This window comes from Ciconia boyciana, chromosome 14 (genome assembly GCF_034638445.1).
Source record: "Ciconia boyciana chromosome 14, ASM3463844v1, whole genome shotgun sequence".
Classification (NCBI taxonomy): Eukaryota; Metazoa; Chordata; class Aves; order Ciconiiformes; family Ciconiidae; genus Ciconia; species Ciconia boyciana.
In genome coordinates, this window is record NC_132947.1 from 934,100 (window position 1) to 1,001,742 (window position 67,643).

General features: G+C 60.7%; 4 protein-coding genes and 1 long non-coding RNA gene across 8 annotated transcripts in view; 2 read left to right on the forward strand and 3 right to left on the reverse strand.

The window, feature by feature from the left end:
* Positions 1-9, reverse strand: part of MAPRE1 (microtubule associated protein RP/EB family member 1) — an 8,802-nt gene extending 8,793 nt beyond the window's left edge. Inside the window, exon 1 of the mRNA XM_072879070.1 lies at positions 1-9. This exon is cut by the window's left edge and continues 143 nt beyond it. The gene's annotated coding sequence lies outside the window, so the exon portion shown is untranslated.
* A 3,284-nt stretch (positions 10-3,293) lies between these two features.
* On the reverse strand, positions 3,294-24,294 carry DNMT3B (DNA methyltransferase 3 beta). The gene is made up of 21 exons (XM_072879069.1): positions 24,226-24,294; positions 23,253-23,369; positions 22,473-22,767; positions 18,317-18,461; positions 17,451-17,557; positions 16,013-16,165; positions 15,360-15,551; positions 13,592-13,750; positions 12,722-12,829; positions 11,511-11,652; positions 10,986-11,114; positions 10,496-10,540; positions 10,085-10,164; positions 9,673-9,785; positions 9,110-9,293; positions 8,769-8,853; positions 7,978-8,123; positions 7,731-7,821; positions 7,317-7,465; positions 6,579-6,664; positions 3,294-3,770 (listed from the first exon to the last, which is right to left on the reverse strand). The coding sequence occupies exons 3-21, from the start codon at positions 22,575-22,577 to the stop codon at positions 3,629-3,631; spliced, it is 2,361 nt and encodes a 786-aa protein (XP_072735170.1). The 5' UTR covers positions 22,578-22,767; positions 23,253-23,369; positions 24,226-24,294; the 3' UTR covers positions 3,294-3,628.
* Positions 24,295-31,671: 7,377 nt separating this feature from the next.
* On the forward strand, positions 31,672-37,635 carry COMMD7 (COMM domain containing 7). 3 transcript variants are annotated; one of them, XM_072879357.1, is made up of 9 exons: positions 31,672-31,897; positions 33,312-33,365; positions 33,462-33,567; positions 35,170-35,226; positions 35,306-35,343; positions 35,921-36,011; positions 36,135-36,184; positions 36,701-36,749; positions 37,263-37,635. In XM_072879357.1, the coding sequence occupies exons 1-9, from the start codon at positions 31,748-31,750 to the stop codon at positions 37,337-37,339; spliced, it is 672 nt and encodes a 223-aa protein (XP_072735458.1). In that variant the 5' UTR covers positions 31,672-31,747; the 3' UTR covers positions 37,340-37,635. The 3 variants fall into 3 exon arrangements, with proteins under 3 accessions (XP_072735458.1, XP_072735459.1, XP_072735461.1); XM_072879358.1 differs by having other exon boundaries at positions 31,684-31,897; positions 33,465-33,567; XM_072879360.1 differs by lacking the exons at positions 31,672-31,897; positions 33,312-33,365; positions 33,462-33,567 and adding an exon at positions 33,677-34,806.
* A 13,320-nt stretch (positions 37,636-50,955) lies between these two features.
* Positions 50,956-62,691, reverse strand: LOC140659327 (uncharacterized). The gene is made up of 3 exons (XR_012045091.1): positions 62,205-62,691; positions 51,246-52,716; positions 50,956-51,157 (listed from the first exon to the last, which is right to left on the reverse strand). It is a non-coding gene; the product is annotated as an uncharacterized lncRNA (long non-coding RNA).
* Positions 61,898-67,643, forward strand: part of NOL4L (nucleolar protein 4 like) — a 68,109-nt gene continuing 62,363 nt past the window's right edge. Inside the window, exon 1 of one of the 2 annotated variants that reach the window (XM_072878831.1) lies at positions 61,898-62,381. In XM_072878831.1, the coding sequence (XP_072734932.1) occupies positions 62,073-62,381 (309 nt within the window). In that variant the 5' untranslated portion in view covers positions 61,898-62,072. The remainder of the gene's footprint in view (positions 62,382-67,643) is intronic. The other variant, XM_072878832.1, reaches the window with a different exon arrangement.

Consider the following 67,643-nt stretch of genomic DNA (forward strand, 5'->3'; position numbering starts at 1 on the left):
GAGCACGGCGCGCAGGGAGAGGGGCATGCGGTTGCTAGGGGGCGGGGAGACCCGCCGCGTTGCTACGGCGCGGCTCCGCCCACCCCGCCCGCGGGCTCGCCTGCCATTGGCGGTGCCGCTAGCCCCGCCCACTTTGATGGCATCCCGCGTGCCGGCGGGGTCTCTCACGGCTCCGGCCCGAGGCCCCGCGGTGGCGCCGGGGCCGCGCGGGCCGCACCGGGCCCGGCCCGGCCCGGCCCGGCCCGGCCCCGGCCCCGGCCCCGGCCCCGGCCCCGGCCCCGGCCCCGGCCCCGGCCCCGGCACCGGCACCGGCCCCGCTGCCTTGGTGTCACGCGTCTGGTTTCCCCGGGGCGCTCTGCTGGGCCTGTCACCTCAACGGGCAACGGGGGAAGGGGCAGCCCGGCCCAGCTGTGAAAGTCGTCCCTGTGTAACACCCCCTTCTTCACACGATGACTTCATCAAATAAGGACTGTCCGGTCATACAGAAATACTGATTTTTAATTAGACGGCGATAAATGGTAAACTGTTAACATGGATCCCCGACATGGTAAACTGTTGACCTGGATCCCCGTTCTTTCCCACACGAAAATCAGTAAAACTGCGTGGACAAGGCACGGTTTTGAGTTGTCACACTCCCGATACAAAAACCATATGAAATGTGTTGAACAAAACGATACGCTTCTTTTATTTTTAAAAGATTGTATAAAAACCCGCAAGACTTTCAACATCAAAAATCCTTAACCTAAAAAAATAGCACCAGGGAGAGTTAGAAACCTTTAAAAAGTATTAAAAAGGCGTTTCTGAAATCTACCTCTCCTTACAAGATTTTTATAAAGTCATAATAAAAGGCAGCTCTTCCAGGGAAAAATATTTCAAGGAAGACTTGTCTACTACAATTCTTATCAAGTAAGCTTAACGCCAAGACAATTCTCATTCCTCTTTTATCTTTGTTTACTTTCCCCAAGTCCTTTTTTTTCTCGTCTATTTATTTTTCTTTTGATCAGATAGGAAAGGATGTGAGATCTGGAATATGAAATTAGAGATGCCACGGAGTGGAGGCTACGTGTTAGCCCAGTTTGGAAAAACAAAATCCTCCAGAGGATCCCAAGGCAGAGGATGGCTGTCACCCCGCGTCGGGCTCCGTGTGGGGACTGCGGCTGGGCGGAGGAATTAGTGTTGTGACCCGGGTCCAGGCTGGGCATAAGGATCAGAGGTTGGCGAGGGGTCCAAAACCAGCTGGCGCGGCGGTGGCGATGCCAGGCTTCCCGAACACCTCCAGCACCCACAGAACCCGCCCCGCCATCTTCCGAGCCAGGGGGCCGGTGGCAAAGGTGTCGAGAGGGTGCTACTTTGTCCCCGAGCGCTTGCCAAGCGTTGCAGATGCCAGCAGTGACGCGGAGGAGACCGCTTGGCTTTCTCCAGCGTTCTCTTAACGAAGGCGTGCGACTCGAACACACGTCACTGAGAACGAACCCCTATGGAAGACTTTAAAGAGTAACCTCGGGGCAGGACCAAGCAAAAAAAGCCTTTAAACTACCTGGGCTTCCCTTCCTGCCCATTCCTGAGTGCAGCCTTGGGTTGGAGACCGAGAGAAGATGGTCCTCTGAGCCTGGGGACGGGCACGGGGTGGAAAGCTGCACACAAGAGTGGAAAATGGGAGGCTCCCTCCTTCAGGGAGGCTGCCGTCCTCCACCACCCGTGAGGGGGTGCAAGGGGGTCCCCGCGTGTCAGAGAGGTAGAAGGAGCCAGGAGAGAAGCTCTCATTTCCCACTGATGCTGTACAACACCTCGTGAGACAGCCTGGCATCGAGTGAAGGGTTGGCCCAACACAAAACCACAGTTTGCACGTGCCTAATTTTGAGAAGGCACCCAAGGACTCTGCCAGAGCCAGGTGACAGTTTGTAGTGAACAGCAGAGGTAGGAGAGGACAGGGGGACCGAGGGGGGAACGTCACGAGTTGTTTCAGTGCATTGAAATGTGCATTGGAGTTAAAAGTCCCCAGCAGACGCCAGCTGGGACAGCAGCCCCGCAGCTACGGAAAACCTGGGGGAGACGGAGGGGGTCGGCTGCGCAGGCACCCGCATCTCCCCGGACGCTGGCCATAGGAACAGCACGCCCAGGACATCACGGACAGCGAGATAATCACTCCGGCAAAGTTAGGGAGTGGAGGAGGGCAATCAGAAGTGAGCACGCAGCGGCCGTGGGAGCTCCCGGTTTGGGGGTATGGCCCCGGGAGCCCCCCAGAGCACTGCCGGGCCGGGGCTGGGCACGTAACAAGCACCAGCAGCATCCCACCTCCGTGCACGAAGTCATGCACGGGGAGATGGGCATGCAAGGAAGGAGAGGTACAGCCCCTGTCTGCGGACCCCCAGGCCCTGCCCCTGCCCCGGCACACACCCCCCGCCCCAGCGGCAGTGCCTGCAGCGGGGGGACACGCACAGCCCCCGGCCGCAGCAGCCTTCCCGCCTCGCTGCCGCCGCGGGGTCAGCTCCCCCTGCCCACGGAGCAGGATGGGCGCGGGGTGAGGCCAGTGCTGCGCTCCTGGACCCTACAGCCCCGCGGCCCTGCTGGGGCTGGGTGGGATTTTCCCTGCAAGGAACCCCCTGCGCCACAGCTAACGCACTGCCAATACTGCTCGGGTTCGTGACATCGTACATGACGTTTTAGGGGGCTGTATTTTGAAGACGACGTTGACCACTACGCTATCCTTCCTGCCGATGCACCACATTCATTTGGGAAATGAATGCTCAGAGAACATTTTCCTTTATGGACACCGGAGCCCAAATCCTCCGTGCTCCGATTACTGTGTAAGCTTTCAAACCGCTCAGCAGGATTTTAAAACGTAACTAAAAGTTTTAGATGCTTTAAAAAGGAAGTAGTGAATATTTGTAAACTACAGCCAAACATATAAAACAATATTTCTTTAGTTCTAGCTAAAAAAGTAATTCTATCACCTCACAGTTCAGTTTCAGCTACATTCAGGTCTAGGAATCTCCACATTCTTATGTAATGCCTTAAAGCAGCAATAGACATTAAACAACAAAATTAAAATTCATCAAAAAAGTCTTAAAAATAAAAATAAAAAAGATTTGGTTTCTGTATCCTGCATGTTCAGTGTATGTAACCTGACCAGGGTCCCTTACACCTGCTGCTACAGTTTGGGGATTTTTGGCAGTTGCTTCAAGAGAGGTTTTGTTTGTTTAGGAAAAGCAATAATTCACTATAGTTCAAGTTTGTCTGCAGCACCCCGGCAGCTGCCTCCACACTTACTGCTCAGCAAGTTGTGACTTTCCAGCTCTAGGCTAAAACGGAATATTTAATGCTCTGGAGGAGACTTCTCATCTCATCAGTCATGCACAGAGCTTCCTGCGCTGGGTAATTAAAGCTCTTTTGTCCATCATTTTCTACGTATCACTGCCGTTAGTCCCTTTAAAGAAAAGTTACCCTGCCAGGTTCTTTGGTTAAAGACATTTCCTCAGCTCTCCCTGCGGGGCCAGGCTGCCTTCCCGCAGCACGTGGCCAGGGAGGGATGGTGCCGTGGCAGAGTCCGGCGGCTGTGCCCGTCCCTCTCCCGCCACGGCAGCGGAGCTGTGCATCTTTACCAGAGAGACGAGGGAGGCTCGGCTTGCTATTCACAGGCAAAGTAATCCTTGAGCGGGGAAAAGAGGTGCCGGATGACGGGGACACTCCACGATCTCCCCAGCAGCTTCTGGCGAGCCCCGCGGCCGATGTTGGAGACGTCCGTGTAGTGGAGGGGGAAGCCGAAGATCCTGCGGAGCAGAGGCAGAAGAGGGGGGGTGAGGCTTGGCAGCTGCCCCGCTCCCCTGGCACCCGCGGCCAGGACACGGCGTCCCTCTGCCCCATCCCCACGTCCAGCCCGCAGCTCCTTCGAGCCCCAGCCCATTTTACAGTCTCGCTCGGCAGAAGCTTTTCGCTGCTAACAGCCAGCGCTCCGCTCCCCGCCAGCTCTCCGATTTTCTCGCCTAGAGCAGCAGTAAACACGTATCGTTTTCCACCCGAAGCCCTGAGAGCTTTTGGCAAAGGCAACACAGTTGTTCCTGCTCTGCCCAGAGCCAGCAGCAGACTCGCCCCAGGGCAGCAGCAGGAATGACAGAGGGGAGCCCACATCTCCTACCGCCCCGCTCCTGCGGACGCAGGTAGCCTGACAAATCATCCTGCGCCTATCTGTGCAAGCTTATCTGCCCCATACGACTTAACCCACGTGCGGACAGGGACCAAGTGCCCAGAGCCAGCTGTGGATTCGGGATGCAACCCATCCAGCGGAGTCAAGCCAGGAATGAAGGAGCGCCGCGCTGCACCTGCTGCCCCGCAGAAATCTATACGTGGGAAGTATGTGCACGTGCCTCGCACCCCGGACATGCCTGCGGGCAGAGAACGGCGAGCTGCCCCGGCTCCGGGGGCTCACAGCACCAATGCATTTACAGACACTGAGGGCAGCCAAAATTAACCACCAGCAATGCTAAAATTTTCTATTCCGGCTCTGGAGTCCACTAAGCTGCTAAGTTGCACTGATATACACTGTACAGAAACAGTGGTGCCCCTGGGCGAGCCGAAAGATGGACAAGAGATGCTGATGTACACCCTGGTAAGTTGACAGGACAGCAGCAGCCCTGGGCGGTCACTATCATCTCAGGTTCTGCGTCTTACAGAAATGAAGAGACAATTTCTCATAGCCAGGACGCAGTATGGGGCTCTTGTCTTACCAAAGCGCCCGGACGTGTAGCCTGCCAGGTGAAACACAGCAAGTGTGCAGTGCTTTCCTGCGGCATACAGTGATGTGTTCATCCCCCCGATGGCCTGTCCTACAGCCACCACAGCTTTCCTACCAAAATACCAGTCACCTCCGCAGATTGCCTGCCTCAAAGGCTGGAGCAGAAGTGTCAAGTACCGGAGCATCGCTGCTCCAGGCAGTTGTCGGAGGGAGCAGAAGCGCTGCTGTCCCATGAGCTGCAGCAGGGTCCCACCGCCACCTCCACCAGCACACCCAGCAGCCGATGCCCCTGGGAACACACCCCAGCAGAGTTCCGATCTCCCAGTTAAAGGGAGATGCTGGCAGGGATTAGGATCCCGGCATGCTGGCTCCGTTTTAAAATTGGATTAGGAAAATAAAAGAAAAGGCAAAACAGAAGAGCCACCAATAATCTCTCAGCCAAGAATAAGCACTACCACTGAATACTGGGGAGTAAAAAGCAAACACTAAATATCTAAAGACAATAGAAAATTCCTCCTCCCAGCTCTGCGTGTCAGGTCCTCATGCAGCCTCTCCGGCTTGGCCGAGGTCAATAGATCACTCTCCAAGTACCCACCAAGTTGTTAGAGGCCGTTTGCCATAAACTCACAGCTCCTGCCCGCTCCAGCGCATGCCAGACCAGAGCAGCTCCTCCCAGGGCAGGCGCAGGAGCCCTTTTCCCCGGGGCAGCTCCCTTCCCGAGCCACCCAGAGAGGCAATAAGCTTCAGGAGTCTCCCACGGGAAGGGCACTCTGCTCCCCAGCACGGTCAGAGCCCTGTACAGCCTGAACAGTATCGCCGTCCTCGCTCGTTAGCCGCTCCTAACGGGGCTGGGCAGTGCCGACCCACTTTCCCCAGTGCCCTCGGTAGCTCTTTGAGGTAGCTCTTTCGGAGGAACCCTGTGCCCATGCCACCCCGCCTGCCCCTGCTCAGCAAGGCACCTCTGCAGGCACGGCCCCGGGCTGTTTCATGGAGATAGCTCTGAGTCACTGCTGGGCGCTTGCCATTTCAAGTGCCATTTAAACGGCATGACACGACAAAGGCTCGGTAATTGCCATTTCACTTTCAAATCCCTACATGCCTCTAGCTCAGCTTTAGTTTTAGCTCCAACAAATACCGGCAATTTAAATATAAACAAGCAAAAATATTTAAAACCAGTCTGTGTTTATTGGCTGAGGCTTTGGCTGTGCGAAAACTCCAGTTTTTGTTGCTAGAAGTATTTGGGGTGCAGGACTGCTAGTAATTGGATTTTACTCTACTGCAAGTCCTTCTGTTGTGTTTTGCCGTGAATTTGGGGTGCTGCGAGGTGTGAACAAAGTTTGGAGGAGCGCAGTCGTGCTTTGCCGCAGCAGCCGCCTGCCATAGCGTGAGCTTCCCCGCGCCGCTGCACTGGGCTGAGCGGCCCCGGCCAAGGCGGCTGCTCGGGTTCATCTCCGGCAAACCCCTGCACGGCACTGACCGGGGCACAGGGCTGCCATACGGCACCCCCACATCAGCCTGGGTCTTAAAGAAAGGCTGGCGCACACGTGTATCCCCAAGCTAGGCACACCGTGCAGCATCCTGCACAAGCCCTATCACTCTTCCCTCCAGAGGCTTCAGGTCGGGGGGCAGAGGACGCTGCTACACTTTTCGCACAGTCTCATCGTTGCTCATTGACAAGCACATTATCACGTGCACATCACCACAGGGAACCTGCACCGTGTGGGAGCTGCAGCTCTTCGGCTCCCAGGAGCTGGGCTTAGGGCCAAGGGGGAAAGAACCACCACACAAGCACCACGAAACAAAACAAAACTACAGCGAGAGATTCAAAACAACAGCGAACGATTACCTGTTCATCCCCGGAAGGTTGCCCCAGAAATAGCGTGCTCGGTGGGTAGCTGATATCTTGATAGCATCAATCATAACTGGGTTACACTGCAGGCCACGAGAGGGGAAAAAATAAAAGTTAGAGGAGGTGTGGGCTCAGCCCTCTCCTGCATGGGAAGCCCTTCTCCACTGCACTGCGGGGACTTAAAAGTCTTCAGCAAATCCTCCTAAGGACATAGCCCCAACAAACCCTCGTTCCACACCAGCGCACGGTTCGGTCGGCCACATGGGCTCCCACGCCATAGCCATGGCCAGCAGTTGATGAAAATCACATCATGCTTCAGTGCCGATTTCTCTGGGTCAGGATCAGAACCGTCGGCCTCCGATGGGGCTTTTACACATGTGGGTTCCTGCTGACCCACAGCCCGTCTTGGCTAGCACAGAGTTAAAAATCCTTTCCAGTCCCTGACCTCCCTCTCCCTAGAAATGACAGGCATTGCTCTCAACAGATGCTTTCTGCAAGGCTGGCAAAAACCTTCCCCCAGAGAACTAGTGCTCAGGGTTAACCTGCTGAAAGCCAGAGAGGATCCAGAGCCAAGACTAAAAAGGCGAGTCCTGGCGCGTGCATCAGGCAGGGGGTTTTCCAGCATCGGGGCCATACGAAACCACAGCCAAACCCTCACAGCCTCGGCACACCTTGCACAGCCCAGCAAGCGTCTCCCGCTCCGACGCCTTTCCCGAAGCCAGCAGCAGTCCCTACCTCCAGAAACCGAGAAATGTCCCTCTTGTCGTTGACCCTCATGGCCACCACGTTCTCGAACATCCAGAAGAAAGGGCGCTCCTCTCCCGCCTTGGGACGGGCGTAGTTGAGCAGGTGGTAAAATTCGAAGAACAGCCTCCCAGTTCCTTCTACAAGGGAGAAAGCCGGAGCGGCAGGTTGGGACCAGCTGTGGCACGGGTGGCACAGGTCCGGGGGGCCTGGCTGCCCTCCCCACCGCATCTTGCATGGAGACAGCCTGTGCTTTGCAGGTGCCACCCCACGGTTTGTAGCTCAGAGGGGAACCGCCACCACCACGCAGACTGGGGCTGAACCACTTCCCTGGACTTTAAGGTGGCTCTGCACCCCAGGAACACCCTGGGGGTACCCAGCCCTGCAGAGGCAAAGCAGCCTTACCATACAGCCCCTTCCTGGCCGGGTTGACAAGGGAGAGGTCGTTACAGGGGCTTCCACCGATCACCAGGTCAAATGGACCCCACTCCTCGATCTAGAGCGAACAGACAGACCCAGTTAGGAGACACCACGCAAGCGGGTCTCTCCTCCCCGGCAGGGCAGGGGGCAAGCCCGTCCCAGGGCTGGTGGGGTGAGACCCAGGCGGCCGTGGTGCCACGTTCCCCAGCCCTCCCGCAGAAGCGGTGCTCACATTTCTCTTGGTTATGTTCCTGACATCATGCACGTAGGTGATGTTGCCCTCATGCCGCATGGTGCCCACAGCAATGGGGTCTTCACAGATCTCTGAGGCGATGTACTTCTCCACTTGGATGCCCAAGTCCTTCAGCACCAGGTACCCTGCCAAGGGACAGAGGTCTGAGGTTGCACTGCTCTCTTTAGTCTCCCAGTCTCCTTCGTCAGCACAGAAGCTCGATGTGGCCACTCTTGCATGTCCTAGGTGGGTGCAGTCACACAGGACTTCTGGATGAGCAAACTATTTTTTGGACCCGTTCCTCCAGGCAGGTTTGCTCCCAGAAAGCAGAACTCCAGAGTTGAGTGAACTGAGTCAAACCAGTTGCCCTGAGGCACTTCTTCACCAGAGGCCAGGTTACCAGCACTCCCACAGCTCTTGCTTCCCAGTGAAACCAGCCACCCGAGATGGCACTCGGCGCAGCAGGAACCTCTGTGAGCATAATTCCCATGCCCTCCTCCATCCCTCCATCCCTCCCTCCTGTCCAGCAGGAAGGGGAGCCCCTGCCCTCAACCCTTTCTGATGGGGATCCCCCCCTGCCCTCAACCCTTTTTGATGGGGATCCCCCCCTGCCCTCAACCCTTTCTGATGGGGATCCCCCCCTGCCCTCAACCCTTTCTGATGGGGATCCCCCTGCCCCTCATCCCCTTCTCCCCACCAAGCTTTCAGAGACAGGTTTGAGGCTATGAAACTCTTCATCCCTGACACCCAGTGCTGCGAGCCGCCAGGACGGTGCTCTTCCAGTGCCTCACCTGTTGCTATGCCATCAAATAAAGAGAGCACTCGAATAGGTTTCCTCTTCGCTGGTGGGACCGTTGGGTAGATTTTGGGTGCAGCCTGCAATGAAAGGACAGCAATGAAGCCCCAGCTCCGGGCAGTGCTGCAATGCTCTATGAGGCCAAACCTTGGCTCTACAGGCATCACCTCCACCCTCAGGGGAGCATCTGCGGGGCCAAGAGCCCAGCATCCTTGGAGAGGGTGGATGAGCAAGACCAAGGCAGAGGACTGAGGAATTTGGAGCTGTTCACCCTGCCCTCTGCAGCCCTCTCCTCCAAAGCCCAGTGCGCTGGGCTCGCCAGCCCGCAGCCCTTACATATTCCTGTCCCTTGTCGCTGGTGAAGAAGTCCTGCAGGCGGGTGTTCCAGTCCTGCCGGCGCTGCAGCACCCCGTAGCTCCTCTGGGGCTGGCACATGTAGCAGTTCCAGGGCTCCTGCTCTTTTGCCTTGGCCGACGTCCCTCGCCCCACCAGCACCTCCAGACACTCCACACAGAAGCACCTGCCCAAACCACAACAGCTCGTGCCCGTTCCAGAAACCCCTCTGGGTTACCCCAGCCTCTCCTGGAGTCTCCCCTGCCATGCACCGGAGCCCCCACCCTGTTTCGCAGGATGTTTTTCCAGGCAGTACCCCGGTTTTTAGGGCTGCTAACACAAGCTGGTGACCCAGGCATGGGTAAAGCTCCTGCCATCCTCCCCGGGGCTTACTGAGGTGCAGAGTGGCTCAGCGGGGACGGGTAGGCTGTGCTGGGATGTGCTGTGTGGCAGCCAGCTGGGCACCAGCACAGTGACCCTGCTTCCCTGCGGCTCCCCAGCAGCTCCCCAGGACCAATGCTGGGAGCTGAGCCCAAGGAGCAGAGACAGGGATGCGCGGGACCCACCTGCAGCAGCTGGCGTTGCTGCAGAGCAGCAGCTCCTTGCCTTCGCAGCAGACGGTGCAGTAGGACTGGTAGCCGTCTTCGTCGTACATGTAGAAGAGCTCCAGGAATCTATCCTAGCAAAAGGACAGCCGGGAGGAGAGAAGGACAGAGGATCAGGATCCGTGCTGAGCGCGTGAACAGAGAACGCAGCTTCGCTCTGTCCTGGTGCACGGTGAGAGCTCGGAGATGCACATCCTCGGTGCTTCAAGCGGAGAGAACACGCCAAGGGACAGCCCCAAGGTGGATAAGGCATGGCCAGGATCTGGCACAGTCACCCCTCCTGTCCCAACAGCGCTGGCTGCAGCGGGGCTGGACTCTGCACCCCATCCTTCAGCCCCAGCCTCCCGCTCAGCCCCGGCACGGCAGCACTTACCCTGCACGTCTGGCAGAGGCCTCCCTCGAACAGCGGGTGGAAGGTGGCCGGGTTTCTCCTCCCGCAGGACAAACAGCTGTCTGCGTGACAGAGAGAGCTCCGCTCACCCTGGGGCAGGGAGCCCCGTGCAGGAGAGCAGACCCCGCGCCTCCACCCCACCGCAGGCTGCAGAGGCTGGAGCCCCTCGTCTGAACCGGTGCGGGTCCAGACGCAGCCGTGGCTCCCCGGGGCAGGCCCCGAGGGGAGGATCTGCACAGCAGTCTGTGGGGGCGAGCAGCCTGCAGGCACAGCGCTTTCCCCCTCTCTACACGGTGCAGTTAAAAAGGGACCCACGATCTTTGCCTCGTGCTGCCTGCAAGCACCTGCATCAGCCCCACATCTTTTCCCAAGAGAGATATGGCAATCGATTACCTTCGAGACTCCCACTGTTGTTCGTAACTTCGGAAACCATTTGCTCTTTATAAAATTAAAAAAAAAAAAATTTATCATTACTTATGTAACAAACTTTAAATGCACTCTACTTACAGATGCCTTATTTCTTGCATTAAAACTGCTACAGTTTTGCTGAGCGTTGCACAGAGAAGGCAAGCCATAGGCACGTTAGAAATTTTGGTTCAAAACCCAGGTCCTTTCACTGCTAGAGCTCAAAGTAGCAACACACAGATCATTTCCAAGCTGAGCAATTAATGGAGCCCAGCTTGTGGCACCACGTCTTGCAGCCGGGTTTGCTGGTGTCTTGTAAGGCACAAGCGAGCAACATGAGACCACAAAAGCTTTTGCCTTTGGAAACCAAGCTCGTGGCCCCCGGAAAGAACCGAGCCCTTTCCCAAAGAGGTTTCCCGGTGCTTTTCAGGATGCGCAGCCCAGGCCATGCCGCTCCCCAGCTCTCTCTGCCGGTTACCTCGGGTCTGGTCCTCTTCCACTCGCTGCTCCTTGCTGTTGTTGCAGGGGTTGGTCTTCAGCCTCTTGGTGGGGGGACACTGCTCGAGGGACAGCACCTCCTCCGTCCCGTTCCTCAGGGCCCCATTCTCTGCAAGGGAAAGGTGGCTCCCTGGGGACGAGCCTCCGGCCCCAGGAGCTCCCCAGGGCACTGGGGGACATCTCCTGCCGAGCCTTGCCAGGCCTCCCCCAGCCAAAACCAGAGCCCTTCCTGACCACCCGGGCTCCCCACGCATGGCTCGAGGCTCAGCCAGGCCACTGACTTCCAGGAGCAATGGCCCTGAGGGTGCTTTACTCTGGCTGTTGGCAATGCTGCGGTGGGGGACCCCAGTGAGGAGCGAGGAGCCCCAGGGCCACCTCGGGACTGGGCCAGCACGGTCGCGGCAGACAGAGGGCGAGCAGGCTCAGCCAGGGCCAACCCCGGCGGCTGGGCGCCGGCGGCTGCTGCCCTCACCAGCCCCGTGCCCAGCTCATGCCACCACCTCACCTGACGCTTTGGGCGGTCGCAGCCCCTTGAGGCCCAAGGGTTTGAAGCCGGTGAGCGCCCAGTCGATCATGGGCTTCAGCTGCTCCTCCAGGGACTCCCCGGGGGTGGCTGCAAACGTCTTCCCCGACCGGCTCCGGGCAACCTGCCGAGAGGAGGGATGGCGTGGGCCACGGTGACTGGCGCTGGTCCCCAGCCAGAGAGCAGCCTGGCTGCAGCGTGCGTGGCCCACATGCCTGCCGGGGCCGTGGTCCCAGGCCCCCACCACGCACACACGTGCGCAGGGCTCGGCGTCCCCGGCACAGCGGCAGCTGCCGGATTCCTGCGCTGGGCGTGCCCTCGGCCGGCTCCTGTGCCTCCCCTCCCTGCAAGGAGCGGGTCTGTCCTCCGCCAGCCCCAGCCTAGCCAGGAGCAGGGACAGCCCAGCCCCAGCTCTCACCCAGACTCTGCTCCCTGGCAAGCAACGGGAAGCAAAGAAGAGGCAGAAGAGGTGCCTGCGGGTTTGCAGCAGCGTAACCCGGAGCGGGATGCATCCCCTGGATGGGATCAGACCCACGGGGCCCTCAGTGCCAGCCCCGACTGCAAAGGGCATCCGGCACCAGCCCAGGACACCTCCTGCCAGTGTGCCGCTGCCTTGCAACCGCGATGCTGCCACGCATCAGAGCCCCGAGGGAGCCCGGCCCCAGGGGCTTCCGGAGCACGGAGACCCTGGAGCAGCAGCGGTTACTCCTGAATCCCCCCTGGATAAGCCGAGTTTGGCCCCATGGCTGCACTTGGAAATAGTCCCAGCAGAGAAAGGAGGGTTTTCCTACAGACCTCTGTCCGCATCGCCCCAGCAGATGGGGGAAATGATTAATTCTGGACGGTGGCAGGAGCTCCCTCACTGATCGCTCTCAAGGTGATTCGCAGGCATTATCCAGAACCACCCCCAGATGCAAAGCAGAGCAACGTACGGGGGCAGAGCCGGGAAGCCCCAACCCCAACCACCTCCCCGCACACTGCCCGAGCTCTGCAGGCGCCGGGGCTGAGCAGACGCCCAGCTTCCTGGCTGGGGCATCTCTTCCTGCCCCAGCAAAGCGTCTCCTTCGCTGGCTCAGCTGCGTCAGCCACCCCGAGCACAGCCCGTCTCTCCCTGCATCCCACTGCCCCCCACAGAGCCCGGCCGCTTCACTTGGCACCTCGTCCATCCAACCCCAGCTCTACTCCGCAGTTACCTCCAGGGCATGGTATATGGCTCGTCGGTAGGAGACCAGCTTATTAAACGTGGAAGAATTGAAATGCTGCCTGAAGGCCATCAGTCCCACCAGCTTGTCTGCAGAAACCTGGGGGAGAGCGACAAAGCTTACCAGCGGGCACAGGCATGCCTCGCTTCAGCCGTGTCCCCCACGGCACCGTGCCCCCCGTGCCACAGACCCGGCCCTGCAGCCCAGCGGTTCCCAGCACGGCTCTCACACCGCAGCCGAGGGCGCTGGGCCGTGGCCGTGCCGCACTGCCGGGGCTTTGTCTGGACTGTGCAGCCACGTGAGGAAGCCCAGCATCGGCTTTGCAGAGGGCGACAAGCGGCAGAGGGAGGAGAGCAGAGGCAGCGGCATCGCACTTAGCGACTCGGATGGGTGTTTTGCACCCTCTGCTGGCACCGCACCTCTGCCAGCACAGCCGGCGTGGCACGGGCACCCAGCACAGCTCTTCCCTCCCTCCTGCCTGCAGCCCCGGGGAGGTGCAGGACGGCCGAGGGGTGACAGGGCTCCAGGAGGGCATCTCTCACCCCGCAGGGAGCGACCGGGGCAGCCCTAGAGACCAGGGCTTGGACAGAACCCTGCGAAGGGGCCGGGCAGACATCCCCGTTGCTGGACCCTGCCACCAACCTGCGGTGGCCCGTCATTAGTTACAGACACTAGAGCCACGAGAGCATGCCAGAGCCCGACCACGCTAAACCCCGGGGTCCCTGCCCGGGGAGGCTGCAGCTCGGCGCACGCACACCCCAGAGGCAGCCCCAGGAACGGGACAGATGGCAGAAATGTGCAAGGGAGGGGACTTCAGCCTGGGCGAAGCCGGGAGCAGGCAGGGGCAGGCAGCAGGCTTACCTCAGAGAACTTCCCGTCTCCGAACCACTGCACCCACCGCATGCCTGAGACAGCCTGGCGCTTGGCCGTGGCTCTGTAGGAGACGACGATCGCAGGCCACCAGGAGAAACCTTTGATCTTTCCCCAGACGAGCTCCCCAATTCCAAATTCCTTCCCATCCTGAAGGCAAAAGAGGACAACACAGATCAGCCAAAAGCACAAACTCCCCATTTTATCTGAGCAGCCGTGCAGGAGAGCCCTGGAGCGTGGGGAACGGCCACGGCGCACCCTGCAGAGCTGCTCCGCCACGTGTGAAACTCACTGGAGCGAAGTCACACGTGTGGACCTCTGTGTAATGATCTACAAAAGCTGCACCCCCCTCCCTCAAAAAAATGGCAGAGCCCATCCCTGGCAGCGCTGGCTCCCAGCCCTGCACCACGCAGGAGCTCGACGGGAAGCTCTGCACGTTGCCAGCCCCACGCCAAGCCCGGCGCCTGGCACACGCAGCGCAGTGCATGCTCCGTCCTGCACAGCCCTCCTGGCACCAGCACCCCGTGCATGCCCACTCCTGCCTGCCCTCCCGGGGTCTCTGCAAACACCGGGAAGCCTTTTCTTTTCCTGCCCTCACACAAACCAGCAGCTAGGAAGCTCGGGCTGTCACAGAAGGGCTGGCAGCAGCCCCGGTGATGGGAACGAGCAGGGCAGGCAGGCAACAGCTCCGGGGAGCGCAGACAGACTCTCCTGATCCCCTCGTCCACTGCAGCCAGGTTCGTCTGGGAGAATTTGGCTCACTGCATGCTGCTGCTGAGCCACGAGGCACGGCCCAGGCTGAGGGACGCGGGAAGCATGGCAGGGGATGCTACGTGTCCTGCCTGCGGCAGGGAGGACTTTGCACGAGGTTGCTTCCCGCGCTCCCCGAGCGGACGAGGTTGCTCTTTGGCACAGGGAAGCCCCCTTCACGGGGCTCACAGCTCGGCTCATCTCACTGCACCCCAGGGAGAGGGCACCCACCCTCCTCTTGTTCCCACAGGGGAGAGCAGGAAACTGGGCAGAGGAAAAACAGAGAGAAGAAAAAGAAGAGCTGGGAATTTTGGCGTGACCATGCCAAGGGCCTCCAACAGGCAGCCTGACGGGGGTCACGCCGGCGCGGTGCTGTGCCCAGGGAGGCACCTCGCGCAGGAGCAGAGTCACCTCCGCCTGCAGAGCCCTCCTTCCCAGCTTTGTTCTGCAATTAGGCACCTAATTATGCAGCAAGATGCAATTGCCCAATTCCTGCAAGTCTCGGGCCCTGCCCTGACGCCCGCAGGCACTGAATCACGCTCCTCTGCAGCTCCAGAAGCTTCATTCCTCTCCAGCATCCCCCGACAGAAACATTTTCTGCACACGCAACTGCCTGTCTCGGCGGGGCAGGGCACGGCCGTCGGCCCGGCGTGTGCTGCGCACGCGTCTCCCGAGGGCCCTTGGAGGCTTTGCAGCCCCACGCGCGGCACAGGCAGGGGCTCGGTGGGGCTGGTCCCCGCACGCCGCCCATCTGCAGCAGGGTGCCCTCGGAGCAGCACCGACCCCGCTGCCCTGCCACTGCCCGATGGATGGGGACAGCCCAGCACCATCACACCCCGGACGCACAGGGAAGGGCAGGCAGGGAAGAGGAGGCAGGAGAAGCAGCAGTGAGGTTTCCAGAGGGTCCCCTCGCCTGCAGGCTTGGGACAAGCCAGGAAGGTTCATCCTCGCCCTGCACCATCCCCGGCGCAGGATCTCAGTGCAGGAGCAGAGTTTGGCCCCTCCGTACCTGGTACTCCAGCGCCATCCCCATGTCTCTGCTCTCCGGCTCCTCGGCCCCCAGCTCAGCGGAGCCGTTCTGGCCCTCCTGGGAGCTGCTGCCAGAGAGCGTGCTGCTGCTCCGGGACGAGTCCCGGGAGTCCTCCTCCGTCAGGTCGATGGTGGTCATGGGGATGGATGCGGCCGGGCGCCGCTTGGAGCTCTGTGCGGCAGAGGGAGCAGAGCGTGAGTGCAGCAGGAAGGCAGTGAGAGGGGCAGGGGAGAGCAGAGACCTGCCCCACGTCACCCCCAGCCCCTCAGCCAGGGATCGGAGAGGGGGAGCCGGGGATCGGGGGCACCGCCGCAGCCAGGAACAGAGGGGAGGGCCCAGGACTGGGGCGTCTGAGGGAGAACTGCTCTGCTTTTACTTGCAAGACACATAGAAAACGGTGCACCACTTGCTCTCTTCCCTTTTCCTCTCCCCAGTTCACCCCAGCGTGTTCAAAGCACCCAGTTCATAGCAGGGGCAAGCAACGGCACACACACCCCCACTTCACAGGGGAAACTGAGGCACGGAGAGGCTGCAACCTGTCTGAAGCCACTTGGCCAGGGCACAGCAGAAGTGCAGGTCTCCGGAGCCCCAGGGGAGCCCCAGGGAAGCCCTGGCCCCACGCAGACCCTCACCCGCAGGGGAGTTGGCAGGTCCCTGAGAGTCTCCATGCTGTTTGTTTCCTTGATCTTCATCTCATGCCGGGTCTGCCCTGCCTGGAAGATGAGGCGGACGGGGGGCTTCTGCCTGAGGCTGCTCTCCCAACCGGCGCTGCCCCGGGGCCGCACCTGCAAGCAGAACAGAGAGGTCTCCAGAACACGGACACCTTCCCCACGCCAGCCGCATGCGGGGACAGGGACAGCTCGCGCTCCTCGGGGCTGGGCACCAGTGGCACCGGAGCCCTGGTGGGCTGGAGGCACGGCGGCAGCGGCAAGGAGGCAAGAGGAGCACAGAGAGCTGCGGGAGGCACCTCGGGCTGAGCCCCTTGGTGCGCCCGTGCGCTTCACAGCATCTCTGCTGGGCTGCACAGCCGTGCTCAGGAGCACCCATCGCTGCAGCCCCCAGCACCCTGCCCTGGGGCTGCAGCCCACCAGCAGCTGCTTACATCAACTTTTGTTTCCAGCTGTCATGTGCATCCTCGACTATACCCTCCTATACCCTCCCTCCTCGCAGCTACGGCCACAGCGGTGCGACCGAGAGCAGCGGGAGCCAGCAGCCGGGAGGACCGGCTGCCGGGAGAGCCACGGACCCCAGCAGAGCAGCCGTCCCAGGCACAGCACCCCGCTCACACAGGCGTGGGTGCTCTCACACAGGCGTGGGTGCGCTCCCTCCCACAGCCCGGCCCTGCAGAGGCACCCAGGGCAGCCTTTCCCCCGCGGTTTCAGCAGCCGCAGTTTACAAACAGTCTAACCCAGGCATGTTTCCTGCATCCGGCATAACAGAGTTTCAAAATGAAATGAGATTTTGCAAGTGAAGAGCCCCCGAACCCGACGTAGTGGGAAAGCAGAATTTTCACCCCAGTTGGATTTATGGCTCCTTCTTTTGTAAGCTGCCTCGTCACAGGCAGATCTCCAACCTTGGGGTTTTATTTCAAAGTCACAACAATAAAGCCAGCAGGCAAAAATGGTTCCAGACCCTGGAGGTTTGTCAACCTAGTCAACAAAAGGAGGGAGGGCAAAACTGGGATCCAGCCCCAAAGCAGCTAAAAGCAGGCCACCGTGAGAGTGGGAGACACGAGATGCTCCGGTCCATCAATACGGCCAGGACTTTTTAAAGAAAATATTAGCATAATAATTATTAAGACTGCTGCAACACATAGTTGGCATCGCTGCATCACACACCACACCCTCCTGCTGCTGCTGACATAATGTAAATCAGGAATTTAAAAATGAAAACAAATATCATGCTTGTAAATGAATATTGCATCTGCCATTGGACTGTTCCCCCGGCACCGAGCACGAGAGCCGCCCCGGAGGGGAACAGGCGAGGGTCCCGGGCACCCGCTGCCCCCCGCAGACAGCCCACAGGGCCCCCGGGCAGCACAGTCTCAGAGCAGCCTTGGTGAGCACTCACCTCCTGAGCCCCCGCGAGAGCAAGCGGCCAGGACAGGTCCTCCTTGGAGAGGTCTCCCTTGCTCACCCTCTTGTTCTTCAGGGACGGCAGCCCCAGACCCCCGGCATCTGTGCAGGGACAAGGCAGAGCAGCCTCAGGCTCCGCGAGCAGTCCTGGCCATGCCCCCGCACGCCTCCGCCCGTGACTGCTCCGAGCAGCAAGGCGTGATTTGAAGAGACCGAAACCTCATCTTGGAGAAATGTGGCCGAGAGCAGAAGACAAGCGGTGTCCCCGAGGCTCCCCATCACGGTACTGCTGATACCGGCAGTCCCAGATCACCCACCTGCCCCCAAAACTGGGAGGGACTCTAACAGCAAGCGTGGGGAGATGTACTTTTTCGTACTTTCTTATGTACTTTCTTATGTACTTTTTTGTTCCTGAAAGCTCAGAGGCATAAGGAAACCATATGCCTGCTATTCAGGGCTTGTCACCAGGTCATTTAAAGCAGGACCTCGTGAACCCAAGAGGTGGGATTTGGGGACCACGACCGGAGCATCCCAGGACCTGCGACGCAGCCCCTCGGGCCGGCAGCACTCCTCAGGCGGGTGGGAGCTCCCCGCCTCCCTCGCTCCCGGGGGGTTAAACCAGCAAGGGGCAGAGCCAGCATCCCAGCGTGGCAGCCGTTTCCACAACCGCTTCTGTCGCCATGGCCCGGACTTGCCGCCGGAAAGCAGAAACCCAGCAGAGTCACGGAGGGAGCCTGGCCACGGCCACGATGCTGCAGCCCCTGGCAAGCCCTCGGGACGACGGCTGGGAGATCCCTGGGCCCGTGCATCCCTGCGCATCCAGGGCACGGTGCATCCCGGGCATGGCGTGGCGAGACTCACCTGGAGCGCTGGGCTTCCCATTTGCCTCCAGAACAAGGGCGGGTGGGTCGTTAGCAGGATCGGTGCAGTCCCCGTTGATGAGGATCAGCTCTGCCCTGCAGTCCGCCTCATCCCGGCCGTGACTCTTGTCCTTTTTCATGGTCGCCTGTAGAAGCCAGAGTGGAAAGGAAATTTAGCTGTGTAGAAAGCCCCAGGGAAGGCAAAGCGGATGGCGTGAGCTCTTCAAGCCAGCCACAACCTCCCATGTCCCTAGCAGAGGGGTCTGACTGGAGATGCATCTGGAGTGGCACCGGGAGCTAACAGGCACCTGGACAAAACCTCCCCACAAACGCGGCAGCCCTGAAGATCCACCAGCTCCAGCGAACGGAGGCCCCAGATGCAACCCGCTTGTCCTTAGGGAAGCACCCGGGCTTTTCTCCAGGGCTGCGCTGGCCCGGCCCGGCCCCTGTCTGCCCCTGTATGCCCAGGCTGGCTCTGCCGGAGTGGTCCCGGCCACGGCTCGAGACCCTGTCCAGAGGGGAGCTGCACATCCCCTGGTCACCCTGCGGGAACCAGGGGACGCCCCACCCCCCCGGGCACCAGCCTCACTGTGCTCCGGCTGCCCAGCAAACCCAGCACACCCAGCAGCGGGTGGGCTGTTACAGCAGCAGTGGGACGCGGCAAACAGCTCACCATGGGGGGCAAAGTCCTGGCGCCTGCAGCGAGTTAAACTCCCCCAAAGGGAGAAAACTCCTCCTGCCCCCCGGCCTCGGCTCCCCCGCCCCGGGGCGAAGGGGCAGGGCAGGGGTCTGCGCCGGCAGGGCTCAGGCACCGCCACCCCCTGCCCCGGGGGCCAGGGGAAGCGAGTGCCGGCGGCCCCCCGCCCCAGGAGCTGCTGCTGCGCAGATAAAGCCCGGCCAGGCGTCCCCCCGGGAGAGGGGAGGCACGCCTCGCCTGCGCCCAGATGCCTCTGCCTTCCCTCGGGTGCCCTCCCTGGATCCTGTTTTCGGAAGTGGAAGCTCCCAGGCTCTCCCAGAGGTGCCCGGGACTACGCTAACGAAGCTGCCTCATTGCCGGGCTATGGATCTGTGCTGCAACTTGCCCCTTCGCCAGCAGTCATTTCAGGAGCACGTAACTCAGCTCAACGAGCTAAGGAGCAAGCAGGGCTTTACCCACCTAAGGCCCTGTTAGGAAGCAAAAGCAGTCCCGTCCCCCCCAGCCCCAAAGAGACCCCGGGCCCCGGCCCGGCCGCCCCCTCCCCAGCACTCTCGCTCAGCATCGCCTCCAACTGCTTCCCTAACAATTGAGATTTCTGCTTTGAGATCATCTGTCAGCACCCCTGACAAACAAAGACCAGTTGGGGTTTGATGTTTCGGATGCCGAGGGCAGCGTTAAAACCCTGGTAACATCCAAACACAAAGAAAAACAGGTGTCGGGCACCCACCTCCGCAGGCAGAGCCCCGGGTGCACGTCCGGCCTCCCCCCACAGACACATCTCCTCAACAAAGGGATGAGAAGGAGAGGAACGGCACCAGAGGGAGTCTAAAGCTGCGTAAACCCCTACAGCTGTGTGCAGAAATCCCACTGCTGCAGCACATCTGCTCCCAGACCCGGCGAACAATTCCTGGGAGCTGCCCAGACTCGCTGGGCTGCCCCTGGCCCGGGCGGCCGATCCCGCACGCCGGCCCCGCGCACGCCGGCCCCGGATGCTCTCGGATGCAGCAACACACCCCGGTGCAGCGCAGCCGGGTCAGCTCCTCCAGGGTCTGCTCCCCCTCCCCAGCCTGCGATGCCGCAGAACAGCAGCCATCATAGCCAGCGGTGATCCCGCCGCAAAAACCAGCAAACTTCACCAAAAAATAGTTAATCTCGCAAAAAATAGCGAATCTCACTCGGGAATCCATACAGCGAGGTGTGAGAGGATACACTGCTCTCTTAGCATGAGGGTGACCCAGAGGAGAGGCTGGGGACAGGGAGAAGGGGCAGCGTGAGGCTGTTAAGATCCAGGGAGGACCGGAGCAGCCATGGCCACTCCCAGCCCTCCGAAACATCTGCACCCTCAAAGCCCTGCCGGGACCTTCAGAGGACGTTTGCATTCGGTCCTTTGTCAGGAGCCTGTTTGGGAGCCTCAGACGGGAGCCTGAGCCCAGGAGGTTCAAACCTGCACCTCAAAATGGCTTTTCCTGTCTCAGCCCTGGGGGCTGCCCAGCGCCCGGCAGGGCCAGCCCGCGGCAGGCGATGGGGCGAGCGTGCCCCTGCCAGCCCTGCCAGCCCCGCGCTGGAGAGGGGACACAGCAGCCGGGTCTCTCGTCTCACCCCACGGGAAGGGCAGCCCTGGCAGCTGCTCTGCGGGATGTGCAGCCAGGACTGAGCACCCGATGTGCCAAGCTCAGCTTTGCCGAGTGCTCAGGGAACTCCGACATCATCTTTGTTCCAATTATAAAGTGGGAAAAAAGAGTTCACTTTGGAAGCAACTGCTCCCTGGCAGAGCTGGAGACCCCCACACCAGGGCTCTGCCAGTCCGCACGACCCGGCCGCAGGCACTGGCGTAAGCACAGGCATTTCGGGTCACCAGGTGCAGGCAGGGCCTGCAGCGTACGTGCAGGAGCAGGCAGTGCATACGCAGGAGCATACGTACTGCTTGCTCCGTGCACTTCTCCAGCTGCACCACCTGAGATCACTCAAGGACATCCCGTCGCCATCCTCTGATACGCAAGCAGGAAAGGGAACATCACACCACGACCCAAACAGCAGAGCCAGTTAAACTCTCGCTTTCCCAAAAACCTACACCGAGGCAGCGGGACTGCAGACCCCATCCCTTCTCCTATGGCTGCTGCCTTTTGCACCGAGCAATGAAGCCCCACGCTCGAAACCGTCCTGCCTGCCGAAGAGGGGCACCCGGCCCCCCGCCCCACCAACCGCCGAGGATCTCCGGCAGGAGCCACCCTCCTCGCAAGCCTCACCGCCTCCTGCTCGGGAGGAAGGCTCAGCCCTTTGTCCTCGCCTCCCCTCGCAGAAACGCACACCAACATGTGCACACAGGGCATTACAAAAATAATAAGAAACAGAGCACTCCCCTCGCATGTTCTGTCTCACGGGAGGAGGAGAGAAACAGCACCGCAGCGTCTGCGTCGCTTAATGCACTGCAAACATACAGGCATGCACTACAGCCATACGCTTCGTACGAGAACCCACGGAGAATAAAATAACACAGAATTCCGGCTCCGATGCTCAAAGCTCCCCAAGAGACTGGCGCAGCCCCGCCACTGCCTGGTGACCAGGACGTGCCCTGCAGCGATACCCCACCCGCTGACTCCGGATCCCGCCCTAGTTTTGCAATACCAGCTTCTTTAAGGTTTGCCAAACTGGTTAAAGACCATGCCACAAGATTAACTGCTTCGAGAGACTCCCGGCCCCCGCCCGGCCCAGCTCGCCGGCTGGCCCGAGTGGGCAGAGCGGCTGCGCTCACCTGCCAGGCGTCCCGGCCGGGCCGGGCCGGGCCTCCGGAGCCCGCTGCCCCCGGGCCGGGGCTAGCTGCTCCCCCAGCCTGGCTCGCCTGGTTTCAGTTTTCCTTCTTGAGAAAACAGAGCGGCCCTTATCAGGTGCGTTTCCCCAGTAGGTGGAGAGATTGCAGGGCAGACAGACGGACTTTGCCTCCAGACAGGGGCATGCATATCAAAAGGCTGGAGGGAAGCGTTTTACATGATGGCCGGGATGGCAGCCATCACCCAAGCCCTGTTTGAATAACAAAAAGACATAAAGGACCCCAATGGCCGGGGCTCGCTCCCTCCAGCCTGGCTCCTGCCAAGGGCTCTGGGCTATCGCGCACACGAATGGCCTTTAACTCTCCCCCAAACCGCACATTTCCCTCTAATCCCGGGAAGAAAAGAGTTGCTGGGTTGGCAGTTTAGTAAGAAAGGGAGCCCATTTGGGCAGGCAGGCTCGTTAAGACGGGCAGGCTCTCCCCTCCCCTGCCCGTTTCCTGTGCCTGGCCCCTCTCCGGCTCTCGCCGCGCTCCCGCGCTCCGGCACTTCCCTCCATTTTCCCCCCGTTTCCTCTCCTGCCCCGGCCCCGCTCCGCTCCCCGCCGGGCCCTGGGCGGCCACCCCCGGGCTCCGGCGCGTCGCCCGCTGCCTCTCAGCAAAGCTCGGTTGAAAGAAGAGAAACAAAAAACAAACCGGCCCCTCCTCTCCCAGTGAAGACCAGGCCTGAGAAGTCTCCTGGGCAGCCACCATCACAGCCAGCCGCTGCTCCAGCCGCTCTAGGCTCTTTACCATGCTCATCTCGCTCACGTCCCGCCGAGGGGAGCCACGCCGGCTCTCCCGAGCCCCCCCCCCCGGGACGTGCCCGGCGCGGAGCCGGCGCTGCCTGCGGGCAGGGCTGGGGGCCGCGGGGGCTCCGCCGTCGCGGTGCCGGGTCTCGCTCGGCGGCGGCAGGTCCTCCCTCGGGAGCGGCTACTGCTTCATCGTTCCCCTGCAGGAGAGGACAGAAAGCGATGACAATGACACCTCGCTGTCCCCATCTCCCCTCGCCTGGCCCCGCACAGCCGGGGCTCAAGCCTCCTCCAGCCCTCCCCGCGCCCGGGGGCTGGGTCGCCCTGGCTCATCGCCCCTCATTTCGTTAGAGATCAGGGAACTGGAGACAGAGGCGGAAAAGGCAAGTCCTGCTGCAGGGGCAGCACCTTTCAGCCCCCCTCGCCTCGTTCCTTCTCCGCCCCCCCCCCTTCCCAGGGATGTCGGTGCAGCATCAGAGAGAGCCCCAGGACCAGCGCTCGCCCCGGGCGTCCGCCCGCTGCTCCCCCCTCCCGCACTCCCGGGACCTGTGCCCCGCGTTGGGGCCACTCCGGAGTTCATTCCTCTTTCTCCGATGCTCTCCCTCCCCTGCCTCTCCCTCCACCGGAGCTTGTCCCCGGGCTCGGGAGGAGGAGGATGCCGGCAGAGCTCCCCCCGGGCCGGTACCTGCCGCCTGGGCCGGTGCCTGGCAGCGGAGCGCGCCCCGGCTCCGGCCGCCCCCTCCCCTCCGGCCCCAGCCCCGGGGACACTTCGCGCCCGAGGCGCCGGCCGGGAGCTGCTTTCCTGCGGACAGAGAAGAAGCGAGATGCACTGACAGATCCCTGCCCCAGGAACCGAAAACAAAGGTGTTCACCCCGGCAGCGCTGCCGCCGCATCCCGGGCTCCCGGAAGCCCTCCCCGTGCCCCCCGGCCTGGGGGCGGCGCTGCCCGGGGCCCGCCGAGCCACGGGCAGGGTGACCCCAGCCCTCCCCAAACCCTCCCCAGACCCTCCCCGCCCCGCAGCCATCACTCGCCGCTTCACCGACGGGAACCCGAGGCTCGGAGGGCTCGCCGTGCTCCCGCCGCCGCCCCGGGCTCTGCCCCTGCCCCGCCTCCCCTGCCCGTCCCGGCATGGCCGGGGCGCGGGGGGGTCCCCAGCCCCCGGCCCCTCCCCGCCGTGACAGCCCCGGGACGCGCCCCCGGGAGACGCGGCCGCGGCGCCTCCGCGGGAAACTCCGAAAGTTGCGACGGGAGCCGGAGGGGCGGGCGGGACCGGCGGGGCCGGGCGGGAGCCCTGCCCGGGGCGGCGGGCGCAGCGAGCCCCCCCCCAGCCCGCCCGGGGGGGCCGAGCGCCGGCAACAAGTGGCGGCGGGGCCCGCCGCCCCCTCCGCCCGCTGTCCCGAGCCCCCGGGGCGCAGCGCCGCGAGCCCCCGCGAACCGGGCGCGGGGCCGCCCGATCGGCCGGGGCCGGGGCGCTCCCGCGGCAGCCGCCGCCGCGCTCCGGTGCGCCCGGTGCCGCGCCCCCGCCCGCCCCATTGTCCCCCGCCGCCGCCGCGCACAACAAAGCCGCCCACGAGGATGCGCCGCGGCTCCGGCCCGGGCGGCCGCGGCCCCCGGTCCCCCGGTGCCCCCGGTGCCCGGGCCCCGGCCCCGCGCTCACCTGCGCCGCGGCGGGACGCGCCGTCCAGCGGGGCCGCGCCGCCGCTCGCCGCCGCCCGCGCCCCGGCCGGCCCCCGACAGCCCCGCGCTCCGGTTACATGGCGCTTTAACCCTGCCCGTGCTGGGCAGCCCCTCCTCCTCCTCCCCCGCCGCCGCCCCACGCCCGCCGCGCCGCACGGCGGGGGAGGGGAGGGGAGCGCGGGGTCCGCACCCGCCCGGCCCCCCGCGCCCCCGGGCCTGCGCCCCCCGGGGCTCCGCATCCCCCCACCGCGGCTCCGCACCCCCGCGCCCCTGTATCCCCCCCAGCCCCGCACTCCCCCAGTGCCCCGCACTCCCGCGGCCCGGCACCCCCGCGGGGGCTCCGCGTCCTCCGACCGCGGCTCCGCACGCCCGGCGCCCCGGTATCCCCCACTGCTCCGCATCGCCCAGTACCCCGCATCTCCCCGGTGCCCCGCACCCTCCCCGGGGCTCAGCATCCCTCTCCCGGGGCTCCTCAGCCCCCGATGTCTCGCATCCTCCCGGGGCTCCCCATCCCCCGGTGCCCGCCGGCGCCCCGGTGTGCGTCCGTGTGTCCGTCCCCCCGGTGCCCGGCGTCCCCCGGGGCTCGGGATCCCCCGCGGCTCGGTCCTCGGAGCCCCCACAGCTCAGCCCCCGCGGCAGCGGAGCCCCCCGGGGGAGAAGGGGCACCCCGGGGCCGGGCAGAGCCCTCGCCCGCCGGGCCACCCCTCTGCCCACCGGCTCCCCATCAGCGCTGTGCCCCGGGCAGCGCGGACAAAGCCGGGCAGGTTTTACAGTCGGTGTTTGTTTGTTTGTTCTTTGCCTTGGCCGTGCAGAGGCGAGACCCTTGCGAGGGCTGCGCTGGGGACGGGGAACCAGTCTGCGCCTCTCCTGCCCAAGACAAAGCATCCGGAGTCCACGTGGGGTATAATCTTCCCTGCTCACTTGCTATTACTTCTAGATGCAGCAGAAAACTATCTAACAGTAAGAAGAAGGAATACGATTATCCTGGTGTGATAGAAAGCAGCTTTCAAGGCCAAGAGGAAAAATGAGTGAGTTAGCCAAAGTACCTGCACCCTGCGGAAAGTGCCTGGACCAGCCCGCGGGCCTGTGCAGCAGGTTCCCCCAGACCACCCCCCGGCCCTGCAGAGCACGAGCATGAAAAATGTGGCTGCACGTGCAAAAAAAGCCGCGCAAGTGAACAAGAGAAGGGGCCGAGAAATCTGGTCTGGATAAGCCGTCAGCAACACTGGAGATTACAGTTCAAATAAACACACACCGCGTAAAACCAAAGCTAATCTGCTACTCTGTCGAGTAGATTAAAACCAAGCAAATCGATTTGACTCCTGTTTGTTTTCCCAAATTTGGGAAAGCAAAATGCTTTTGCGGGTTGTGCTCACGGGAGTTTCTAGGGCACTGTTAGGGTGGAATTAGCCCTTGCTCCAAGCATCCACGGGCTCCTCTCCCTTTCTACGGAAACCTTCCTGCCTCTGTTGGCCCCGCTGACCTGCCATCAATCTCCCGCCCGGCTGAAACGCCCTCTTTCTCTCTCTTCCCCTCAGTTATCATTTAATTCAGGAGAGCACGTCTGCGCACACTGTTTGTGAAAAAGGCCTGGTACCAAACAAAGCGGCAGATTATGAGCCGAACCCTGACCCTCTTCTCTGTCTCTGCTACACACAACCACAGAGAGATGCTGCAAGTTTATTCCTTAACAATCAAGAGAGTTTGTATGACATCTCCCGGGGAACAAAGGTACCTTTAAAGAGGATTTTATACTTAGGCTCCTGCCAGGCATTCCTGGTACCCTGCACCAGGCTCTCAGCCATCCCTGCTGAAGAAGGGCTTGCCGCTGGCAGCCTCTGCCAGGCAGGCACCAGAGCAGCCCCGCCACCGCTCCCCATCAGCCCCGAGGCTCTCCAGCATGGACAAGCAGTGGGACATGGCCCTGGGACAAAGCTCCTCCACTCCGTCACTGGAGCGGCTGCGAGAAGCCGGGAAGCGTGGCCCGGCACAGGCTTACATGAGCAGGAACAGGGGCTGGGGAGAGGCGGGGGGTCCCTCCCCACCCCTGGGCACAGGCTGCACGTTCCCTGCACACCGTGCCACAGCCACGTCCCTCCCCGTGTCGGAGTGGCTCTGCCATCAGCAGCACAGCTGGATTGCCCAACACTGCTGCAAAAACTCATTCCAGCAAGAAGAGCCATTTTCACACCTGGCTGGCCTCCCGTGGCCAGCGTTTCAAACCCACGGAGCCGGTGACCGACCAGCTGAGAGCGCCACGCTCTGTCACCATCACAACAGAGTCAGATGGGACTGGCAACATCCATTCACATCAGAAGTGAGTCCTCATCCCCATCTTCCACTGCGAATGCTTCCCGGTGACCATGCCAGCCCTTCCACACGTAACTCAGCACTCCCCACCCTGAATCCTCCTCCTCACCGAAGGCTGCTCATCTGTTGCCTTCCCTGCAGTGTCCCCAGGTCACGGCACCAGGCCCAGCTCCTCTCTGTCCACCTTATTCTCCCACACCAAATCTCTCCCTAAACTTCTCCTCCACCTCCCTGGCCAGGCAAACCAACACCGTTCCCTGCCCGGAGCTCTGCTCTGGCTCCGATCACCTGCTCTCTCTTGCTTTGCACCCAAGTGTTTGAGCCGGGACCTGCTCTCTCTTGCTTTGCACCCAAGTGTTCTGTGTTTCATAAGCAGCATGCCTGGAGGTCCTGAACAAATAAAGCAATTGAGCAAATACGTGTCATTACCTACAGCCTTCAGCAGCGCAACCGTGTCATCGCTGGATCTGTGGGTCCCAGATTCGCAGGCCCCAGTAAAGGCTACGTGTTTGTTTAGCCTTCTGGCAGGTAGGGAGAAGCACCAGCACCATTAAATCACCTCGGACAGTTGCGAGCTCCTCTAGCGACCGTGGGGCAGGGAGCAGGAGGAACCTTTCCTTTCGCTGAAGCCAGTGGCAACGCTCCTGCTGAGTTCAGGCTTTGGGGTTTCCTGTGTCGGTGTACGCACGGCACACACCACAGCAGCTCTTTCCCAGGCCGCAGTAACAACCATTTTCACTGCCTGGCATTCTTCACGGCAAGACCCCATCGGGGCACGTCCCATGGGATGTGTCCTCTCCTTCCACACACAGCTCCGTGGCCTGAGCCCTCGTCCCAGCCCCACGCTGACCGCCCACCTCTCCGCCAGCTCCGCTCCATCGCAGCTCCCAGTGACCAGCCGCTCCTCACCACCGCTCCCAGGAGAAGCTCTCCTGCCCCTGGCATCTCTCCCGAGCCCGGGGGAGAGCCGTGCTACCCAGCAGCGCAGTGGCAGGGCTCTGGCTACTGAGAGCAAGGACTGTCCCCGCTCTGCGAAAGCCTCATCCTGCTGCCACATGTGGGAATGCAGCCTCCAGCCTCCCCTACAGCTGGGCTGGCTTTTCCCATCTGGGGGGAATTGCTGTTTACACAGAGATAGGAAGTGTTATCCCTCCTACATGAAGTTTCTAGCCCTTCCTGTGGGCTAGCCAGGACCACATGATACAATCCACTAATAAAAATAAGGTTAAAAATAAGTGTCATCCGTGTAACCAGAACATATAGAAAGTCTGCAGCTACCAGCGTGTAAACTTCAAACGCGAAGGCACACAAAGAAAAATCTTCAATGCCTCTCTCACAAAGCTGGCCACAAAATCCTCTTTTTCCTAGAAAACAGGATACGCCTGCTACAGCCTAATCTGAAGTGACGAGGCCTCCCCAAACCGCCCTCCTAAGCATATATACTTTTATCAGGAGAAACACTGCTCCCGGGGGGCAGCTGCCAGCAGATCCCCTCCACTCCAGGTCCGGAGCCGCTCCTGCCCTCCCGGGTGAGGGGTTGCCATCCCTGCTCACGGGCCCGGGAGCCCCGGCTGAGGCAGGGCTTTGCCTGCGGTCACAAGGCAGTCCCAGAGCCCAGCAGCGGCGCTTCCAGCCCCGCCACAGCCTTCGCACGCCATGCTCGCAATCATTTACTCTTGTAGCAATGTTTGCTTAGGAGCAAACGCGCAGAGTGTGATGGGGGAGAGGAAGGGGCATTAAACTGCCGGAGAAACCAAAATCCTGGTCTCAAAGATCTCATTTGTATCAGCCTCCCCTGGGAACAGAACTAACCCCTCCGAAGTTTCAGCTGGGCAACCTCCATCACACCAGCCAGCCGGGAGGAGCTGCAGCATCCCTCAGCCCGGGAAGGGAGATCTCCTCCCGAGTCCACACCACAGCCCAGGGCAGACACTGCAGATGGGCAGAACACAGAGAGAGCGGGTGGGCTCAGCGCCAGCCAGGGTGAAAGGCATCTGGGTTTTACCCCCGGCTCCTTCACACGCTCTCAGCTTTTCCAGGCCTTTCTCAGGCCACAAGTGCAGGTAATACCCCCCGGCTTCAGGAAGGAGCCTCAAGGCTGACCTCGGACAGACCGTGAAGTGCTTTGAGAGCTTTGGATAGAAAGTGGCACCAGCAAACAGGGTGGTGGCACCCCGGGATTTGATCTCTTGGGAATATATGATAAGGAGCCTTCCCCAGGTAACACTCTCCAAGTGCTGAGGAAGCTTTTCAAGTTTGACAGGTGAAACGAAGCTGAAAAATGCATCTGAAGTAGGGCACGCTGATCCTCTGGCTCGTTTTGGAGTGCACCGTTTTTAATACCCGATTTCCCTGTGTGTGCACGTCCCGGGGCTTTTCGCTGCTGCTTTTACTCCAGTATTTGTGGTGAACAAGCCTGCATATCTGTACCCCCGAACTGCTGTTCTCAGCTTGTCCTCAGCTCTGATGAGCCCATCAGCATGAGAATGGCCTGGCAGGGGCACCCATGGGGCTGATGGCTGCCAGGGGACGCAGGCTGCTGCGCCTGGCAGGGCCAGCCCCGGGGGCTCTGCCCGGGGCGCTGGGGACCATCCTCCGCCTGGCACCCCTGGAACTAATCCAGACCATCACCCTGCACCCTTCTCTTCTGTTTGAGTAAATCCTTTTCAAAAGTGAGCGCTGGCAGAACCAAGCCTGGCTGCCAGCGCAGAACCGCCAGTGCCCTACCAGGGTTCGTGGCACTTGCATGCCACGCTGCAGCCAAACCAGCACCCCAGGAGGTGAGACTGCCGAATTTCCTGGTGATCGTTTGGACAGGATGTTAGGAACACGTACCTCAACTTCAACTCTTCTTCTTGGATCCTGTCACTCAACTTTCCCTAAGAATTTGGTTTGTTGCCTGGGAAATGGTTTAACGACGTTGGATTCTCCCTCCTGCCGTACCTCCTGCATGCTCACACAAGCACACACGCGTGCACCGAGACCATCCTTGACCAGTTCCTGAGGCATCACCCTAGAAAGACACAGGAAGTGAAGCTCAGTCCCAGGCGGCGCCTGCACGGCTAATCCCGGCGTACAAACCAGACGGAAAATTGCCTCTTGCCTTGTTTCAGTTTTTTAGCCACACAGTACAGGTGAATGAATTTTGGTGGTTATGAAAATGTGCAATAATTAACTGCAATTATTAATTACACTTAGGAAAATTTACATAAGGCCATATGTAATATTTTAAAGCCAGAGAGGAATATTGTGTTCACACGTGCTGGCATCCCGTGCTACCCAGTCCATACATCTCCCTGAATGAGTTTTAATTAACCATTTTTTAGACACAAGCATATCCTGTGCTTTTAAACATGCTGATGAATTGTTCCAATGTGAAAAATCTGCGCCTTGTTTCAAGGTGTCTGAAATATTTCGGGTCAAATCCTGCAAGCACCCCCACATGCCATTTTTTCACCTCAACAATCCTCTTCAATCGAGGTACATGGTTCCACCCTGTGTACGCAAAACAGAAAATCTCCCAGCTGGGCCAGGAGGTGGAGGGAGAAGAAAAGGAAGCGTGAATGTTATTTCCAGCCAGACCACCAGTAAATATCTCTTAACTCCTCATCATTAGTGCTACTTTGCTGCTTAAGTCCTTGTTTATAAACCACTACTGGGATATCTTCACAATGAAAGGCACTATAAAATTTCCTATGCTCTCATTTGCCATTGAAAGTGTCAGTAATAAAACAGAAGCCTTGTGGGCTGCCGCAGTTTTACCTTCCACAGAGGCTTTTATACGCTGTCCACACGCCCGGCAGCCAGTGAACACCTGCCCAGATAAAACGGATCAGACCCATTCACACTGATAGTGAAGTAACTGCTGGAGAGCTTATTTTCCTGCTCTTGAAAAGCTGCAAAATAGCAGCTTAAGGCAAGGGAGTCCTGAAGCATGCGATCAGATCAGCTCCATTGTCCCCAGCAGGAATACATCCAGATTTCTGGATCGAGGCCTTCCTCCCGAGCACAAACAGAAACAAGGCCGCCTAACAGCGGGCGAGAAGGCGATCTTAAACTCACCTGCCTTCCCGCACGTCTCTGAATCAAGGAGACCTCCTGCTTGTGCGTTATGGTGAGAAGCGGGTTAAAATCTCCCCGTGAAACCCTGACCCCTTTGACATCTAGACGCTTTCTGTCCGGGCTGCGCTGCCTCTTCACCTTCCTTACCCGAACCCTGGCCATCCCACGGAGCCCAGCCGCGGGAGGTGACCTGCTCGGTCCCCGGGGAGCTGCTCTGCCCCGGGCCACCCGTCACCGTGAGCCTGTGCCAGGCTCAGCAGCGGGCAGTGCTGGGGTGGCATCCAGAGGGGAAAATCACACCCGAGTTTTGGGTCCTAAGTGGAATTTTCAGGGGAAAAAAACCCCATTCACCCTATAAACTCTATCTTTTAAACAATTTATTTTAGGGTTTTGTACAGAAAACCAACTCACACTGTTCAGCCGTCAGCCAGACCTCCACGCCCCAGGTGAAGCTTAAGCCTCCGCACACTGTGGGCACCCACGGCTCTCTCCCTGCTCGCCTGTAGTCCAGGCTCCACGCGTACCGGTGATCGCATGTTTTACTTCCCATAGAAGTGATCAAGTGCATAAAATTAAACGCGTGGCCAAACATCTCTAGGATGGACATCTTGGTGCGATGAAGAGTGAACATTTATTGGCACAAACACACAGACATATACGTGTACTGCAGCTCTAATTTTGGGGTTCTACCGACTAGCTTTGCGTAGGAAAGCAAGAGGCCGTCCCAAACCTTCCCATCAAACGTAACCGTTCCGTACGACTGAGCAATGGCGCACGAAGGTGTGCGGGAGGTGAACCCAGCCGCGCTCCCCTGCCCGCGCAGGGGCAGCTTACGGACTGCGTGGCCTTGGGGCCTGCGGCACAGCACCGCTGCCAGCCCTGGGGTGGGCAACCAGGCAGGCCAGCCCGCCGGCCGCCCGCCCGGTGCCAACCGGCGGCTCCCCCGGCGCCGTGGCGGGCGCTCGGGCTGCGGCTGCAGGGGCCACCCCGGGGCGCGCCGTGGGCCGGGCCGGGCCCAGCAGGGGATGGAGGGCGGCGGGGCCCCACCGGGTGCCCTCAGCCGCCCTCCTCCGCCGGCGCGGGGCCGGGGCAGCGGGGCGGCGGCGGCGGTGCGGAAAGTGCGGCCGCCAATGCTCAGGCTGGGGCGGACGCCGGCGCCGGGGCCGGGCGGGGCGGGCGGAGCCGCGGCCGCCGCCATGGGGCTGCTCAACTTCACCCGCGACCCGGTGCCGGAGGCGGTGAGCGGCGACATGCACAACCTCAACCAGCTCAGCGCCCAGGTGGGGCCGGGCCGCGCCGGGCCGGGCCGGGCCGGGGGAGGGCGGGGAGCGGCCGCGGGAGCAGCCCCGGCCCCGGATCCCGCGGGGCCGACGGCTCCAGGGCAGCCGCAGCCGGCCGGGGCGAGCCGCCGCCTGGGGTGCCGGGCCCAGCTGGCCCCGCAGGTCCGGAGCAGCCCCGGTACCGGGCCTGGTCGGGCCCAGCAGGCCCTGCACCCCCAGAGCAGCCCCGGTGCTGGGCCCCACGGGGCTTCCAGGCCCCACACCCCCAGAGCAGCCCCGGTGCTGGGCCCCACGGGGCTTCCAGGCCCCGCACCCCCAGAGCAGCCCCGGTACCAGGCCGGGTCAGGCCTCCAGGCCCCAGGGCCCCTGCTGGGTCTCAGCCCGCTCCAGAAGGGAACCGCGTTTCCTGGTGTCTGAGGCAGGGCTGCAGAGCATGGCCCCCTGCTCGGCGGCACAGCCCCGCTCCTGGCCGGGCGAGCCCCATGCACCACGGGAGCTTGTTTTCAGGCTGCAAGGCGTTCCTGACGAAGGGCTCACGTCGTGCCCTGCGTGGGCAGTCGCGTCCTGTCGAGCACTGGTTTTTCTCGGAGGGACTGCATAGCATTCGGGTTGTGATTGCCACCCCACCACCCTCCTGTCCCGGCCGGCGGTACGCGTCTGCCTCCGGGTCACCGACACACCGGGTGTGCAGCCGTGTCTCAGAAGCTGGTTCAGCTTGGGCTGAAGTTGGTGGAAGAGCTGTGGCTTTTTTAGCTCAGCTTGCCAGAACCGTGGGTAACAGCCCGGTGCCATCTCTGTTAGACGGCTGACAAGGAGGGTAGGACAGGATGAGCCACATGCAGCAGCGGGGCAGCCAGACATACCCAGAAGGTCACGGCCAGCACTGGTGCTGGCAGAGGAGGGAGGGTAGCGGTGCTCTGCCCTACAGACAGGCTCTCCAGCCCTGCCAGCTGCACCCTCAGAAAACTGAAGGCAGTGACTAGACCTTTAACCAGTTCTTTTCCTTTCCCAAGTTAGTCTGGTTACCCCATGGGGTTTCTGAAACATGAGACTAGTCGTTCGCATCTTTTCCCACTCACAGTTTTTGGATTACACAGGGTAGAACAGCAGCTTCCGATTAGCCAAGAGTCACAAAAGCCCTGTGCAGTGCCAGCTACCAGCTGCTCAAACCCTTTGAGATGCTCTGAAAAGCATCCATGAGAAAATCCCATCCATAGGCATCTTGTAAGGCCGAGGACGGGGGTACCTTACCAGGAAGGGAGGTCAAACTCTGGGACCAACGTACTGGGGGCAGGCGGAGCTGTGTCAAGGTGGTATATCACCACCTAGTCATGGTGGCGATGGGGGTGGCGAGGTGCTGAGAAATGACACGTGCCGATGCCCAACTCCGTAACACTGTCCTGTTTCTTCACAGCAATTCTCAGCGCTGACTGAAGTGCTCTTCCGCTTTCTGACAGAGCCCAAGGAGGTGAGGCGTGTGCAGAACACTGAGGAGAAGTGTGTGAATGCAGCTCTGGTGAGAAACGTGCAGAGATAAGATTGTATCGCTGCTCTTTCTCTTGAGCAGGTAGAAAGGTTTCTGACTCAGCTCTCAGATTTTGCCACCATGAATAAAATCAGCTTGGGCCCCCTGAAAAACATTGTCAAAAGTATTCTTCTGGTACCTAATGGTAAGTGATACATTTGCATATGCTACCCTGAGGCCAACTATCACATCCATTCCTGCATGCTGCTGAAGTGTGTCTTCAGAACTGCCGTGCACTTGGTTTGCACAGCAAGTGCTAATGGTAGCTAGTGAATGGCTTAGCGTTTAAGAATCAAAAATTCTTCTGTTGAAATATCCCTGTTTAGTGACTTGGGCTTTGTATTCTTTACACCCTGCCTGCACACACATTTCACAGGCTTAACTAAACTCACTTAAATATCTATGCATTAAGTGCAAGCACAACACTGTGACAGTGCTTGGCTTAACTCGTACCTGTAAATCCATTTTGCCAGACCAGCGCAGCCTTATGTTGGCACTAAGTCTTTGTAGGGACTTCCATCCAAGTGACCCCCTACTGTAATTCCTACAAGGACAAGTGCTGTTTGGGACAGATAAGACAGTGTACACATCCCTCTAGAGTGGGCTGGAAACCGGCATAGCTCTAGGCCATGTAAAGGAGACATCTGTCCTTGCAGTCTTGTTTTAGAAAAACACTTATGTGTCCAGCAGTTTCTCATCCATAAGTAGTGGGGAAGAGGGCAGGGGGATTCCCCTTGAATACCCCAGGCTCCAGCACTTTAGGAGCACTCTGATGTTGTGGCTGCTGTTTGACATAATGCATCAAACACCTCCACTGCGTGTTCATCCCATTGATCCTTCTTGTTATTAATAGTCCCTTGCTACTATCCTTCAGTCCTGGGTTCCCCGGAGCTTTCTTCACAGCAGTGAAGCCACGCACAACTGTTTCCTGCATTTGGTCTAAATTTTCGTTCCACTACTTCAAGCCATTTCTTCTGTCCAGGAGTAGCAATGAATAATTTCCTTTCCTATGACTGTCTTGGGGGTATTTAACGTGGAATTGGCATTTGCTCCCTTCCTGATTCTGGCCTAGGTGCACTCAGTCTCGTCGTCCCTGTTTGTGTGCTCTGGCTCCAATCCCAGTGTAACTTTTCCTTAGCTCTGGGATGCCACAGACAGTATCGGAACAGATTACAGCAGATAACTTTGCCTATGTGCTGCACAGACGGAAAGCCACGTGGGACTGGCAGTCTCTTTGAATTTATGAGATTCCTGCTCTTGGCTTCAGAGGACAGAATCCTTGTAAACTTCCATGTGCTGCCTGTGCCCCAGAACAAAGGAGGCAGGCGCAGCAGGGGAAAGTGTTATATGCACACGTTCACACCCATAATCCAGAACACAGCAGGTAGGTCAAATTAGTAGCCTGCCAGCCTTAACAGTTCTCCTTTAACAAGCAAAGCTTCTATAGGAGAGAAAGCAGCAACTTCAAAACACAACCGCTGCTGCCGTTTCCATGGGTACCTGCCATGAAATCTCCCTCTCTCGCCCGCACTCCCATCGCCCGGACTTTTAAAGCGCTGGGCATCTGCAGAGATACCGGCAGGCACAACCGGGTTGCCTATCTTGAGGAGCTGTGGTTTGTTTCAAAACACAGTCCAAGAACAGAGGCTTTCTATCGCAGGGTCTCCGTCCCTGCGTTTATTTGACTCAGTAAAGATTGGTTTGACTCTGTAAAAAGTGATTTTGCTTCTTTGCATTGTTTATTCAGGTGCCCTGAAGAGGAATTTGTCTTCCGAACAAGTCAGAGCAGATTTTATTGCTCTAGGTAGGTCACCTGACTTTCACTAAATAAAAGATAATTAATATTTATCACATATAGTAATCTCATATGGTTTCCCCCACAGGCCTCAGTGAAGAGAAAGCCAGTTATTTTGCAGAACAGGTATTAATATATTTTTGCTTGTTTCTAAGCTAACAAAATGACAGTCCTTGAGTGGGAACTGGTAAAACCCCGCTGTGATACTGAGATGTGTCAGCGCTTTGGGTATTTTCTTCAAAACCAGCTCAGAATTTTGAGCTGAAGACCCTCGGATAACTGATAAGGAACACTTTGCCTAATGATACTTCTGGTTTGCCGTGGCCTCCACCTCATCGCTTTAGTGATTCCTGCACTTCTGTGTGGCTTTCATTTGATTGTTTTTCTGCTTTGCATGCTTTGAGCCCCGGGGTCATGCAGTTACATGAACACATGACTTTTTGTGCAGATATTGTTACACTGAACCAGTGTTAAAGCAAAAACAGTGCGTTTCATTTACAGAAGTGACAGGGCAGATGGAAATCCTAGCAGGACTCAAACATCTTTGAAAGCCCTCCCCACCCACATTAGTTTGCCCCTTTACATACCTCCACTTTGGGCTTCTGCCATCAGTCCGCCTAGTTTCCAATTTATGTTGAAATTACGGGTAACATAAATAGAGGCCTCTCTGAACTGATTGCTTGTGTGTCTTTTGCTCTTGCAGTGGAAGGTGAATTCCCCCACCCTAACACGCCTGGCTGTTGGTCAGACGCTGATGATTAACCAGCTGATAGATATGGAGTGGAAGTTTGGAGGTAATGGAGCTAAAGCGTAAACTGAAGGGGCTGGGAAACCCAACAGCAGCTCTCAGCTAAATAACTTTTTATTTCACAGTTTAGCTAACAGGTTATCTCCCTTCTCTTCTTTCTGACTCACAGTGACTGCTGGGAGCAGCGAACTGGAAAAAGTGGGAAGTATCTTCTTACAGGTAAATCTCCTACATCAGAGAGTTCAGGTTGTAGTGCAGTGAAGGAGCAAGCTGCGACCAGGCATGTGGGAAGTACTGGCTGTGAGAGGAGCCAGAGGAAGGCTAGAGCTCATAGGAACAGGCTCTGCAACACTGCATCTGCTTCAGTCTTCTGAGTGCAACTGCCAGCAGATAGCAGGCACACTGCGATTTGTTTCTCTTCTGAAGACATCACGTATCACAGAAGCGGGGCCCACTCTGAAAAGCTGTTCAAAAAGCTCACTCTAGCAAAGGTCACGCTGTCTTGGGGAGGGAGGGGAAATGTGATCATTTATAAGGACTTCCAGAGATCCTCCCAATGCCCGAGGAATCTGTTCCTACAGTGACACTTCCCAAAAGGCCTGTCAAAGATGTGTGTGCTTTGCAGCAGTCTGCCCGTCTGAAACTCCCAGCAGACTCCTGTGCGTCTGTCTTTTCATGGTGCTCAGAATACAGGTCTCTCTGAATTAAAATACCTCTGCTTTTTCTTCCCCCAAGCTGAAGCTGGTGATTAAAAAAGGGACCCAAATGGAAAACGTGTATATAGGTGAGTTAACAGTTCTGTAAAAGCAGCGAGCACTTGAGTATGTGAAAGCGGAGCAGCAGCTCAGAGCTCCGGGGCGTTGCGGGAGGTGGGGAAGCTTTGGGTGCGGACGCAGCAGGGGTCAGCGCGAGAGCGTCGCTGGTGGATGCTGCAGGGCTCCTGCCCTCGCCTCTCCCCACCGCGGTCACTCTGGGAGCAGTGAGGAACACCGACCGTTGGGCAGTCTTCCCACCTTTGCGTAAGTAAATACAGATATGCCACGGAGCTGTGAAAAGCGGTCAGAGCAGCACGGCAGATGAAGAAAATAAACAATTCCCGAGTGTCCGTTGCTGTTAGGAGAATCTTAGCCCGGAACCCCGCGCAGCCCAGCTAGCGTAAAGGAATGGCTGCTGAGAGCCAAAGTGTCTAATTCTGGTGAACACAAGTGGCTCTGCGGTAGCACCAGGATGGCTTTTCCAATGTTGGAAGTGTAACCTGAAATCTAAGACTTGATGCCTCTTTTTTTTTTTTCTGCAGAGTTAACTTTGCCCCAGTTCTACAGTTTTCTGCATGAAATGGAACGGGTCAAAACCAGCCTGGAAAGCTTCAGCTGAAACTGCATGGGCCTGACCCGACATCTGTCCAGGATGTTTAATTTCTCCTTGTGGGCCTGCAGATCTGCTCTTTCCCAGCTAACACCCTTACAGGAGAAGCCAAGGCTGTGCAACCACCAGTGGTGTCACGGCCCAGAAGGACCCACCAATCCTTCAGAACCTGAAACTTCAGCAAGCGTTTCGAAGCAGCTGCAAGTCCACTCATCTCTTTTTTTATACTATTATGAGAAATTGTGGTCAGAAATACACAGATACTTGTATTAAAATAGCAAAGAAATAAACCTATTCCCATCCTGCTCTGTTTGTATCAGAATTGGATTTTTTGAGAAAAAGAGGAACCGAAGCAAAGAATCGTTTTCAAACTTGGAAGAATTAAGCAGAGAGGACAAGGGAAGTGAGGAGAGCGCCTAACCTGGTCAATCACTTAATGCTCACTTCCAGGCCTCTCACTGCTCTTGTATTGAGAAGTGGACTGACTACATCCTTCCCAATCATGCCTTGTTATTGAAAAGTATCTCCGTGGTGGACGATTTTAAATCTTAAACAACCAAACATCTGCCTCCATGCACAGGGGGAAAAACATCTCAGGGGGTGACTAGATAAATCCAGTTTGTGTGTGCTGGGCTCTAGCGAGCAGCTCTTTAGTCGGCAGTTTGTGTGACTGCACAGGTAGATCCAGCCCGTTTCCTTCGGGACATACATCCAAACCGCATGAAGCGCCGTTAGCTCGACTCCAGCTGTCTAACAGCGAGGGTGAGCTCTTCATCGGGAAGCAGAGGGGTGCCCCTGACCTGACACGGGGGCAGTGGAAGATGTTACGGTCACCGAGGTTCCTCCGGTGCCGGACCATTTAATTGTCCAGTGCCTCTTGGCAACCCAAGCTCGCTGTAACCTCCCACAGCACAGAGCTGAACGAAGCTCCTCTTACAGCGCGCTCCGTCCGCTCCTGGGATTTCCCCAGGCACCTCCGTGTCCCTGACGAACTCAGCAGTTACAGCGGAGGGAACGAACTGCAGCACTGGGATAAACACCAGTAAGATCCTCTGCGTTTCCAGCCTACACCCGCAGTCATTCACTGTCCCGTGGCATCCTGGAAGCCTGTTGCGGGACAAGCAGCACTGCAGCTCCCTGTGCATGTGTCTGCGCCCCGTTAAAGCCGTGCACAGAAAGAGAGTTTCTGTGAGAAAGGAGTCGCAAAGCTCCCTGCAACTCAACAGCTTTGCCCGCAGGTTTTCAGCTTGCAGAAAACCCAGCAATTTTCTGCACTGCATTTCATGCGGTCCTGCATGAGCAACTAGAACCGATAACGAGTATAGGCTAAACTGTGTGTTTGGGAAACAGCTCGGGGAATCCTGTTGGCAAACCTGGGGACAGTATTTGCATATTTATTTTCCCCGTGTATCAGGCCATTCACAAGCATTTCAAGCTTTATAATGATTACAATAAAAATAATTTTAGAAAATAATCTGAAATAACGCCCTGCAAAACATTCCATCTTCTTTTAGGTGGCAGGAAAAGCTATTTCAGGGAGGAAGAAAATATCCGAAGGGCAGCTTTCTCAAGACAAAAGGAATTTTTTTTGCTTTACGTTGTCTGCTGCCTGTTCCTATTATTTCTCCTTGCCCTCCCAGTGCCAGGGCGGCACCACTCAGCCCTATCCAGTTATGGCAGGAGGTGGACCACGGCGATGCCGGAGAAGATGCCAGGCTCAGTTGTGGGTCAGGAATCTGCCGCCCCCCCGCACTCCTCCTCCTGCCCGGTTGGGATTAAGCCGCTCGGGGCTGACGCACGCCGCAGCGCGCTGACCCCAAGCGCATGGGTCACCTCCATGCTGCTCCATAATCCCCACGGGCATCTCTGATCGGCGGCATTAGAGAGCGCTGCCGCCATGCCGCTGGGACGCGGTGTGACCTTCATGCTGCCACCAGCGCTCCCCGGTACCCTGGGAGCACCCTTACATCCCGCAGCCTTGGCTGAGCGTGAGCCGAGCTGGCAGCCCCAGCAGGGAAGGGGCACGGGGAGGGACCCGGCTCCGGCAGCACTGGCACGGAGCGACACCAACCACGGGGGAACCGGGTTGCCTTCCCCATCGTGCTGACCAGGGGCAAGCACGGTGCTGGGAAACACGGCGTGACAGCCGTGCCTTTCCTGCGCAGCGTGGCCCCGGCTTTGCCGCGTTGCCACCAGCGCGCAGGGTGACAGTGAATGCCCAGACCCCTGCGCTGGGGCTCGGCAGGCGGCGAGCGCAGCCACGGGGAGGGTTTGGTGGGGACCGAGACACAGCCGGGAGGGAAGGGGCTGTGGCGGTGCCCATTTTGCCCGGGTTTCCGGGCGGCCCCCGCGGTGCTCGCTGCGCTGCCTCTTCCGGCTGCCCGTCAAGCCCAGCCAGCCGAGAGCTAATCTCCACGGGACAGCGGGTGCAGGGGAAACAGGGGCCTCTTACAGCTTGGGGTGAAGCTAACTGTACTCCTACAGTGGTTTGCCTCCCCGAGGGCTTTCTTGGCCCATTTCCTCTGGGCGCACCGTGCCGCAGCCCCCCCGTTCCTGCCCAGGCCCCCGCTGCGGGGGTGGGAGTGGGGGGACGACATGTGGGCCCTCCCGGCTCAGCCTGGCCCCGAGCGTGGGGGCTGCAGGCAGGCAGGGGCGGCTCCGCTGTGCTGAAGCCGCAGCACAGTCACCCCCTCGCACGCTTAGATGCTTGTGCAGCCCCGCTTGCCACAGTGGGGACCCTCTGCCACCTCAGGGACCACCTTATTGCACCCCAGCTGCCGGGCGGCCTCTCCTGAACCTGGGGGAGACAACAGAGCGGTCCCCAGGCGCCAGGCTGCAACGGGTCCCATGCTCCCAGGCATCCCACACGCTCATCCCTGCCAGCCTCCTGCGACACCACACCAGAGCAGCCAGGAGACGGGGGCTGCGCTCGTGGGGTCTGTCGCTTCCCGGCACCAATTCAATGCAGTTGTGATTCTCAACTGTGGCAGATGCTAATGACCGAGGGAGCCAGGATGTTTTCAGATGCGGCATCTTCTCCCCACTGGAAATGCCGATGCCGTTCCCTTCACGTGTGAAGGAGCCCTCCGAGCCCCGAGAACAAAAGCCTCGGTGCTGCCCGCCGCCCTCCCCCTGCTCGGAGGTGGCGGAGCAGACACAGGCTCCGCTTCCGCTCCCGCCTCGAGCCCGCAGGCCGGTGGGGAAGGAAGGAACCAGGGCTTGCTGCCTGCTCTGCCCGACCTTGAGCAGGTCGCATGGGAACCGGCAGAGCTCCCGCAGGAACCCCCTGCTTTCACAGACCTCGCCAGGAGCCACTCCACACCAAGGGCTTTGAAAGCTTGGCGTCTGTCCCTGTCCCAACTTTCCTGTTTGCAAAATAGGGCAACAAATCTCAGGGTTGGCCAACAGCTGTGGATGAGCCGTGGCAGGGGAGACAAGCTGGGGAGAAGAACCAGCAGGCAGCGGCCCTAAGAGCAGCCCGGAGGTCAGCCTCATGCCAGGCAAAGCCTGCAGCTTGCAGCGAGGGCGCAGCGTTGAGCCTGGCCCAGCTGAACACCAGCCCTGGGGGAAAGGAAAAGGCGTTGCCTCCATGATGGCGTTAATCCCACACAGAGCAGCGTGGCTGATGAAGCCAGTCCTGCCCCTCCTCGCCCCACGCTGACAGGGACCTGCTGGGGGTGCCTGGGGCTACCTGGGGCTCCCACGGCCCATGCTCTGGGGAGAGGCCCTCGGCGTCTGCCTCCCTTACTGGGAGCAGACGGGTGAGCGCTGCGCTCGGCGCAGCACCACGCTGTTGCTGAGGCCACGTTCCCCAGGAACAAGCCCTCAGCCTGCCTTGGGACCAGCTTCTCCTGCACCCGCCCTGCTCGGTACAGGCAGGGAGGCATCCCACCCTGCCTGTGAAACTGGGCTGCTGCCTCCCATTCTTGCAGGAGGGGGGGGGGTGGGAACTGGTGGTGTCCAAGGCAGTGGAAATATTCCTAGCATGTCCTCTTCTCCTAAGCCTTGCCATCTCTCTAGGCACTTCTTTGTCCAGGCACACTAGGAACAATTGGGGTTGCTCAGCCAGACCGCAGGCTGTCGATCAGCAGAGCGAATGAATGCTCAGGCATAAGGAACCCATCTTCTTACGCAGCACGGGGAAGTGGCCACCAGAAACAGGGCCCGTGGCACAACGGCACAGGCAGCAAACAATTCCTGGGCACCGGCGCCAGTACCAGCCCCGAGAAGGGCGGCGGGAGCTCACTAGCCCATCTGAGAAACAGCAGACCGGGAGGGGATCACCGGGCTTGCCCAGACCCCACCGTGGGGCTTGGGGCTGCACAGTTGGCACAACACGGATGTCCTGACAGCCAGTGCTGGGGTCCCTGTGCGCACCCACGTTGCCAGCCCTGACCCCAGCCCTGAGTCCCTGCTCTGCAGGCGGCCGAGGAAGAGCCGAGTCGCAGGGGCCATTCTGGAGCCCAGCCCAGAGAGGAGCCCCCCGAGCTGTGGGGTTGGGGTCGGGGCTGTGCCGGCCCCTCACAGCACTCAGCGCCCTCGGGGCAGCCCTATCCGGGACCGACTGCAATTGCTTCCCTTGCAGGCGCAGCTTTGCTGCCAGCACCCCGACCCACCGTGACAAACCCACCCCGTCCCCAGCAGCCCGGTCCAGCTGCTCCCCTCCGCGACACCCCGAGCGGCCGCAGGCTCGTGCGTGGCAGGGGAGCACCCCACCAGCCGCCCACCGAGGCGGCTCAGCTGCCATTTCCCCGCGCTCCCCCGCAGCGCACAGCTCCATTTTATAGGGCTGCTCTGTCCCAGGGGCATCGCTGCCACAGCGCAGCCGATAACGAGGTTATCCCCGACCACGCCACCGAGTTCGCCATGGAAAGAGAGGGAAAGCAGGGTTAACCCTTGCGCTGCTGACACATCTCACAGCGCTGAGGAATATCCCCCTTTGAAGCCACCCTCTAAACGAGTCCCAGCGGTGACCGGCTGCTGCAGAACGCCAGGCGAGGAGCCCCCGCGCCAGAGCATCCCCCACGCCCGCAAGAGCAGCGCCGAGCCCCGAGGCAGCCCCAGCCCTTGCGCACGGTGCTCTCGGGCCGGGTGTCGGGGCCGGCTTTGCTCCACGCCGGCGAGCGGGACGGTGAGTCACGCGTGGGACGCTGCCAGCCCGTGCACAGGAGGCGTTGCTCGACCGAGGCCGCCGGCAGCACCGCTGCCCACGGGCACCCGGCACCGCTCCCGTTCCTGCCTGAAAACCTGGGGGCTGCAAGCAAGGTCAAGGTCGCCCTTCCCTTGCCGGGCCCCTGCTTCGCACCGCCGCCGGGCTGGCCAGACCCAGGGCTGGGGGTCCCTGCGCATCCCCCCCCGCAGCTCCTGGCGGGGGCGGCTGCGGGGCCCCCGTGGCACGAGGGGCGGGTGGGCGAGCACGGGCAGCTCCCCGGGGAGCACCGGCGGGGCATCGCCACTTTCCCGGCTCAGCGGCCCCGCGGGGCAGCGTTTGGGGTGGGGGTCCCCAGGTAGCCCCCTTCCCCCCCCCCCCCCCCAGTTTCCTCCATGCATCCCAGCGCTGCTGAGCCCGTGCAAACTCACGGCACCGCGCGCAGCCGGGCGGGGCTCCCGCGCCCCCCCCCGCCGCGGTGCGCAGCGCGGAACGGCAGGGGGCGCCAGAGCACCGCGCAGCGCCGCGGCTCCGCGCCCCGCCCCATCCCCCCGCGATCCTGCCCTGCGCCCTCCGGGCATCGCCCCTGCACCCTGCCCGCCCCCGGGATCCCTCCCCGCATCCCTCCCTCCCTCCCTCCCCGGGATCCCTCCCTGCATCCCTCCCTGCATCCCCCGGGATCCCTCCCTCCCTCCTCCAGCCCCTCCTCTCCCTCCATAGGCCACCCCTCTTCCCCCCGAGCATCCCTCCCTCCCCCCTCCCCTGCCCCATCCCTCCCCTAATCCGCCACCCCGTCCCCACCGACCGGCCCTCCCTCCCCTGCCCCATCCCTCCCCCGCTCCCGCAGGCAGGACCCACCCCTCCCGCCCCCGCGGCACCATCTCCCCGCAGCCCCCACAACCGCTTTCCCAGCCGGGAGCCCCGGCCCCGGCCCCCCCCCGGAGCCGGGTGTCACCCCCGGGCACCGCCCGGCTGCACCGGGCCCCCAGGGCTGCCCCTGCAGCCCCCGCCGCCCCGAGCGGAGCCCCCTGCGCCGGCCGGGCCCGTGGGCTGGGGGCAGGAGCCGTGTCACGGCAGCGCACCCCCTCCTCGCCTTCCAGATTTATTCAAACCGCAATAAAACTGAAAACCGACTGTCCCCGTTCCCCGCCGTCACCTGGGGACGGTGCCCAAGCGGCCCCGTCCCACCCCACGCACCCCGCGATGTGCCGGGTCGGGGCAGCGCATCGGTCAGGTTGGCTTTGCTAAGAGCAGATTAATAAAAATAATAGGGAGAAACGCTGCCTCGCTGGGGGCCACCTCCCGGCATCTGCTTACCCAGCCAGGCTGGTATTTTTAGCTTCCACTACTGATGAACTGGCTATATATATATATATATCCATATACATACACCTATACACATATAAAAGTTACCAACCCACCATCTATGGGGACGTGTGCCCGGGCCCCCAGCTGCGAGCAGCCTCTGCAGGGCCCGGCCCCGAGGAAGGCAGGAGCGCGGGACAAGGGGGCGGCTGCGTGCCTGCGGGATGCCGGACCCTTCGCAGCCACCGCCGGCGCAGAGCGGGGGACCCCCGGGGTCAGGCAGAGCCCCACGGGCTGGCCCGGCCGAGGTCCCGCTGCGTCGGAGGGACACAAGGCCCACGGGGCTGGAGCCCACGGAGCGCGGCCGGAGCCCCTCCGCAGAGCGGCTTCAGCAGAGCACGGACAGAGCTGGTTAGAGAGAGGGGGAGCACATGCCTTTTCACCAGCTTTTCTACTTGATCCGTCTCACATACAAGTGAATTCTAAGCACACAATGCAGTTATTGAATAAAATTATGCTTTTTTTAGTACTTGCATGCATGTCATTTTTAAGGCTCTGCCTAGAAACCAACCTTACAGCCAGGAGCAGAGAGATCAGAGGGAAAAGCCAGGCCAACCCCAGACCCTGCACCGGACCGGGAGGGTTGCGAGGCACATGGATGCAAGCACAGCACCACCAAGAGCGGCTCACAGGTGGCACATCCATCCCTCGCAGGTGACAGGCCCACCGCTCCTTCCACCCCGGGGGAAAGAGAAAAAAGCACTCCTGGCTGGGGCAGGGATGCGGCAGGGAGGGCAGATGCTGCAGCCAGCCCAGGCGCTGCCTCTCCTCTCCCTGTCACCATCTCCATCCCCCACGCCATCAGCTCTGTCCCCCCTCCTGCAGGGCTCTGCCTGCGCCCGTGAGGACGAGTCCTGCCTTCCCCTCCGCCATCTCGCTCACCCTCCAGGCAGCAAAGCCGAGGCACCGGCAGCTCCATCTGCACAATGCAGCGAGCACCGGGCCAAGGGGCAGGAGCCAGCAATCACGCTTTCTTGGAGCACATCATGCTCCCGCCTCGCCAAGGGTGTTAGAAATGGGTGGCTGTAATAACAGCGCTGTGAATAACTGCGGCTCACTCACCATGGCCTCCCAGCCCGCCGTGTCCGCCTGCTCTGCCTCCAGCTCCAGCCTCATCCCCCTCCGAGGCCATTCCCTACCACAACACACCCCAGTTTCCACCCTGCCTTATAGCCTCCTGCCCGCAGCCCTGTCCCAGCCCAGGTGCCCGCAGTCCCCAATCCCTCCCACCCACGGCCTCACCCATTAACGCTTCTCCCTCTTGCAGCTGGTTTGGGTTTTATCAATCACCCCCCTCCTGGCAGGACTCCCACCAGCCGGGACAAAAAAAACCCCAAACGGGGGATCTGCTGCCCCGTGACAGACAGCGTTGCCTAAACATGGCGCAACACAAAGGGCTTGCGGAGCTGTTATTGCTGCTGATCCCTGCGCCGCTACCCCAGAGCTGCCTGGAGCGGAGTCTGCCCTTGTCGCTGGCATTCTGCAAACCACCCTCCTGAGGGCCCCTCGGAAGGGCCAGGGCGCAGCTCCCCGCTGCCGGCCGTGACAGACCGGCCGGAGGGCAGCAGGTACTCCTCTGTCACCAAAACCGGCTGCGGCAGTGCTGGCTGCGGTGGTGCCATCTGTTCGGCAGGCACAGCTCCGTGTCACGCTGTGCTGCAGGAGCGATGCCAAAGAGCCCAGACCCCGCTGGGGCACCCGCACGGGAACCGGGGTTTGAGCGCGGTGACCGATGCGATTTTCAGCCCTGGTGAAAAGACGAGGGCACGGATGCCAGCAGCACCTTCCCCGGCTCTGTAGATGCGCCCTGCGGGGTGGGGCTGTGGGTGCTGGGGCTGTGGGGGCAGCCTGGGGGAGGGTGCTGGGGCTCTGGTGGGGGCAGCTCACCAGCCCGGCCCCGGCTCGGGAAGGTGGGTGCCTTGTGGGGTCCCAGCGGCAACCGAAACACCAGTGCGTCCCAGTGAGGACACAGCGGTTACAGGGCTGGAGTGGCGCCGGGAAGCCTCGCACCGGGCTCCGTCCCGCTCTGCTTGCTCGTGAGTGAAAGGATTTGTCAACAGGGAGCTGATGAGTCCCACGGGGCCACCAGCTCGCCCGCCTCCCAGCACCTCCTGCCCGGCGGGCGGCTTCCTGACGGCACACGGCCGGCGCAGGCACCAGAGAGCAGGCTGGCCCCAAGCAGCCAACTGTGCCGGAGGGTCTGCACCCGCTGCCCCACCAAACACCCTGGTGCGAGGTCCCTGACCCACCGCCCGGGCAGCACGGCAGCTCCAGAGGTGCTGACCCCATAAGGTGTTTCTGAAAGATGCTCGGTGTAACCTGGGCAGTCCTTGGCACACGGAGCAGCCATGCGCCGCAGAGAGGGGAATATTCTTTCACTGGGAGAACAAGAAGAGCCGTCTGATGGCTGCCTTGTCCCTTGTAAACACCAACTTTGAGAGCATCAAATTACAGCCGCTGCAGCGGTTCCAAACAAGATGGTAATCAGGAGCGCGGGAGGCACTGTGCCTGCACAGCGGGTGCTGCCAGGCAGCGGGGAGCGCCAGGGCCCGGCCCGGTGGCACCGCTTGAGGCCATGACACTTGCTCCTGCGCCGCAGGGCTGCCAGGGCCCAGTGCGAGCGATGGTCCCGCCGCCACCCCGACCCTACGTAGCGCAGCGGCTCAGCCGAGCCCTGGGGCGTGCGGGAGCTCCCCTGCCCTCTGTCCCCGGCCCTGGCAGGACTGTTGCCTGCATATCCCTGGGTGCAGATGCAGAGGAGGGACCTCTGGACTGCGTCCAGCTCTGGAGCCCTCAGCACAAGAAGGACATGGAGCTGGTGGAGCGGGTCCAGCAGAGGGCCACAGAAATGATCCTAGGGCTGGAGCAGCTCTCCTATGAGGACAGGCTGAGAGGGTTGGGGTTGTTCAGCCTGGAGAAGAGAAGGCTGCGGGGAGACCTTCTAGCAGCCTGCCAGTACTTCAAGGGGGGCTATAGGAAAGACGGGGACAGACATTTTAGCAAGGCCTGTTGCGACAGGACAAGGAGCAATGGTTTTAAACTAAGGGAGGGCAGATTTAGACTGGATTTAAGAAAGAAATTTTTTGCAATGAGGGTGGTGAGGCACTGGCATAGGTTGCCCAAAGAGGTGGCGGATGCCCCGTCCCTGGAAACCTTCAAGGTCAGGTTGGACGGGGCTCTGAGCAACCTGATCGAGTTGAAGATGTCCCTGCTCTTGCAGGGGGGGGTGGACCAGATGGCCTGGAAAGGTCCCTTCCAACACAAAGCATTCTATGATGATTCTATGACCCGGTGGGCACAGGGCCGCCGTGGCCGGCAAAGCACTGCGGCTTGGCTGCGGCCGGGCGAGGGCATGCCTCAGCCTCAGCCGGGGCTGGGCGGCACGGATGGCTCCCACGGCCAGGGCCGGGGCAGGCCAAGCCCCCGCGGGACAGGGCTTGCTGTGCTGCCGCTGCTGCCGCCTCCCCTCCCGGCATCGCGGCTCGGGAGATGCACCGTCCCTGCAGCCTGGGGCTTCTCCCCGAACCCCTCCTGCAGCGGGGCCGGCGCCCGGTGCAGCCCTTGCGGCAGGGAGAGCTCGCTGCCGAGCGGGCCCTGTGCGGGCAGGCACAGCCGGGCAGAGCGGAGGCCCGGGCCCGTGCAGCTGGCAGAGCTGCAGGCAGCTGCCCGCAGCCCAGGCCCCCCCACCCCCCACCCCCGGCAGGAGCCCGCCCCGGCCCCCCCGCTGCTCCCCGCCGCGCTCCGGCCCCCGGTGCGGCGCTGCCGGCCCCGGCTGCGGGGAGGAGGCAGCCGGCGCCGCCCGCCCGCGCTCCCGCCCCCCGCGGCCGGCAGCGGGCAGGGACCGGCGCTGCCCTCGGCCCGCTGTTCCGCCAGCCCCGCACGGCGCGGGGGCCCCGGGCGCCGGCCGCGGCGCGGCCCCTCCTCCGCTCCCCGCGACGGGGATCTGCTCGCCCCGGTCCCGCCACCCCGCCCCGGGGCCTCCGCGCTCGGCCGGGCCGGGCCGGGCCGGGCCGGGCCGGGGTGCGCGATGCCGGCGGGGACACGCGGGACCGCGGCTGCGCCTCCACGCCGGCCCCCAGCTGCCCACGCTGCGGCAGCTGGCGGGGTGGGCGGGCGGCGGATCAGCTGCGCGCCGCGGCCGGGGATCAGCTGCGCTCCGCTCCGCTCCGCTCCGGCTGGGCCCCCCCGCTCCCCGGGGAGGGGCGGCGGCACCGGCCCCCGCGGCCCCCGCCGGGCACCTCCCGCCCGTCGCTCCCGGGCCGCGGCGCGGGGCCGGCGCTGCCCGCCCTACCTGCCCGCCGCCCCTCCCGGCCCTCCCCGGGGCCGCTGGCTGCCGCCCAGCCCGGAGCTGCCCTGCTCTCCTCCTCCTCCTCCTCCTCCTCCTCCTCCTCCGCCGCCGCCTCCTGCGGGCGCTGGCAGCGGCGGGCACAGCCCTCTCTAATCTCACGGGCATAAAATCCACTCTGCGGCTTTTGCCGCGGAGGAGACGCAGCGGTTCCCGGCCGGCGGGGCCGGGCAGGCAGCCGGCAGGAAGGGCCGAGATGCTCCCGGCGGTTATTACCCGGCCGAACCCTCCCCGTATCGCAGCCATAGCAACGGCGATGGGCTGTCCCAGCCGGAGTCTGCAGTGCAATAAAAGGAGAGAGGGACGCAGGGAAAGAAAGAGCCGCGCGTTGCGCTGGGCAATCTCCTACGGGGTTGGCACAAACAAACAGCAACTGGAAGCAACTGGAGCCAATCCCCCAGCTCCCTTTGTAATGCTTTCTGACACAGATTCCCTCTCCATGGCTGACTTTGCAAGTTTCCCCATCCTCTCCCCTCCTCGCACGGCTTCTTTTCATGCGACTAAATTATACACGAGAGGAGGGACGTGCTGGAAATTCTAGTGAAAAAATAAAAATGTGCAGGTTTGTGCAGGCGGCTGCAGCCTGGCCGCCTCCAGGACTCCTCCTGCGAGCAAAGAGGGACAGGACCTGGTCCCAGTAGCATTAAAGCCCGTGAATTTTGAAACCGCCAAGAAAAAAGCTTTTCCTGCAGGGAGCAGGAGAGCAGCGGCGTGCACCGGGGCCGTGCCTGCGGTGGGTGCCGGGACCGCAGCCCCTCCATGAGCGGTGGCTGCGGTCCCGGCACGCAGCACCCTCGGGGACGTCGGATTCACTTCCCCTGAGAAATGTCTTGTTTAGGGGCCAGTAAAAAATATGCAAATCTGGCAGGGCTGGGCCTCTGAGCCTCTAAGGCCCCTTCCTCCCCCATCTCTGCGGTTCCATGGGAGCGAGCCGAGCCCTAAGCAGCAGAGGAAGGGGAAGGCAGGGCCGGAGGGAGGGGGGGCGGCGGGGGCGGCTGTAGGCTGAGATTTGGGATGCCACGGAGCAGGACGGGGAGATGTGTGCGGGATAGCGGCTCCTCCAGACAGCGGGCATGCGGAGAAGGCTCCCGCTCCCCACAAGCCCGGGTGGGTGGAGCGTGCTGTCACTTTTTGGTGCTGGGCAAGCCCGGCATCGCTGTCGCAGAATTGCTGCCTATGCTCTGATGAGTCAGTAACAGCGCTGCCACGTTTTCCTCCTACCAGGCCGCGTCCCATTGCGGGTCGGTCGTGCTCCACACTGGGACGCTCCCGCACACCCGGTGCTGGTCCAGCTCCGGAGCCGCGTGGGTGGGTGAATCTCCGGCAGCGACTCTCCGGGGAAGCCCCTCCGGAGCGAAGGGCTGCGCGGGGATGAGGACACCGACCTGCAACTCGGGCGAGACGCAGAGCGCCTGGCTCAGGCGGCGATCCCACGGGACACGGGCATGTTCCTGTGCCTGCGTCCCACCTCCTCTGCCAGACAATGAAACACTGCCCTCCTTCCCAAGTCGCAGCAGAACAAATAAAGCAAGCGCCATATGGTGCCAAGACACGTTGGAAATGGGGCCAAGCCCAGGAGGTAGGGGAGATGGCAAGCCTCCATCCCCACGCCAGTCCCCAAATCGAGCTCCAGGCCAGGCCTGGCCTTGGGGGAGCACCGCACCCGCTCCTCCTCCCCCCGCAGCCCCTGCCCCGCTCCCCAGGCTGCCGGGCACAGCTCCGCGTTTCAGCTGTGGCTTTGCAGTGACTCACTTGCCCTCATCCCTGGCTGCAGTCTTGAGGAGCATGGAAACCAAAGCTGTCCCCAAGAGCCCTTCTTCCCGTAAGGGCTGGGCTGGGGACATGGGAGTCACCGCTGGACTGGCACTGGGGCACTGTCAGGAGACAATGCCCTGCACCCTGCCACGGGACAGTGCACGTCCTCCTACCCTTCCCCCAGAATTACAAATAGGAGCAGAAGGCGCAGACAGCTTGTCCCCTAGAGCCCCTGCAGCCCTGGGGCCGGAGGAGAGGCTTCCCCACAGCTCCGGGACACCACGGGTACAGGAGCCTCCTGCGAGCAGAAAGTGGCATCGTCTTTCTGCCTGCCACAGCGATCCTCCCGCCTGGACATGCTCCCAAAGACCTGCAGCTCATGGATGCCCTGTGCGTTTTCAGGCAAGTCACCTCCAAGCACAGGCACCTGGAAGTGAGATACCTCCAAGGAGAGCTGGGCATCCCGATGGCTGGGCTTTCAGAGGAGCTGAGCACCTGCGGTTCCCCTGCAGCCAGCTCCCTGGAGCAGATGCGCATCCCACCCCCCCCAGCACCCAGCCCACCCTGAGGCTAGGACCCAAGCCAGGACAGCAGATCCCAGAGCTTCCTCAGGGGCTGGATGTGATGAGCTCCTGGGGGAAGAGGGGCTCCAGGAGCCCCCAGATTCTAAGAGACCTTCTGGAGGTTTAGCAAGCAGATGCCAGCCTCGGCCATGCCTGGGAGCCCCCTTGGCAACCAGCGTGGTACATACCCGCCCTGCCACCCCTCATTTGCCCCATTCCCTCTGCAAGGGCCTCAAAGAGGGAAGCGCTTGGCTCTGCCCTCCAGGCCGACTGAATCAAAATCAGGATCTTGTAGCCATGGGGCAATCATGGTTTTGTAGCCATGGGGCTCAACTCTATCACTTGCTAATGTGAGCGGATCATTTGCACCTGAGTCATGCCGATGAGAATCAAGCAAGTTGTGCAAGCAAAGGAGTTTATTGAATCATACACAAAAATGTAGGGATGATAAGGATCAAACAGGACCCGGAGCAGCCCACAGTTCTCTCCCTGCCATCCTCCTTCCTCGTTTAAAGAGGCAGCTCTGCCTGATGGAGTCCCACCAACCTGGCCCCGGTCCCTACCTGCCACAGGCCTCCAGCAAGGCACTCACCCTCTGGAAATGCTCCGCACCAACTAGCGCTTGCGGGGTGCTCTGCAGATGCGAAGCGCTGTATGAAAATGTTCTGCGTTACTATTTATTGCCAGTGCTATAGATAACAGGAAAAGCAAGGGGCAGCCTTGTCCTGCACAGCTTACCAAGACTTCTGCAGAGGGAACGTGGCCCCGGCAGAGGGTCCCGGCTGCGATGCTGTTTGTTGGCCGGTGGCTGCGGAGGTCTGCGCTCATCGTGGTCCCAGCTCTGCTCGGACTTCCTACCCCACCACGTGTTGATAAACAGAAAAAAATGTACAATGGATGCATTGAAGTTCATAGTTAAGCAGCGTACAGCACTGTCTGGTCAGAAGGGGAACTTCTGCATTATTTTTTGCTCTGTTAATTCAGAGGTGGGAATTGGCTGAAACAAGGACAATCCACAGGACGCAGGGCCAGATCTGGATTTTTCAACACCCCCAGGGTTAGATCCAGGGCAGGGTTAAATGCCAGTAGGCAAAAGAACAGCAGCAACACCAGGAACAAAGGGGACGTGGGTGTTTCGGGCAGGCGTTGGTCACACAGGCTGATTCCTAGGAGCAGGGGAAGGAGTTGCCAGGAGGTACGGGGTTAGGGCATGCCACGTCCCCGGAGACTGGCACCCCTGGGGAAGCACGTGCAGCTGCAAGGTGAGGCCGGGGATCCCGGGTGGACCACCAGCCAGCGGCTGGCAGCGGGCTCCGCCAGCGCTGCTCGTGTACCGGGACCGTCGAGGAGGCTCATCCTGCAGAACAGCCGCCCACCTTTCCCCAGCGGTGCCCGTACCCGGGGGACGTATCGGCCGGTCATGGTGCTGGCACCGTGGCTGCACGCACAGGATGGCGCCCGGGCACTGCAGGGGCGAGCAGCGTGCGCAGCTTGATCCAGCAAGTCACCGACCTGCAGGCGGTGGCAGCGCAGGCAGGGAGGCCAGGCAGCACCGCCGGCAGCAGCCACGGCTGCGGGCAGCAGCCTACCCAGGGGGGAGAAGCAAAGGGAAGCCCTGGGTCCACGCCATGACCCGGGACCTTGCAGCTTCCGAGGCCCCCGACCCGTGCGGACGGCCCCTGGGGTTCGCATCAGGGGATGCGTACGCCCGAACGCCGGCCGGATCCTGCTCATCAGCAGGCAGGCCTGGGGCCTGCGCCTGGCAGGAGGTATCGCAGGATTGGGCCCAGAGCAATCTGTTCAGATAGAAGTGGGTGGTAAATTAATGGCAATGGGCGAACAACTCCCCTGTAGCTCCGAAGCGGGGCGTTATCAGCGAGCAGAGCTCTAACGAGCCACAGAGAAGGCTGGAGCCCTCCGTGCCATTTCATCGCTGCTGCTCTGCTTCGGATTTCCCAGGAGCCTTGCAGCCTCGGCCTCATTAATTATGCAAATGAAAAGGTGTTGCCAACGCGCCATCCCTAGGTAGGATCCCGGTGACTGAAGTTGCGCCCTGAAAGGCGGCTGGTCCCCTGCGTTTGGGCAGGGAGGGTCCGGGAGCACATCAGGCAGGATGGATGTTTGCAATAATTATCCAGTCATCCCCTTCAAGTGTACTGCAGCCATAGCAACAGACAGATGTTCTGTCCCAGCCAGAGTCCGCAGCGAGCTGGGGAGAGAAGCACAAAAATTAACCCGTTCAGCCCCAGGACGACACAGAATCCGCTTTATTCTGGGACCAGACCAGACTTCAACATCCCTGAGAAAATGCTAGGAAATCAGGCAAAAAAACCAACCACACCCCCACTAAATAAAATCCGCAGGAATTGCCCCAGTGCTCGCTCAGCCACTGCCTGACCCAAAAAGTTGAATGAAAGAAGCTGCATCCTGCAGGCTGGTGGCCTGGCTCCGCCGAGTGCCCCAGTGCCTCTCGTCCCCTTACGGGTAACGAACCCTGCTCGTGCTCAGCGTCCCGCAGGGGCGATGCTGCAGGCGAGGCTCTCCAGGTCTGGTGGTAACGAGCCTTCGGAGACATACGGCACCGGGGAACCTCTTCAGGGACGGTCACGAGCAGCACGCTCTGCGGTCAGCACCCACACAGCAGCCACAGCACAGACCGCGCTGGGCACCCAGCCGAGCAGGGAAGGGGACGGATGAGCCCCATGGACGAGCCTCCACTGCTCAGTTAACAGCTGTGTCAAAGCGTTTGAAGTATTCGGAGGTGGGATGCAGCCAGACTGAAGAATAGCCGGCATTTTGTTATCCCGCTGCTGCACAGGTTTCCAGGATTCAGCCCGAGTCCATTAAATCCCACCCAGAAATATCATCACAAGGGCCCTCGTGCCCACCAGCCCACCGAAAATTTAAATCCAGCTTCTCCTGGGGGCCCTGATGAGCAGGCAGCCCTCCCCAGGCATGAGGTCTCTGCTGCCTCCTCCCTTCCCCACGGCCAGCGATTCCCTTAAGCACTAGCATTTAAATGTTTTAAGCTAAAGGCCAGACCCCCACCTCTCAGTTCCCTTCTGAAAGGATCGGAGCTGCCCACCCCGGCCAGGACTCGCCTCTCCCCTCCCATGCCAGCCGTACCCAGAGGTCCCGCAGAGGCCGCGGGGATTCCTCAGAGCCCTGACCTCAGAGCAGCGTAAAGGGGCTAATGGGAAAGCCCCGTCCAGATGTTTGCAGCTGCAGATGCTGCTGGAGTGCACCCATGGTGAGGATTTGAAAGGAAGACGATGGACTGGGGGAGGACAGCCCAAGCAGATGTGCCTGGAGGAACGGATTATACCTGGAGGAAAGGGGAGAAGCCTCCTCTCGGCTGGCGGAGCAAGACAACCCACTGCCCTGCACATAAGCACAAGTGTGAGAGGTCACAGGAACACAGTTTCACTTCCCAAACTGTAAGACTATTTTTGGTTCATATTACTTCCCTTCTTGTCCTCTGCCACACAGACAATGAGAACTCCAGCTTGCAGAGGGCATCCCGTCTCCTCCAGGCTTGCCTGCTGACAGCTTGTACCGCGTTAGCACAGCCTATCCTAGAAATCTGTGGTCTCCCGGTTGGGTTTTTTCTTCTTTCTCCTGAAGAAAAAAAGCAGGGAAGGGTAAATTTGCTGATCTTGAAACTGAGGGAGATGTGGCATCATGTGCAGTCGCAGAGGATGTGGGCAGGTGCCATCAGACTTCCCCACGCAGCTCTGGAAATGTAGCTCAGTCCTGATCTGCAGCTCCCTGCCTGTTCCTGTCCCGGGCTCCCACACAGCCCCGGCAGCCGGTGGGTATTTCGGTCCTCACCACGGCGCTCAGGCTACCGCGCTCCTTCCGTGGCTTTTCCCCCAAGCACATCAATTGACCGTCCACGTGGTTCGATTCCCAGCCCTCTGAAGCCACGCTGGCGACAGAATAAGAAGGTGGGAAAAATGTCTATTATTTCCACAAATCCCCGTTCAATTCGTAACTCCAGCTCCTCCGCTTGTGTCAGTCCCAGGCCTCTCTCGAGCGAAGGCCACACCAAATAATGTTTTGGTGCTGTGACATGGACAGAAATCCAATAGGGTCCCGAAGGAATTCACGCTCTTTGCTGACTACCCTTAGCTGCTTTGACTTATTATCTGACCTGGATCTAAATTAGGTTTTGATTAAAGACAAGAATAATTCTACTTGGAAAAATCTCATTGTTTAGGTTCAGAGTTAGCAAAAACTACAGGAGAACTAAAACTGATTTCTCACTTTGGGGACAGAGACCCCGAAGGGACCTTAGACGGTGCCCAGTCCCCCGCTGCGAGAGGCAGCACCCTGTGCCGTGTCATTCGTAACCTGACCAAGCTCTGTTTTCACAGCGGCCAGGTTCTCTCCCCAGTTCGCCTCTGAGATCGCTCCTGTAGAGACTGATGGCTCCGATGCTTGGTCAGCACCTCCTCATTTCAAGCGCTGGTTTATACATAGGCCGTTTATTCCTACTCGTTCTTGTGCCAAGGTGGTGCCATGGCTTAGTCCATGTCCCTTGCTGGTGTCCGTCTCTTGATTGTCCACAAATGCGTCTTCTCTCAGCATTCGTTTTGCTGAGATCAGTGAGCCGAGTCATCTCTGTAAGACACTCTCCTTTCTCCTGAACAATCCAGCAAACTCTCTCTGCACTAGTTTCAGGCTAAATTCTCTCAGCGTGGCTAACCAGGACCAGACAGCCGTCTGGAGCTTCACCAGAGCCTTGATACTTCTCTGTACCTCTCTCAAAATGACTCTTCCAAGACAACTTGGGATTGTTCCCCTTTTTCTTGACTGCATCCCGTTGGTGGATCACAGCTGTACTGTTGGTGGATCACAGCTGTACCGTTGGTGGATCACAGCTCTCCCGTTGGTGGATCACAGCTGTACCGTTGGTGGATCACAGCTCTCCCGTTGGTGGATCACAGCTGTACTGTTGGTGGATCACAGCTGTACTGTTGGTGGATCACAGCTCTCCTGTTCGTGGATCACAGCTGTACCGTTGGTGGATCACAGCTCTCCCGTTGGTGGATCACAGCTGTACCGTTGGTGGATCACAGCTCTCCTGTTGGTGGATCATAGCTGTACTGTTGGTGGATCACAGCTGTACCGTTGGTGGATCACAGCTCTCCCGTTGGTGGATCACAGCTCTCCTGTTGGTGGATCACAGCTGTACCGTTGGTGGATCACAGCTGTACCGTTGGTGGATCACAGCTCTCCCGTTGGTGGATCACAGCTGTACTGTTGGTGGATCACAGCTCTCCTGTTGGTGGATCACAGCTGTACTGTTGGTGGATCACAGCTCTCCTGTTGGTGGATCACAGCTCTCCCATCCAGCCTCGGGCAGGTGAATGTCTCAGACGCAGACTGCGTGAGACACGCGGGCTCCCTTTGTGTTTGATAGGAAAAATAAGGCAGCTCCAGCGAGCGATTCATCTCACTCTACAAGAAGCGTTTAAAGCACCGGGATGAACGGTTTCTGAGGATTCTCATCGTTGCGCCTTGACTGTAGAGGCAGTCAAGACACCCAGGTAACACCGGCTGTCCGGCTTTGAATGCTTGAAGTTACAAGAGCCAAACACTCATCCGAGAGCCAAACACTCATCCGTAGCGATCCCACAAGTACCTCAACATTGCTCTATCGTTCCCCAACAAGGCACTCCGGCTGCCAGCAGAAGTGATGGTTATTAACTCCTGAGCTCACTTTGTGCTGCTCGGTACCAGGCTACGTCCACTGCTGGGTTCGGTACCCAGCCCTCTGCCTGCCTCTCTTATCCCACCCAGCAGCACTCAGGGGTATCTGGTAAATGGTTCCAGTTTGGGTCCTATTCAAGTGCGAATCCAGATGCTGACCAACAAAACCAACGTAGCTGGGGACACTGCAGGGCATGGGCTGGCACGGCGCCTTCTCCAGCTGGGATCTGTGGGGCACTTGCTGCTGGCCTGCTGTACGCGGCTTTTTACACAGTATTTGGCTGCCCTCATTTCCAGCTGATAAATTGCACTTCAAAGAGCTTCAAGGAGAAGGGCACTTTCCAGTTATCGCTTTCCCACATAAGCTGTAAATGCCACTGTGGGGGTGTCCGGGGTGACGGCTGGGAAGTGTCCACCACTGCTGCCCCCCATCAGCAGGCAGCCGCCATCAGGGTGGGTTGGAGAGTCCCCGGCACGGTCCCGCACGGCTGGCGGGGGTCACCGCTCCCACTCGGCCCAGACCCAGCTCTCCCGCCGCCCTGCCCCACCGAGGCACGAGCCAGGCTCTTGCAGAAGGAGCGGGAGCCCGGAGCAGAGGCTGGGAGCAGAGGCTGAGGGCTCGCTGTGCTCGTGGTGCTGGGCGCATGGCGAGGATCGACTGCTGTCGCTGCTGAAGAGGACGGCTGTGGGAAATACAGGAACGCGGGAATATGGCCGAGCTGAATCAGTCCCTCCAGGCTGCTGTGCTGCCCCTGCCCTGATAAGCATCAGACGCTTCAAAGGAAGGCCCGGGTGCTCCGGCGAAAAACTGGCGAAGGAAATATCCTCAAAGGAAGCATCTTTCTCACTCCTGACCATCAGTTTTAGACTTATCCCCTAAAGCATGAGTGCTTATCTCTCCCTTCTCTCTCTTAAATCTGTACCTTCCCAGGTGTTTCTCCTCCAAAGAGGCACCCGGTCCGTTTGCATACACAAACACTCTCTGTGGTGATAAATTCCACTGGTTAGCTATAAGATGGGTAAAAATTATCTGGTTTTATCAGTCTGGATGACTCATACTTCTGTTGATCATCCCTTTTTCTTGTACCTTGAGAAGGGACCTCTAAGCACGCACCACGTACCTTCTCCGGACACTCACCGTGCTACCGAGGCACCGACGCCTTCCCTCTTCAGCTCCCATCTCAGCTAAGCTGCCCTGATACTTCCCATTAAGCATTTTCTAGGTATTATGATCGCTTATTCTGGATTTCCTTGTTTTTATGCATGTGAAAGAATAATCACAAGCCAATACAATAGTCCAGGGTCTGGGGCACCCCTACCTGAAAAAATGTTACAAAGAGAACTAATGTCTAGTTTATATTTGTTGGAAGTTACTAAGAACAACTTTTATTTATATAGTATAAATAGCAATGGAGCTGGAGTTATCATGTGTCCATCTATAAAAAAGCCTGCAGCAGATATCCTGTGCTGTACACCACCCAGTATCTGTCATCCAGAACCGACAGTTTAAGGTCCAGTGCCACCAAACACTTCCACTTATTTTTTTTCCCCGTCTTTAAGGACAAGAGTGGCCTCAATATCATGCATTATAATCTGGCATATCACAAGATTGCTCACGCAGTGCAAGTTAAACCCTTGTTGAATCCGTGCTGGATTGGGACCTAAAATATTGACCTGAACACTCGGCGCCTGTGTGAGTGGTCTTCCCAAAATCCTCATTAGGAGGATAACAGTTCTTGGTTTGTCTGGCCTTGCCTTCCCAACCTGGGGAAACTCCTGCCCGTGCTCTCCAGAGAGTGACCCTCTGTATCGCCCCAAACCTTCTCAACAGAAACATGAGACAGATTCGGCTACTCACGTCAACAAGCAGACACGACATTTAACTGCAGCTATTAACAAACCAAACCAGGTGGAAGACAGGAGAGACCTAGGCGAAGGACAGGCTAGCAGGACAGGCTCGCACTTCTAGAGGACCAGGAAGCAAAGACAGCAAGCCCAGCGAGTGCTGAACACCAGACTAAGGTCATTGCCTGGAAATACTGCAGTTTCCAGCGGTTTTCTACAGAGGACAGTCACTGCCGGAGAGAAGACCGCTCAAGTCCTTCCCTTCCACCAGCCATGCCTACCACGTGGCTGGAGCAACTGGCTCACCCCACGCCAAGTACGTGTCCATCCAGACAAGCTGCTGTCTGCGAGCAGGCTCAGGGAGCCTGTGACCGACCGACTACCGTGTGCGGCCCCTCACTCCTCCCTGAGCCCCCCTCCGCCAGTTCTTCCCCTTTTCCGGGACAGACTCAGGCCCTTCAGCCGATGTCTTACTCTGCAAAGTGTTGTTCATGCCAAGGACGGGTGTCTACTAATCATTACGGAAAATATAATGTTTATCACTCTGCTCTGCACTGATGGAGCTAACGTTTGATGGTCATCATGATTTGGCAGTGATAAAACCCAAATCGGCGCTGTTGATATGAAAATAGCCAAGTTCGATGGACATGCGATCTCCTACCTCAGCTTCAAATGGGTGGGCTGAGGCAGGAGAAGACTTCTGTCCATGCCTACGGTGGTGCGAGAGGACATTCGCTTTTCCCTCGGCTCCCGAGGGGTTGAACTGCAAGGTGGGGAATTCAGTGCTTACCTCAGCCAGGAGGTCTGGTCACGGCGAAGAAGGCAGCACCAACCCTGGCTAGAGCAACTCCTCAGCAAAAGCAAAGTGTCCTTCTACTCTCTTCCTCACTCAACATCTCCTGCCAAGCAGCTCCAGCCCCCAGTGCTTCCCTGGCACTCCTGCACAGCCAACTGCCACCACGCCTCCTGCCAAGCCCATTCACAGAGTTCTCATAGGAAATCCCACCCGCCCCTATGGCCACCCAGCGCCAGCCGGTTCTGGACACCGAGTTCAGCTGGTCACTGCTTCATGCTGTGCAGGTGGGATGCCCATGTGGTGTAGCAGGCGCAGAGCTGAGCCTGGCTTCATCGGCAAAGTCTTTGTGAGAAAGTTGCCCACCGAGCCCCAACTGTGCAGAATATCCTTCTCTTTCCTGCCATTTCCATCCCCCCAACTGCTCCTTGCAGCAGTCCCCCGAGAAAGCTGTGCTTCCATGGCTGACTGAGGCTTGAAAGGATGTCCATCTTGTTTTTAGTGGTCAGCAAAAATACTGCAGTGCTCTAGCAAGTTCCTGTAGGCATCCTGTATTATGTAGTAGAAAACCCAAACTGGGAAGACCTTGTGCGCTCCACAAGTCCCTCTCCAACAGCATCATGTTGGGCCCAGTGCCAGGGTGCCAAACCGGATGGTGACACTGGGAATTTTTTGAGAGGTGTCCAGAGATCCAGTGGGGTAGAAAGGGTCAACATGATTTACAATGGCGTATTTCAAGAACTCATTTCAATGCTCCAGTGTCACAGACGTGCCCTGTTTTCACCGTACGCCCTCTGGCACGGCTAACCCATGGCTCAGCTCCTGCAGCATTCAATTCCCACCTCGGGGATCTGTCAGATGGGCACAGTGTGGCTGGCGCGGGGCGAGGGGCGGTGAAGAAAACAGCCCTTCAGCCAGCGAAGTGCCCTCACCTTCGCCCCTGCCTCCAGCCCCGGGCGTGTGGCACCATGGCCGCCCGTGCGCTGGCTGGCCCTGCCACCACCGCGCCCTGCACCTCCAGCACCGGCCTCAGACAACTCCCTGACACATCAAATTCCTTTTCCAGGTTCCCACAGGCTCCTGGCTCCTGCATCTACATCCTTGCGCCGGCCCTACCGCTGCTGACAACACAGGCAACCCTCGGTATGCACCATTGCCATGCCCCCAACCGGCATGGAGCAGGTGCCTGGCACTGCCAGGTGGGCATGGAGCACATGTGTGGCACCAGTGGCCAGACCGGGACCGCACATGTGGCACTGAGGGACAGACTGGGAGCACACGCATGGCACTGCCAGGTGGGCATGAAGCACACGCATGGCACTGATGGACAGACAGGGACCGCACATATGGCACTGATGGACAGACCAGGAGCACACGTGGCACTGAGGGACAGGGAGCATACGCATGGCACCCATGGACAGACCAGCAGCACATGCGTGGCACCCATGGACAGACTGGGATCACATGTGTGGCACCCATGGACAGACCAGGAGCACACACGTGGCACTGCTGGGTGGGCACGGAGCACATACGTGGCACTGGTGGACAGGGAGCACGTGCGTGGCACCCATGGACAGACTGGGACCACATGCATGGCATTGGTGGACAGACCGGGAGCACGCGCGTGGCACTGCCGGGTGGGCGTGAAGCACATGTGCAGCACTGAGGGACAGGGAGCACACGCGTGGCACCCACGGACAGACCAGGAGGACACGCGTGGCACTGCTGGGTGGGCACGGAGCACATCCGTGCGCTGACGGAGAGGGAACACACGCGTGGCACTGCGGGGTGGGCGTGAAGCACACGCGTGGCACCCACGGACACAGCGGGAGCACACGGGCGGCCCCACCAGAAGCACGGCACATGCGTGGGGCCGCCGGGCAGGCACGGAGCCCCGGCTGCCGCCTGGGACGGGCGGCGCCAGCCCCCCCGCCCCCGCCACCGGAGACCCCTCGGAGACGGAGGAGCAGGACCGTGGCCCGCGCCCCCCCCCCCCCCCCCCGCCCCCGCCGTGGCGGGGCTCGGTCACGCCGCGGGACGGCGGCCCGGCCGCAGCCCCCGCCGCCGGGGCGCGGGGAGGATGCTCTGCCGGCTCCTGCCCAGGGAACGGGCGGCGGAGGGCGGGGGCGGCTGCGGGGGAGCGGAGCGAGGCACCGGGGCCGGGGTCCGGCCTTTGTCTCCCGCTCCGGGGCTGGCAGAATCGCGGCTGCCCCCGGGGCCGGGCCCGGGGCGGGGTGCGGCTCTCCCGCTCCGGCGGGACAAGCTCCGACCGCTACGGGCAGCCCCGGTCGAGGGCGCTGCGGGGCGATCCCGCTTCACGTCCCGGCTCCTTCCAGGCCGTTCCGGCGGCCGACGGACCGCGCCGCTACCGCTGCCCCCGCGGCTCCTCCCCGGCTCTGCGGCGGCTCGGCAGGTGCCCGCCTCCGCCCCCGCCGGCCCGTCCCGCCGCACACGTGCGCCCGCGCCCCGCCGGCCCTTTGTCTGGGACCGGCACCTGGACCCGCGCCCCCCGACACCCCCCCACCGCTCGGCCGGTGTCGTCCCCCACCTCCCCTCCCGCCCCCGGCCCGTCCGGGCCGGGGAGCGGGAGGGGAGGTGGGCGGGGGGACCGGCCGAGCCGGGGGAGCGCACCCCACCGGCAGCGCTGCGGGGAGCGGTGGGCGGCCGGCGCGGAGCACGAGGGCCGGGGCGGGGGAGCGGCGGCCCCGGGGCGGGCCGGCCGGGGGAGGCGGAGGGGGGGGGGCCCGGCGGCGGCGGCGGCGGCGGCGGCGCGGCCGCTCTAACAGGTGGGATCCCGCTGAGAGGAGGAGGCGGCCGGAGGGGGCGGAGGAGGCAGGGACGGGCGGGCGGGCGGGCGGAGGGAGGGAGGGGACGAGCCGGAGCCGCCTGTGATCCTGTGACAGGAGCGGCTGCTGCTGCTGCTGGCGCCGCCGGTGCCTCCCTCCGCCCGGCTCGCCGGGTCGCTGTCCGAGCCCCGGCGCCCGCCCCCTCCCCCGGGCCCCCGCCGCGGCCACCCCTACCCCCTCCCCGTTGCATCCCGGGCCGAGCCCCCGCAGCCCGTCCCGGGCCGCGCCGCGCCAGCGCCGGTCGGGCTCACCGCGCCGCCCCGGCTTGCCCCTCCGCCCGCTCCGGGACAGGGCGCGGGGCCGGGCGCCGCCGCCGCCGCTACCGCTGCTGCCGCCGCCGCCGCCGCCGCCGCCGCCGGCCGGGCGATGCCGAAGCCGCCGCTGCTGCTGCGGGGGAGCCGCCCCGGGGACAGCGAGCTGGGGCGGCAGTTCCGGGACTGGTGCCTGCGCACCTACGGGGACTCGGCCAAAACCAAGACGGTGACCCGGAGCAAGTACCAGCGCATCGCCGAGGTGCTGCAGGGGGGATCCGGCTCCGGCGGCGGCTCCGGCGGGGGGGAGAAAGGCAAGTTCCAGTTCTGGGTCCGGTCCAAGGGCTTCCGCCTGGGAAACGGCACCAGGGAGGCGACGAAGATGGGTCAAGTGGTGGTATATGTGCCGGTGAAAACGGGAACGGTTAGTGCGCTCCGTGCCCCGGGGGCTCTGTGTCTGTCTGTCTGCCTGCCTGTCCGTGTCTGTCTGTCCTCCCCGGGGGTGCGGGCGGGGGGGGCGGGGGGGGCTGCCCGGGGCGGGGGAGGGCACCCCCGGGGCCCCCCTCCCCGCCGCCGCCGCGCCGGCCCTGTCCCGTCAGCACCGGGCGGCCCAGCCCCGCCGCGCCGCCGGCCACCGGGAGCGCGCATGCCCCATGCGGGGCGCGACGCGGGGCCCGGCCGCTCCCGCAGCCCCCGCCGCTCCCGGGGCACCCGCCGCGCCCCCGCCGCCCCGACCCGCCCGGGATGCGGATGGGGAGAGGCGCCCGCCCGGAGCCTCGCACCTTCCGCCGCCCCCCCCGCCTCCCCGTCCCCCGTCCCCCGTCCCCCGTCCCCGTCCCATCCGGTGCGGCCGCCGTCCCCGGGCGCTGCCGGCGGGGGGGAGGGGGGGGGCGGCGGTGCCCCGCACCCGCCGCCGTGCACCTGCCCCCGCGGGGGGGCCGCGCCGCCGCCCGGTGCGGGCCCCGCCGCCCCCCCGCCCCGTCCGATCACGTTCGCCCGGCATTTCCCATCCGCCCCACGGCCGGGGACAGGTCTGCAGTCAAGGGCAGAGAGCGGCGGGGAGGGGCGCCGGCCCCCACCCCCACCCCCGCCGTCGCCGCCTCCGCCGCCGCCGCGCCCTGCCCGCCCGGCCGCCGCGCCGAGCGGAGCGGAGCGGAGCGAGCCCGGCCCGCTGCGGCTCGCCCGGCCCCGGCGTCCCGCGGCGCTGCCCGCCCCCGCGCGGCCGCCGCCGGCCGGTGCCCCGGGGGTGCGGGCAGCGGCAGAGCCCGGATTAGGGCAGCCCCCGCGCCTGCCCGCGGGCCGCCGTCCCGGGAAACTCCCCCGCCGGAGCCTCATTGTTCGGCGCCCCGCCGGGCCGGCGGCGCGGGGCGCACCGGCCGCCTCCCTCCCTCCCTCCCTCCCTGCCTGCTGCCTGCTGCCTGCTGCCTGCCTGCTCCCTGCCTGCCGCCTGCCTCCCCGCCCCGCCGCCGCCCGGGGCTGCCCCGCCGCCCCATTGTTCCCGTCCCGAGCGCGCTCCGCTCCCCGGCGCGGAGGGAAACGCGCAACTTTCGCGGCCCCCGGCCCTGCGCGCAGGGTGCGCCCGGCGCGGCCGCGCTCCCCCGGCCCCGCTGCCCCCGCTGCCCGGGGGGGGACGGCCCGCCGCCCGCCGGGGCCGGCTCCGGGCCAGCGGGCACAGAAGGGCTCCGGGAGGGATTTTTCCCCCCCCCCCCGTCCCTCCCCTCCTCTCCCCGCTGCTGCTGCTGCTGCCGCTGCTCTAAAGGGTGCAGTGTTTTCTGTGCACACACAGACTCCAGCATTGATGTGGCTGGAGGATGCTTCCATTGAGGGCAGCCCATCTGTGGCAAATGCTTCTAAACGCACTATTTACCTCCCATCTGGTCTGCCTTATTATTGGGGGGAGGGGGAAGGGTCATTATTTCTCCCTTTCCCTTCGTGGTGCTCAGAGGCGCCTTTCTTTCTCCCCTCGCAGCCCCCCTCCCCCATGCCATGCCCCAAAAAAATTCTTGGCGATTTTTTTTTGAGACCTCTTTGCAGCCCTCCTCTCCCGCTTCTCCCCCCCCAGGAGCCCCTGCCGAGGGCGGATTAGGAGCGGTACCCCCTGCCGCAGATACGGCCCTTCCCCCGGGTCCTCTCCATCTAGCCAGCGACTCTATCCCAGATCTTCCAAATGCTGCAGAGTCATGGTACCCCAGAGAGGCCGAGCCAGACTCCCTCGACCCTGCTGCTAGCTAGACGCCCCCTCCCCTTTGTCCGTGAGGGAGTCCCTAGGGTCAGCAGCTCAACGAGGCCGGCGCAAGCCCGGGTATTCCCAAAGGGCTTCTGCCCAGATGAAGTTTCAGCAAGGAGCGTGTCTAGGCCCCCGCATCTTCCCTGGCAGAGTCCCTGCAGGCTACAGATAGGAGATACACCCCGGCTCCCGTAAACCAACAAACAAAAAGCAGGCATGCCCTCGGGGGACAACGGCATTTTCCGAGGGGCAATACCGCCTATTTCCCAGAGCCTGCCGGACGGCAGTTAGGGCTGGGAACGCTTTACAGAGCCACGGGCTGCAGGGACCACCAGGCGCTGCGCTCCCCAAAAGCCTCCGGCACCGAGGCTGTGGAAGTTGTTGCCTCCTGGCCCCTCTGTCCCGGCCCTCCCCAGCCCCACCGTGCCCCTCTCTGCCGGGAATCCCGTGGACCGTTTCAGACGGATGCAGTTGCTGCATTTTGGTTTTGCCTGAAGTGGCTCTCAAATTTGGAGATAACTTGACAGGGATTTTCTTCAGCTCCTGATAATTCAGTGCTCTCCTTGTCCTCGGTGGTTTGGGCTGGGTTTGTGGGTGTATTTCATTTCTCTCATGCATGCAGTCAAATAATTCATGAAGCTGATACGAGCCTTTCGCTCCACAGTAAAGCGTGTATTCTGGTTTAATGCCTGTTCAGCTGCTTTTCCCAAATACTTCTGGAGCGGCGTTTCGGTTGCTTTCTCCTGGCTGTGCTCCTCAGCAACCTGATACGGCTCATCCTGTCCGCTCGTCCTTCTCTGAGCACATCCGCTGGAGAAGCACCGTGCTCGGGACTGTCCCACGGCTGAAGAGAGGCAAAACACACCCAGCCCGGGTGCCGCGGAGGGGGAGGCGGGGGGTGCGCACCGCTCTGCTGTATCTGCAGGTCGCTACAGGAAATCCGAGGTACCGGGAGTGAAAGCTAGAAGAGAGGTGGTAAAGAGTGCGTAGAGGGCAGCAGTGGGGATATGATCTTTTCTTCCCCTGACAGGGCTGGGGCCACTCCTCCTCTGGAAAAAAAAATAGTAACCCCAGCCCCCCAAAATACTAACCCCCCGGCAGCAACCCGGTAGAGCTGTTCCTTTTGGCTTATGCATCCTGAGCTGGTTTGTGTATTTTCTGCGCATCTGTAGCGAAAACATAATTAACATGCGGTTATTATTTTCTCTCCTGAGTAACTTTCCCTTGCCCTCCTCCAGGCCTCTCATCAGAACAGGCCTAATCAGATTTGGGTGGCTTGAGAGCTGGGACTGTGCACTGAGAAGGGGGCATCTGCCTTAGGTGGTGGTCAGAGCAGATGGTGGTCTTCTCAAAGAATGCACTGGGAATAGGAACAGCAGTGTGGACGGATGTCTGGCACAGAGACTGTTCAGATTTTTTTTTCCCAGATGAACGTCCCAAAGATGCTGGACATTTAACACATACAATTAAAAAAACCCTACGCAGATAAACACATGAGGTTTAGCAGTGTAGGACATTGTTGTCTGACAGCCCAGTTCACGTACGGGCTGGATGCTGCATCCTTTAGGTCAGGGAGCTGGGAAAAAACGTGTTTAGGCTGTACTGAGGAGGAGGAGGAGGGTATCTTTGTGTGCTACTGCAGCGCAGACAATGGATACAGCCCAAAGTGCCCAGATCTGCCCTTCTTTCACGTGGCTAACGCACGCTAAGGTGCAAAACACCTCGTTATCTGCGGACCGGACCGAACCCCGGTGCTGGATGCGCAGCGCTCTCCCTTCTCCCCAGGTTTGCTAAGAACTGTGGGAGAATTTGTTCGTGACAAGGTGCTAAGATGCAGCTCATTATAATCTCGTGTCCCTCTTGTCCTAAGCATTTAGCATCATTTAGACAGTCTTTCTCATACACATGTAGAGTGAGATGGAGACATGGCGCAGGGAAACGGACAGGACAGCGCTTTGGTGACAACCGGCGATGCAGATGGGTTTGGCTGTAGCAGCAGGGCGTGCAGGGGAGGGTTAGCCTCAGACTTTGGTTGGGGCATTAGTTGCGGGAGCGGTTACGCACACTCTCGAAATCAATGCTGTACTTCGCCGTGCGCGGTGGGAGCTTGTCACAACTCCGGAGCGGTGGCCAGCCTCGCAGGACAGATTCATCCTGGCAGCCCGTGATGCCGGCTGGAGGACTGTGGGATGAGGCAGGGGAAGCCTGGCGTCAGACCGGCCCTTCGGGGACCGTGCAGAGGCTCGGGGATTGGGTAGGCTCTGCAGCACTGCCCACATTTGATTTTGCTTTCCTGCTCTCTCTGTCGCCTGCAGAGCTGACACGAGGTTCTGGGGTTCTTGTAGGCATTACTAGAAGGCTGAGGACGTTTGTGCGGGTGGGTGGCTGTTGTACAGGTACAGTTCACCTGTGCGGGCTCCCCCGGAGCCCGATGTTCAAAATTATTTCACAGTTGTGCCTGGTGAAACTCACCCGAGGAAAGGTACTACAGTGGGGGGAGTGCTATAAAGAGAAGTGATGAGACCAAAAAGCAAAATGGATGGAGGCCTTTCACCGACAGCAGGAAAAACATCACATGGGACACCAGATAAGTCTCACTATACAGCCTATCCCTAAATACGTTTTAGCTCCAGAGAGAGGGAGCGTTGTGATGTGAAAGCCGCGGTGCCAGGCCTTGGGACAGCACAGCACAGTGGCAGAATGCTTGAGCTGAGAAGCCGGGCATGTCGGAAAGATGCTGCTCCAACAGCTAATAGAGGCTACATTTTTCCTGGTACAAGTACCCTTCAATGCCCATATTCAGTGCCCCAAAAAGCTGCACATCTATAACCTCTAAGAACATTAGTCAACAGAAGGTTTTCACTATGTGAATAACCACTTAGACTTTCTGTGGACTTCAAGTGATAAAAAAAAAATAAATCAAGACCATTCAGAAGAGCCTTGGACAAGGCGAATGGGCCTGAGGGTATTATCTGAGAAATTGTCTATTACTCCTATAGCACAAGCCTTACTTAGAGCATACGGAGCCTTCACCTGCTATGAAATAGCCTACCCCTGAGCATGCGGGGCAGCGCTGGCTTTTCCAAGGAGCTGAACCGATGGCAGGTTTACATTTAAATGTGCACTTAGGAGACTGGCACGATGCTGGCCCCGGTGCGTGGTCCCATCCAATCCAGTCTAGAGAAAATCTCCTCCGTCAGCATCCCTTCCAGATTCAGCTCCAAGTTTGCACAACATCAGTCGCAGTTTTTACTTCTGAAGCTGCTTGTCTAAGAGTCACAGCAGTGACACCCAGTGCTCTGGGCCTGAGAGCTGGCTTAAGCTCACCAGGTAGCAGCAAAAGCCTCCAGTACCTTTGCAAGGTGAATTTAAGGAGCTCTGATGATCCGCAGTTACGCAGACTGTCAGAATGAAGTTCTACGCTGAGCTGGGAGCAGGAGATCTGGCAGCAGAGCCCGT

Excerpts from the sequence above, each read along its gene's own strand:
- DNMT3B (XM_072879069.1), bottom strand. The coding sequence starts at position 22,577 with ATGAGCATGGTAAAGAGCCTAGAGCGGCTGGAGCAGCGGCTGGCTGTG. Across the intron at positions 12,830-13,591 it reads GAGACGGGAAGTTCTCTGAG|GTTTCTGCAGACAAGCTGGT; the intron begins GTAAGCCTGCTG and ends GCTCTCCCCCAG. Across the intron at positions 11,115-11,510 it reads GCGACCGCCCAAAGCGTCAG|AGAATGGGGCCCTGAGGAAC; the intron begins GTGAGGTGGTGG and ends TTTCCCTTGCAG.
- COMMD7 (XM_072879357.1), top strand. The coding sequence starts at position 31,748 with ATGCTCAGGCTGGGGCGGACGCCGGCGCCGGGGCCGGGCGGGGCGGGC. Across the intron at positions 31,898-33,311 it reads TCAACCAGCTCAGCGCCCAG|CAATTCTCAGCGCTGACTGA; the intron begins GTGGGGCCGGGC and ends GTTTCTTCACAG. Across the intron at positions 36,750-37,262 it reads AATGGAAAACGTGTATATAG|AGTTAACTTTGCCCCAGTTC; the intron begins GTGAGTTAACAG and ends TTTTTTCTGCAG.